Source organism: Myotis daubentonii, chromosome 2, assembly GCF_963259705.1.
Source record: "Myotis daubentonii chromosome 2, mMyoDau2.1, whole genome shotgun sequence".
In the NCBI taxonomy this organism is placed as follows: Eukaryota; Metazoa; Chordata; class Mammalia; order Chiroptera; family Vespertilionidae; genus Myotis; species Myotis daubentonii.
Genome location: NC_081841.1, coordinates 121299007 through 121371095, shown reverse-complemented (window position 1 = coordinate 121371095; position 72089 = coordinate 121299007). Strand labels below are relative to the sequence as shown.

General features: G+C 42.1%; 1 protein-coding gene across 1 annotated transcript; it reads right to left on the bottom strand.

Moving 5' to 3' along the window:
• Positions 1–37511: 37511 nt before the first annotated feature.
• Positions 37512–42994, bottom strand: LOC132228277 (uncharacterized). Its single transcript, XM_059684429.1, is given in 4 exon segments — positions 37512–37779; positions 38088–39277; positions 39280–39591; positions 39594–42994. Coding segments are annotated over 4 exon segments (4569 nt in total). The 5' UTR covers positions 42646–42994; the 3' UTR covers positions 37512–37764.
• Positions 42995–72089: the final 29095 nt, after the last annotated feature.

Below are 72089 nucleotides of genomic sequence, written 5' to 3'. Positions count from 1 at the left end.
AAAACGATTGATCCGCTGAGATATGCTAATATCAATTGCTGGAAATTGGGAACGGAAAGGTGCCGGTTGATCTGACCTCAGAACGAATTTCATTGCCTCATAACTTCTGCAATTTAGTGACGTCAAAAGAAGAATTGGTTGAAAAAGTATTTCCCAATATTCAAACCAATTATAAGATTCACGATTAGCTGAATGAATGAACTATTCTTGAAGCCAAGAACAAAGACGTCTACGAACTTAACAATATTATTCAGTCTAACATTCAAAGCGAGGCAATCACATACAAGTCTGTCGACACTGTTGTGGAAGCAGATGAAGAGGTTAATTATCCAACAGAATTTTTGAATTCGTTCCATCTGCCAGGGATGCCACCGCAAGTACTGCAATTGAAAATCGGCGTGCCAATTATCATGTTGCCAAATATCAACCAGCCAAAGCTTTGCAACAGCACACGGCTTGCAGTAAAAAAATTAATGAGGAACGTCGTAGAGCAACAATCTTGACAGGACCTTTCAAAGGTGAAGATGTCCTCATTCCTTGCATTCCTATGATTCCAACGGATATGCCATTTCAATTTAAGAGATTGCAATTCCCAGTTCGATTGGCATTTGCAATCACCATCAACAAAGCTCAGGGCCAATCTTTAGAATTGTGCGGTTTAGATCTAGACACGGATTGCTTCTCACATGGACAATTATATGTTGCATGTTCTAGAGTCTGCAAACCAGACAATCTCTATATCTGCACAGACAATGGAACAACCAAAAATATTGTATACCCACAAGCATTGTGAAATTAGACATATTAGAAACGTGCGCTTTCTCTTTTCTTTCTTTTCCATTTAACCAGACTGAGCTGCAGCAAAGCTTGGCGGGAAAAACTATCCTATCTAATAAAAGAGAAACATGGTAATTGGCGTACGGCCGCTACCCTTCCCATTGGCTAATCAGGGCAATATGAAAATTAACTGTCAGCCAAGATGGTGGCTGGCAGCCAGGCAGCTTGAAACTAACATGAAGCTTGCTTGCTTCAGTAACGGAGGACTCCAATGTTCTCTGCCTGCCCCTGCAGGCCTCTGAGCTGCAAGCAACTATGTAACAAACATAGAAGCTAAACAAAACCCCAGAAACCTGCCAGGCTTGGGCCAACAGGATAGCAACATTGTAAGCAAAGGCCAGGAACCTACTTTTAGCAGTGGAGGCCTAAGAGCTGGAGCCAAGCCTCAAAGCTAAAGCTGGCCCAGAATAAAAAATAAAAATAAAATAAATAAATAAAACAGAAAAAATGGAGCGGTTGGGAGCTTCAGTCACCCCCAGTCTGAAAACAGCCCTCAGCTCCTCACCCAGACTGGCCAGGCACCCCAGTGGGGACCCCCACCCTGAAGGGTGTGTGACCAGCTACAAACAGCCATCATCCCCTCACCCAGGCTGGTCAGGCACCCCAATGGGGACCCCCACCCTGATCCAAGACACACTTCAGGGAAAACCAGTTGGCACCCACCCATGCATGCACCAGGCCTCTACCCTATATAGTAAAAGGGTAATATGCCTCCCGGCACCAGAATCAGTTGACAGGGGGCAGCGCCCAAACCCCCTGATCGCCCTGCGGCTCTGTGTGTGATAGGGTGCGGCGCCCCAACCCCTTGATCGGCCCTGCTCTGTGTGTGACAGGGTGTGGTGCCCCAACCCCCCCCCCCCACGGGCCCTGCTCTGTGTGTGACAGAGTATGCCATAACCTCCCCATCGGCCCTGCCCTGAGTGTGAGAGTGGCGGCACCTCAATCCCCTGATTGGCCCTTCTCTGTGGGTGATAGAGGGCGGTGCCCAAACCCCCTGATGGGCCCTGCTCTGTGCATGACAGGGGATGGCACCGCAACCTCCCCATCGACCCTGCCTTGAGTGTGACAGGGGATGGTGCCCCAACCCCCCAATCGGCCCTACCCTGAGCATGACTGAGGGTGGCATCGCAACCTCCCAATCGCCCTGCTCTGTGCATGACAGGGGGCGGCGCCCCAACTCCCCAATCGGCCCTGCTCTGAGCCCGACCAGGGACTGCACCTAGGGATTGGGCCTGCCCTCTGCCACCCGGGAGCAGGCCTAAGCCATCAGGTCGTTATCTCCCGAGGGGTCCCAGACTGTGAGAGGGCACAGGCCGGGCTGAGTGACCCCCGTCCCCCCCGAGTGCACAAATTTTTGTGCACCGGGCCTCTAGTTATGGAATAAAAAAAGACTCCAAATACTCACAGCAATCCTGAAAAAGAAGAACAAAGTTGGAGGGATCAAGTAGTTCTTAATGATTTGTGAAAAATCAAATAAAAATTATTTTTAAAAAAATCAAGATACAAAACAGGATTAATTAGGGTTAGCTTTTGAAATATTTTTGGAAATGACTGTCTGGCATGCCACATTGAAGGGTAATCTGAAAGAGTATCTGGGTTCAGCAGGAAAGAATACTAGGATCACTAATATCTTCCATGAGCAGGAAAGGGAGTAGGAACAGCACACATGCAAAAAATCTGCCATCCCTAATAGTCTATGCAGTATGGATCCAATCATTTATTAGCATACTAGAGGCCCGATGTATGAAAATTTGTGCACGGGGCGGGGGGGCATGGTCCCTCAGCCCGTCTGTGCCCTCTCACAGTCCAGGAGCCCTCAGGCGATGTCCAACTGTCGGCTGAGGCCCATGGGGAGCGGGCCTCAGATGGCAGTCAGACATCCTTAATGCTGCCACAGAGGCAGGAGCAACTCCTGCCACCGCTGCTGTGCTCACCAGCAGTAAGCCCAGCTTCTGGCTGAGCAGCACTCCTCCTGCATTGAGCCCCCTGGTGGTCAGTGCATGTCATAGTGACCAGGCAGTCCATCGTTTGGTCAATTTGCATATTAACCTTTTATTATATAAGAGAGGTTTTCTGTGCGTGCAAAATCTCTACATTGTAAAACTGATTATCTTCAGAGTATAATATTAGGTTGATTAGGGATTTTTTAAAAATATTGAACACACATTGGTTTTGTATTAATTTTTTATTTTTAGATCTTTAAATTGTTCAAGTGATTTTTTCACTAGAATATTACACTTGTTATGGGGAAGATGACAGGGGTAGGGGGTAAAAATACAGGCAAATAAATTTTAGAGAGATGTTGTAGATGCTTTCATTTTCTTCTCCAGGAGGTAACTATATTATTACAGTTAGGAATATATTTTGCAGGACCTGTCAGCTCTAAATCACTTCAAAACTGGCTATGAATTAGAATGTGACCTTTATATCCTATGGAAATCCATGCACTTGAAAGATTTCTGTGAATAAGCTTTAAAAAAGAACCAACTTTTGTCATTATAAATAGCCAAAGGGAACTAATAAACCTATATTTGCAAATGCCAGTCTTTGGGTGAGTTTTGAAAAAGTTTAAATAACTAGAGACCCTTTTTATTTTTCCCAAGTTTGTATTCTGCTGAGTTATCTCTATTTTAAAAGCTAATTTTGATATTTTCAAAGCATAGGTTTATTTATAGAGAGTAATTACCTGGTGAGTAAACAAGCGAGTGTGGTTTTATGGCTGAATTTCTTCCACCTCTTGAGATGGAGTCTCAGAATTGAAAACCACAGGCTTCTGGGAGTCAGAAACAAAGGTCCAGATGCAGCTCTTCCTTTAATTAGCTCTGTGACATGAGACAAGTCATTTGCTCTGTTCTCTTTCTGAATTTCTACATTGTAATGTGGAAATACAGTGATAGTATTGTCCTCCAGGGCATGATATGTGAGGTTAAATTCAGTAAAAGATGCAAGATGTCTAAACCAACTGATGGCCATACTTTCTACCACATCTGTCTCCCAGATGACTGTGTACAAATCCCTCCTAAGATGTTAACTATTAATTAGGATGTTAACTAGCAGTCAAGGAGTCCATGATTTTGAATTCTGAAAACTAAATTAAGTGGGATTGGGCCAAATTTCAGAAGTAAACAGTGTCAGCAAGCTCTACAGCTGACCTCAGAGAGCCTGGGAAGGATGTCTGGTTATAATTTCACACAGCCTCCCTGAGTTCTCTCAAAATTAAAGTCTGGAAGTATTCCTTCCTAATGGATTTTTTGGAATAGTTTAAGAAGGATAGGTTTTAGTTCTTCTTTGAATGTATGGCAAAACTCCCCTGTGAAGCAGTTAGATCAGGGCTTTTGTTTGCTGGGAATTTTTTTTCTTAATTACCACTTCAATTAGATCAGTTGTTATTGGCCTATTAAGGTTTTCTGATTCTTCCAGATTGAATTTTGAAAAATTGTATTTTTGTTCAAAATTGTCCATTTTGTCCACATTGTCCAGCTTGATGGCATATAGTTGTTCAGAGTATAACTTCATGCCATTGTGATCTGAGAAGATGCTTGATATGATTTCAAACTTGTAAAAATTTGCTTTGTGTCCTAACATGTGGTCTCTTTGAAAATGTCCTATGTACACTTGAGAAGAATGTATATTCTGCAACTTTGGTGTGAAATGTTCTGTAAATATCAATTAAATTCATCTTATCTAGTATGCAATTTAGAGTCACTGTTCCCTTTTTTATTTTTTGTCTGGAAGATATATCCAGTGAAGTTATATCCAGTAGGATGTTAAAGTCCACTACTATGACTGTATTGCTGTCAATCTTTCCATTCAAGTCCTCCAGAAGGTTTTTTATATATTTAGGTGCTTCTATATTGGGGCATATGTGTTTTTCAGGGTTATATCCTCTTGTTGAATCAATGATTGCCTTCATTTTGAAGTCTATTTTGTCAGATATGAGTATTGCTGCTACAGATATTTTTTGTTTCCTTGTGTGGAAAATTTGTTCCCACACCTTTACTCTCATCCTGTGTGAGTCTTTTGTTCTGAGGTGAGACTGTTGTAATCAGCATATATATGGGTCAAGTTTTCTTATCTATTCAGCTACCCTATGTCTTTAATTGGAGAATTTAATTCATTTATAGTTAAGGTTATTATTGATAGGTACTTATTTATTACAATGTTTATTCTTTATGCCTATGATTCTCCCTCGATTTCTTTTTCTTATTACAGTAGTACCTTTAATAGTTCTTGCAATGCTAGCTTGGTGGTGATAAACTTCATTAGCCTTTTTTTGTTTCGTTTTGTTTAATACATTTTTATTGATTTCAGAGAGAGAAAGAAACATAAATGATGAGAGGGAATCATTGCTCGGCTGCCTCCTGCATGCCCCCTACTGGGGATCAAGCCCACAACCAGGCATGTGCTCTTGACTGGAATTGAACCTGGGACCCTTCAGTCCACAGGCTGATGCTCTATCCACTGAGCCAAACTGGCTAGGGCTCCATTAGCCTTTTTTTTTTTTTTTTTTTTTGCCTGGGGTGCTCTTTATTTCACCATCTATTTTGAATGATGGCCTTGCTGGATACAGTAGTGTTTGTTTCAGATCCTTGCTTTCCATGACTTTGAATATTTTAGGCCATTACCTCTGTCCTGTAGATGTCTGATGAGAAATCAGCTGACAGCCTTATGGGAGCTCTTTTGTAGGTAAAAAATTGCTTTTCTCTTGTTACCCTTAAGATTCTCTCTTTAAAATTTTTCACGAGGCCAGCATTATCCTAATTCTAAAACCAGATAAGGGCCGAAACCATTTTGGCTCAGTGGATAGAGCGTCGGCCTGCGGACTGAAAGGTCCCGGGTTCAATTCAGGTCAAGGGCATGTACCTGGGTTGCAGGCACATCCCCAGTAGGAGATGTGCAGGAGGCAGCTGATCGATGTTTCTCTCGCATCAATGTTTCTAACTCTCTATCTCTCTCCCTTCCTCTCTGTAAAAAATCAATAAAATATAATTAAAAATAAAATAAAAAAATAATAAAACCAGATAAGGACACTACAAAGAAAGCAAATTACAAGGCCATAGCAATGATGAACTTAGATGCTAAAATCCTCAACAAAATATTAGCAGAAATATATTTTAAAAATCATATATCATGACCAAGTGGGATTTATTCCAGGGATGCAAGGCTGACACAATATTTGCAAATTAATAAATGTGATACATCACATCAACATATTGAAAGACAAAAATTACATGATCATATAAATAGACATAGAAAAAGCATTCAACAAAATCCAACACCCATTTTTGGTAAAACCTCTCAGCAAAGTGGGAATAGAGAGATCATATCTCAACATGATAAAGGTCATATATGACAAACCTACAGCCAACATCATACTCAATGGGCAAAAACTAAAACCATTTTCCCTAAGAACAGGAACAAGACAGGAGTGTTCACTTTTACCACTTTTATTCAACATAGTACTATAAGTCCTAGCCACAGTGATCAGACAAGAAAAAAATATGGCATAAAAATTGAAAGGGAGGAAGTAAAACTGTCATTATTCGCAGACAATATGATATTGTCCATAGAAAATTCTACTGACTCCACACACAAAAAATAGATTTAATAAATGAATTTGACAATGTAGCAGGATACAAAATTAACACCCAGAAATTGACACCAACAATAAATTATCAGAAAAAGAAACTGGAAAAAAATTACATTTACCATTGCAACAAAAAAATAAGATCTTTAAGAATAAACTTAACCAAAGAAATAAAAGACCTGTACTTGGAAAACTACAGGACATTGAAAAAAGAGATAGAGGAAGATATAAACAAACTAGAGGTCCAGTGCACAAAATTCCTCCATGGGTGGGGTCCCAAGGCCTGGCCAGCAATCAGGGCCTATAGGGGCCATCTCACCCAGTCCCAACTGAGGCTGGGCCAGCTGGGGCCTCCTGCCAGCTGCCGGATGGGGCATCCTGATGGATGGGGTGGGAGGAACAGGAAGAGGGACCGGGGCGGGGGGGGGGGGCGTTGGCTGGCCATGGGAGGTTGGCTGTGGAAGCGCACTGACCACCAAGGGGCAGCTCCTGCATTGAACGTCTGCTCCCTGGTGGTCAGTGCACATCATAGTGACTGGTCGACCAGTCATTCCTGTCATTTGGTCGTAATGGTCACTTAGGCTTTTATATATATACTAGAGGCCTGGTGCACAAAAATTTGTGCACTCGGGGGGCAGAGGGGGGGGTCTCTCAGCCTGCCCTGTGCCCTCTTGCAGTCTGGGACCCCTCAGGAGATAACGACCTGCTGGCTTAGGCCTGCTCCCGGGTGGCAGAGGGCAGGCCCAATCCCTAGGTGCAGCCCCTGTTCGGGCTCAGAGCAGGGCCGACTGGGGAGTTGGGGCGCCTTCCCCTGTCATGCACAGAGCAGGACAGATTGGGAGGTTGCAATGTCACCCTCAGTCACGCTCAGGATAGTGCCGAATGGGGGGTTGGGGCACCGCCCCCATCACACTCAAGGCAGGGTTGATGGGGAGGTTGTGGCGCCACCCCCTGTCGCACACAGAGCAGGGCTAATCAGGGGGTTGGGGCGCTGCCCCCTGTCACTCACAGAGCAGAGCCCATCAGGAGGGTTGGGGCACCACCTCCTGTCATGCACAGAGCAGGACGGATCAGGGGGTTAGGGAGCTCCCCTGTCACACTCAGGGCAGGGCCGATGGGGAGGTTATGGCTCTACCCTGTCACACACAGAGCAGGGCCTGTGGGGCGGGGGTATGGGGGGCCGCACCCTGTCACACACAGAGCCACAGGGTGATCAGGGGGTTGGGTAGCTCCGCCTTATCAGGTACAGAGCAGGGCTGATCAGGGGGTTTTGGCGCCTTACCCTGTCACGAACATAGCAGGACGGATAGGGAGGTTGTGGCCCCGCCCCCTGTCACACACAGAGCCACAGGGTGATCAGGGGGTTTGGGCGCTTCCCCCTGTCACACTGATCCCGGTGCTGGGAGGCCTCGCAGCTCCACTGATCCCGGTGCTGGGAGGAATATTACCCTTTTACTATATAGGATAGAGGCCTGGTGCATGGGTGGGGGCCAGCTGGTTTGCCCTGTAGGGTGTCCTGGATCAGGGTGGGCGTCCTACTGGGGTGCCTGGCCAGCCTGGATGAGGGGATGATGGCTGTTTGCAGCTGGTCACACACCCTTCAGGGTGGGGGTCCCCACTGGGGTGCCTGGCCAGTCTGGGTGAGGGGCTGAGGGCTGTTTTCAGGCTGGCAGGTGACTGAAGCTCCAAACCGCTCCTTGTTTTCTTTTTTTTTTTTTTATTTATTCTGGCCAGCTTTAGCTCCAAGGCTTGGCTCCAGCTCTGAGGCCTCTGCTGCTGAAAGCAGGTGTCTTGTTTGTTTGGGTTCTATAATCGAAACACTGTTTCAACTCCAGCTCTGAGATCCCTGCTGGCTGAAAGCAGGTTTCTTGGGTTTTGTTTAGCTTCTATATTTGTAACAATGTTTCAAACTGCAAGCTCAGAGGCCAGCAGCGGTAGGCAGGGAACGTTGGAGTCCTCCGTCACTGAAGCAAGCAAGCCTCCTGTTCGCTTCAAGCTGCCTGGCTGCCAGCCTCCATCTTGGCTGGCAGTTAATTTGCATATTGCCCTGATTAGCCAATGGGAAGGGTAGCAGAGGTACGGCTAATTACCATGTTTCTCTTTTATTAGATAGTACTAGAGGCCCGGTGCACAAAATTCATGCACTGGGGCTGGGCCCTCAGCCCAGCCTGCCCCCTCTCACATACTGGGAGTCCTCATGGCATGTCCTACTGATGGCTTTGGCCCGCTCCCTGCTCCCCTTGGGGAGTGAGCCTAAGCCAAAGTCTGGCCTCCTTTTCAGGCAACTGGACTGATCAGGGGAAGGCACCAGCCCCATCACCCCGCTGCTGCAGCCACTGCCAGTCACCGCAGCCACCACGGTGTTTTCATCAACACGGACTCCAGTCCCTTCACCATGAAAAAATGACAACTTTCTTTAGGCATTTTCAAGATGTGTCTTTCATAGGATATGACATTTCTTCCTCTCTCTCTTTTTTTAATCCTAACCTAAGGATATGTTTCCATTGATTTTTAGAGAATGTGGAAGAGAAAGGGAAAGACAGAGAGAAACATCAAAGTGAGAGGAACACTTTGATTGGTTGCCTCCTGCATGAGCCCTGACCTGGGCCCCGGCCAGAGAGGATCCTGCAACCTAGGTATATGCCCTTGGTCAGAATTGAACCCAACCCTGCAGTGGGCAGACCGAGGCATTATCCACTGAGCCAAACCAGCTAGGGCAGGATATGACATTTCTTAGCCCTCCAGCAGCAGACCTTTGTTTTTTTCTCCAGGAGTGTGGTGGAAAAATCCTAGATCACCTTTTTGGATTCTTATTACCCAAGTTACTAAGAATATTACCAGTGGCATACAGGGAGCTTAGCCAATGAGTGGTCAGAAAAAGTGTTTCCTCTGTAGTTCACTCCGATCACTGGCTTGGCCCCTCCAATCGCCGGCTCCAACCCTGCCCAGGCCTACAGCCTCTGGCCCAGGCTTTAGGTCTGGGCAGGGGACCCCCAGACCTCTCTGATCGCTGGGTCCGCCCCTGACTTAGGCCCTTCTTAGGCTGCTTAGGGCCCACATGGTGCCTACCTCAGAGTGACCTGGTGCTGATGATGTTCCCGGGACCCAGACCGTTGGGCGCCTATGTATGTAAATTAATCTCCATCTTTGTTGGGTTAATTTGCACACTCATCTGATTAGCTGGTGGGTGTAGCAGAGGGATGGTCAATTTACATGTTTTATTAGGTAAGACTAGAGGCCCAGTGCACGAATTTGTGCAAGAATGGGGTCCCTCAGCTGGGATGGTGATCGGGACCAATGGGGGCCATCTCACCCAGTCCCTATTGGAGCGATTGGAACTGGCTGGCTGTGGGGAGGGACTGCAGGCGATTGTTCAGCTGGCCAAGGGGAAGGGGACAATCTGGGCTGGAAGTCAGGGGGGAGGGACCATAGGAGGTTGACCAGCCGGTCCTGATCAAGGCTGATCGGGGCCTACCAGTGGGAAGGAGGGACCATGGGAGGTTGACCCGCCATGGGAGGTTGGCTGTGGGAATGCACTATCCACTAAGGGACAGGTCCTTGTTGAGTGTCTGCACCCTGGTGGTCAGTGCGCATCACGGTGACCGGTCATTCGGTCAACCAATAGTAACGGTCGCTTAGGCTTGTAGATAGATAGATAGATAGATAGATAGATAGATAGATAGATAGATGGTAGAATATACCATGGATTGTTAGAATTAACATCATTAAAATGTCCATACTACCCAGAACCATCTATAGATTCAATGCAATTCCTATTAAAAAACAAATAGCATATTTCACAGATCTACAACAAATACTTCATAAACTTATATGAAACCCCCTCACACACACACACACACACACACACACACACACACACACACACACACAGATCTTGAATAGCCTCAGCAATCTTGAGAAAGAAGAACAAAGTAGGGGGAATCACAATAAAAAACCATTGTGCTCAAAACAGTCTGTTACTTGCACAAGAATAGGCATATAGATCAATGCAACAGAACAGAGATCCCAGAAATTGACTCTAGCCATTACAATCAATTAAAGGAGGCAAGAGCATACAATGGAATAAAGACAGTCTCTTCAATAAATGGTGTTGGGAAAATTGGATAAATATGTGCAGGAAATGAAACTAGACCACCAACTTACACCACACACAAGAATAAACTTAAAATGGAAAAAACATTTAAATATAAGTAATGAAATCATAAAAATCCTAGAATAAACCATCAGCAGCAAAATCTCAGACATTTCTCTCAGCAATATGTTTGCTGATACATCTCCTAGGGCAAAGGAAACAAAGGAGAAAATAAACAAATGGGACTATGTCAAAATTAAAAGCTTTTACACAGCAAAAGAAACCATCCATAAAATAACAAGAGAGCCTACTGCATGGGAGAACATATTTGCTAATGATCCATCTGATAAGGGGTTAATTTCCAAAATATATAAGGAACTCATACCACTTAACAGAAGGAAGACAAACAATCTAATTAAAATATGGGTAAAGGACCTAATTCGACACATCTCCAAAATGTACATATGACAAAATGCTCAAAGTCACTAATCATCAGAGCAATACAAATTAAAACTACAATAAGGTATCACCTCTCACCTATCAGAATAGCCATCATCAACAAATGAACAAATGACAAGTTCTGGCAAGTATGTGGAGAAAAAGGAGCCCTAGTACACTGCTGGTGAAAATGCAGAATGGTGCACCAACTTTGGAAAACAGTATGGAGTTTCCTCTAAGAATTAAAAATGGAACTACCATTTGACCCAGTGATCCCACTTCTAGGAGTATATCCTAAGATTCCCAAAATACCAATCCAAAGAAATATATGAGATCTTAAAACAGCCAAAGTGAACATCAGTAGATGAGTGGATAAAAAAGCTGTGGTACATTTACACCATGGAATACTATACAGCTGTAAAAAGAAGGATCTCTTACCCTTTGAGTCAGCATGGAGTGACCTGGAGAGTATTGTGCTAAGCAAAATAAGCCGTCAAAAAAAGAAAAGTATCACATGATCTCACTCACTTGTGGAATCTAATGAACAAAATAAACTAAAGAACAAAGTAGATCCAGATACACTGATGCATGGAACAAACTGTCAAATCTCAGAGCGAAGGTGGGGGTGGGTGGGTGAGTAGACATCAACCAAAGAACTTGCATGCATATATATGCATAGCCACTGGATACAGACAATACTGTGTTGAAGGCCTGGCAGTGTTGGGGGGAAGAGGTTGGAGTTAGTCAATGGGGGAAAAATGGGACATCTGTAATACTTTCAACAACAAAGATAATGGTAAAAAAAAAAACCACCTAAAGTCTATTAAAACAATCAGCCATTACCTTTTATTAATTCACTAGAGGCCCTGTGCACGAAATTCATGCAGGGGGTGTGGGGAGATGGCCCTCAGCCCAGCCTGCACCCTCTCCAATCTGGGATCCCTCTCACAATCCAGGACTGCTGGCTCCCAACCACTTGCCTGCCTGCCTGCCTGATTTCCCCTAACCGCTTCTGCCTGCAAGCCTGATCACCCCCTAACCCAGGGGTGGGCAAACTTTTTGACTCGAGGGCCACAATGGGTTCTTAAACTGGACCGGAGGGCCAGAACAAAAGCATGGATGGAGTGTTTGTGTGAACTAATATAAATTCAAAGTAAACATCATTACATAAAAGGGTACAGTCTTTTTTTTTTTTAGTTTTATTCATTTCAAATGGGCCGGATCCGGCCCGCGGGCCGTAGTTTGCCCACGGCTGCCCTAACCACTCACCTGCAAGCCTGATCGATGCCTAACTGCTCCCCTGCCAGCCTGGTCGCCCCCAACTGCCCTCCCCTGCTGACCCGATTGCCCCTAACTGCCCTCCCCTGCCAGCCTGGTCACCCCCAACTGCTCTCCCCTGCAGGTCTGATTGCCCCCAACTGCCCTCCCCTGCTTGCCTGGTCACCCCTAACTGCCTTCCCCTGCCAGCCTGGTCGCCCCCAACTGCCCTTCCCTGCAGGCCTGGTTGCCCCTAACTGTCCTCCCCTGCAGGCCATCTTGTGTCCACATGGGGGCAGCCATCTTTGACCACATGGGGGCGGCCATCTTGTGTGTTGGAGTGATGGTCAATTTGCATATTAACTCTTTATTATATAGGATATTCAATTAGGGCTGAATGAATTTGTAACCTTGACCATAGCTAATGTTTGCATTTCTCTGCTCCTTCAATATGTATTCTTTGTTCCTATAAACACTGAGATACATGGTAAAGTAAAAATTAACCACCTGTACCAAGAGTGGGATCAGTTTTTGAGAACTAGTTATTGAATAGGTGCTATATAACTAGTGTCTTCTCAGAGAAACCCTAAATATGCCAAGGATACACCTGTAGGCCCCAAGAAGAAAGATCCCTTTTATATAAACCCCCAGAATGAATTTATCTGCTGAGGTGAACTCTCCACAGTCAATCATGGGCCCAAAGTCAATGAATACTAAAAGCCTAGGGTCTCACAGAGGCTCCTCTTGTACTCTATATATGTGAAAGAACCCTTGACTGAACTTGCTCTGCTTCTGTACTATGCCCTGCTTGTTTACACCACCTGAGTCAACCCATGCAAAGAAGCCCCGGTTTCTCTGTCTACCCATAAATTCAGACTTGCCCTATGAAGTCAGAACTGAACAATTTGGATTTCTCACTTACATAAAACGTACCTAATTGAGAACCTGAGTGAGAATTTTTACTATAGATGGTGATATCCCCTTTGTCTCAGTGGAACACCTGAATCTGTGTTTCCCTGGCTATAGCTCATTTTATTCAAATAAATGCTTATTATGCTGCATTGCAATCTAAAATTAATTTTTGCTTACACCCCCCCCCTCTAAATCAGCACTTCCATTATATCATTGCATACCCCCCTTTATCTTTCCTTTCTTTCTCATATCTATATTCCTTGCAGGTTTATCAAATGCTTATCCTGTGCAGGCACTGTATGGAGGGACAAAGGAGCAACGAACAAGAGTTATTATTGCATGACTTTCACAAGTATTTATATTTCCAAATTGTGGATTGATTTTTAACTTACCTAAGTTCAAATAACCCAAAGCATGAAGAGCCTTGCTTTGCATTTATTTAAATTTATGGTGAAATATATAAGCCTGATAATTTCCCATTACATATAAAATGTTGTAATCTCATTAAAATCACATTCCTTTTCTTATTATTAGGTAGGTAACTACTTTGGGGGAAATTTTAAATTTTAATATGAATACCCATCAAAATATATAGATACTAGAGGCCCGGTGCATGGAATTCATGCACTCGGGCGGTCCCTTGGCACGGCCTGTGCCCTCTCACAGACAGGGAGCCCTTAGGGGATCTCCGATGGGGAGCAGGCCTAAGCCATCAGTCAGACATCCTTAGCACTGTTGCAGAGGTGGGAGAGGATCCTGCTACCGCCACTGCACTCGTCAGCCGTGAGCCTGGTTTCTGGCAGAGCAGCACTCCCCCTGTGGGAGTGCACTGACCACCAGGGGTCAGCTCCTGCATTGAGCATCTGCCACCTGGTGGTCAGTGTGCATCATAGCAACTGGTCGTTTGGCCGTTTGGTCAATTTACATATTAACCTTTTATTATATAGGACTAGAGGCCCGGTGTACAAAAATTTGTGCACTCAGGGGGAAGGCGGGGGTCCCTCAGCCTGGCCTGTGCCCTCTCGCAGTCTGGGACACCTCGGGAGATAACGACCTGATGGCTTAGGCCTGCTCCTGGGTGGCAGAGGGCAGGCCCAATCCCTAGGTGCAGCCCCTGTTCGGGCTCAGAGGAGGGCCGAGTGGGGAGTTGGGGCGCCGCCCCCTGTCATGCACAGAGCAGGGTAGATCGGGTGGTTGCGATGCCACCCTCAGTCACGCTCAGGGTAGGGCTGATTGGGGGGTTGGGGCACTGCCCCCTGTCACACTCAAGGCAGGGTCGATGGGGAGGTTGTGGCGCCAACCCTTGTCATGCACAGAGCAGGGCCAATCCAGGGGTTGGGGCACTGCCCACTGTCACTCACAGAGCAGGGCCCATCAGGGGGGTTGGGGCTCTGTACCCTGTCACACACAGATCAGGGCCAATCAGGGGGTTGGGGCGCTGCCCCCTATCACGCACAGAGCAGGGCCGATCAGGGGGTTGGGGCACCGCACCCTGTCACACTCAGAGCCGCAGGGCCAATCAGGGGGTTGGGGCGCCACACCCTGTCACACACAGAGCCGCAGGGCTGATCAGGAGGTGGGGGCGCCTTCCCCTGTCATGAACAGAGCAGGGCGGATAGGGAGGTTGTGGCCCCGCCCCCTGTCACACACAGAATCACAGGGCAATCAGGGGGTTTGGGTGCTGCCCCCTGTCACGCTGATCCCGGTGCCGGGAGGCCTCTTGGCTCCACTGATCCCGGTGCTGGGATGCCTCACGGCTTCACTGATCCTGGTGCTGGGAGGCATATTACCCTATTACTATATAGGATAGAGGCCTGGTACACAGGTGGGGGCCGGCTGGTTTGCCCTGAAGGGTGTCTTGGATCAGGGTGGGGGTCCCCACTGGGGTGCCTGGCCCGTCTGGGTGAGGGTCTGAGGGCTGAAGCTCCCAACCCCTCCTTTTTTTCTTTTTTTTTTATTCTGGGCCAGCTTTAGCTCTGAGGCTCCAGCACTGAGGCCTCTGCTGCTGAAAGCAGGTATATGGTTTGTTTGGGTTCTATAATTGAAACAATGTATAACTCCAGCTCTGAGATCCTGGCTCGCTGAAAGCAGGTTTCTGGGGTTTTGTTTAGCTTCTATATTTGTTACAGTGTCTCAAACTGCAGGCTCAGAGGCCGGCAAGGCAGGCGGGGAACATTGGTTTCCTCCGTCACTGAAGCAAGCAAGCCTCATGTTAGTTTCAAGCTGCCTGGCTGCCGGTCGCCATCTTGGCTGGCAGTTAATTTGCATATCACCCTGGTTAGCCAATGGGAAGAGTAGCGGCTGTACACTAATTACCATGTTTCTCTTTTATTAGATAGGATAAGAAAGCACGGCATATGACGTTATGTAAAATTAAAGATTTTTTAAAATTAAATCTTTATTATTGAAAGTATTACGTATGTCCCCCTTTTTTTAGCCATTGACCTCTTCCAGCCTGCCCCCGGACCCCACCCCAGGCTTTTACCATGCTATAGTCTGTGTCTGTGGGTTATGCATATATGCAAACAAGTTCTTTGGTTGATCTCTTCTCACCCACCCACACACTGCCACCTTCCCTCTGAGATTCAACAGTCTATTGATGCTTCTATGTCTCTGGATATATTTTATCACTTTATCTTGTTCATTAGATGCCTCATATGGGTGAAATCATGTGATACTTTTCTTTCTCTGACTGGCTTATTTTGCTTAGCATGATACTCTTCAGGTCTCTCCATGCTGTCTCAGAGGATGAGAGATCCTTCTTTTTTTACTGCTGCATAGTATTCCATGGTGTAAATGTACTACAACTTTCTTATGCACTCATCTGCTGAAGGGCTCTTTGGCTGCTTCCAATTCTTAGCTATTATAAATTGCACTGCTATGAACTTAGGGGTACACACATTCTTACTGATTGGTATTTTGAGTCTCTTAGGATATATTCCTAGAAGTGAGATCACTGGGTCAAATGGTAGTTACATTTTCTTTTTAATTTTATTTTATTGTTTAAAGTATTACAAATAGTAGTACATATGTCTCCTTATTTTCCCCAATTGACCTTCCCCCAGCCTCCCCTACCCCCTGGCACATGCCCTCACCAACCCCCCCCCCCCCAGTGTCTTATGTCCATTGGTTATGCTTAAATGCATGCATACAAGTCCTTCAGTTGATCTTTTATCCCCCGCCCCCAAAAACAGTCCCCAGCCTTCCCCCTGTAATTTGACAGTCTGTTCGATGCTTCTCTGCCTCTGTATCTATCTTTTTATGCATCAGGTTATAATGTTCTTTATTATCCATAAATGAGTGGGATCATGTGGTATTTTTCTTTCACTTCCTGGCTTATTTCACTTAGCATAATGCTCTCCGGTTCCATCCATGCTGCAGCATAGTATTCCATTGTGTAGATGTACCATAGTTTTCTAATCCACTCATCGGCTGATGGGCATTTAGGCTGTTTCCAAATCTTAGCTATTGTAAATTGTGTTTCTATGAACGTAGGGATGCATATATCCTTTCTGATTGGTGTTTCTGTTTTCTTGGGATATATTCCTAGAAGTGGTATTATTGGGTCAAATGGCATTTCCATTTTTAATTTTTTGAGGAAACGCTATACTGTTTTCCACAATGGCTGCACCAGACTGCATCCCCACCAGCAGTGAAGGAGAGTTCCTTTCTCTCCACATCCTCTCCAGTACTTGTCATTTGTTGTTGATGATAGTCATTCTGACAGGTGTGAGGTGGTACCTCATTGTAGTTTTGATTTGCATCTCTCAGATAATTAGTGACTTTGAGCATGTTTTCATGTGTCTCTTGGCTTTCTGAATAACCTCTTTCAAAAAGTGTCTATTTAGGTCCTTTGCCCATTTTTGATTGGAATGTTTATCTTCCTTTTGTTAAGTTGTATGAGTTCCCTGTAAATGTTGGAGATTAAACCCTTATCTGAAATAGCATTGGCAAATATGTTCTCCCATGCAGTGGGCTTTCTTGTTGTTTAGTTGATGGTTTCTTTTGCTGTGTAGAAGCTTTTTATTTTGATGTAGTCCCACTTGTTTATTTTCTCCTTAGTCTCTCTTGCCCTAGGATCTGTGTCTGTAAAGATATTGCTCTGACATATGTCTGCAATTTTGCTGCCTATGGAGTCTTTTAGGATTTTTGTGGTTTCCCATCTTACATTCAAGTCCTTTAGCCATTTTGAGTTTGTTTTTGTGTACGGTGTAAGTTGCTGATCTAGTTTCATTTTTTTTTTTTTTGCATGTATCTGACCAAATTTCCCAGCACCATTTATTAAAAAGGCTGTTTTAGCTCCATTGTATGCTCTTGCCTCCTTTGTCAAATATTAATTGAGTATAATGGCTTGGGTCAATTTCTGGGTCCTCTATTCTGTTCCATTGGTCTATATGTTTGTACTTGTGCCAGTACCAGGCAGTTTTGAGAACCGTGGCTTGGTAATATAGTTTGATGTCTGGTATTGTGATCTCTCCAATTTTGTTCTTCTGATAGTTCCATTTTTAATTTTTTGAGGAAACGTCATACTCTTTTTCACAGTGGCTGCACCAGTCTGCATTCGCACCAATAGTGTACTAGGGTTTTCTTTTCTCAACATCCTTGCCAGCACTTGTCATTAGTTTCTTTGTTGATGGAAGCCATTTTGACAGGTGTCAGTTGATAACTCATTATCATTTTAATTTGCATCCCTCTGATGATCAATGACTTTGAGCAGTTTTTCATGTCTCTTGGTCAACTGTATGTCTGCTTTGGAGAAGTGTCTATTTAGGTCATGTCCCATTTTTTAATTGGATTCTTTGTCTTCCTTTTGTCAGCTGTATGAGTTCCCTATATATTTTAGATATTAAACCTTTATCAAATGTATCATTGCCAAATATATTCTCCCAGACAGTGGGCTGTCATGTCATTTTGTTAATTTTTTTTTCTGTGCAGAAGTTGTTTATTTTCCCCTATTTTGTTTTATCCTAGGAGATATAACAGCAAACATATTCCTATGTGAGACATGTGAGGTTTTGCTGCTGATGGTTTCTTCTAAGATTTTTATGGTTTCATGACTTACATTTAAGTTTAATTTATTCTAATGTATGGTGTAAGTTGGTGGTCTAGCTTCATTTTTTGCATGTATCTGTACAATTTCCCCCAAACCACTTATTGGAGAGACTGTGCATACACCATTGTATGTTCTTGACTCCTTTGTAAAATATTGATTGAGCGTAATGGCTTGGGATGATTTCAGGGTCTCTGTTCTGTTTCATTGATCTATATATCTGTTCTTGTGCCAGTAGTAGGCTGTTTTGAGAACAGTGGCTTTGTAGTATAACATGATATCTAGCATTATGATTCCTCTAACCTTGTTCTTTCTCAGCTATTTGGGTCTTTTTAGGCTCAATATAAAATTTTGGAGTGTTTATTCTAGAACTGTGAAATATGCCATTTGTATTTCAATAGGGATTGCATTAAATCTATAGATTGCTTTGGGTAATTACAGACATTTTAATGATGTTGATTCTACCAATCCATGAATATGGTATATTCTTCTACTTGTTTACATCTTCCTTTATCTTTTTTTTCAATGTCCTGTAGTTTTCCAAGTACAGGTCTTTTGCTTCCCAGGTTAAGTTTATTCCTAAGTATCTTAATTTTTTGGTGTTACAATGGGTAAACGGGATTTTTTTTTTTTTTTTTAGTTTCTCTTCTGAGAATTCATCATTGGTGCATAAAAATGTCATAGATTTCTGGCTGTTGCTTTTATATTCTGCTATGTTGCCAGATTCATTTATTGAATCTAGTAATTTTTTTATGAAGTCTTTAGGATTTTCTGTGTAAAATATCATGTCATCTGCAAATAATGACAGTTTTACTTCTTCCTTTAAAATTTGAATGCCTTTTTTTTCTTGTTTGATTGGTATGCCTAGGAATTCTAGTACTATGTAGAATAGGGGTGGTGAAAGTGGGAATCACTGTCTTGCTCCTGTTCTTAGGGAAAATGGTTTTAGTTTTTGTTAATTTTGTTGAATGTGATGTTGGCTGTAGGTTTGTCATATATGAGGCATGATCCCTCTATTCCCATTTTTCTGAAAGTTTTTACCAAAAGAGGGTGCTGGATTTTATCAAATGCTTTTTCTGCATCAATTGATATAATCATGTGATTTTTGTCTTGCAATCTGTTTATGTGATTTACCACATTGATTTGCAAATATTGTACCTGCCTTGCATCCCTGACATAAATCCCACTTGGTCCTTGTGTATATTCTTTTTAATGTATTGCTAGGTCTGATTTGCTAATATTTTGAGGATTTTAGAATTTATGTTCATCAGGGATATTGGTCTATAATTCTCTTTATTTGTAGTATCTTTATCTGGTTTTGGAATTAGGATAATACTGGCCTAATAGAAAGAGCTTGGAAGTGTTTTGTCCTCTTAGATTTTTTGAATATTTTGAGGAGGATACGTATTTTTGAATGTTTGGTAAAAGTCACTGTGAAGCTTCCCAGAAGAGGGTTTTTATTTGCTGGGAGTTTTTAAATTACTTCTTCTATTTCATCAGTTGTTATTAGCCTATTCATGTTTTCTGATTCCTCCTGTTTGAGTTTTGGAAGATTATATTTTTATAGGAATTTGTCCATTTCATCCACATTGTCCAGTTTGTTGGCATGTAGTTCTTCATAATGTTTTCTTACAATCCTTTGTATTTCCATGGTATCAGTTGTTACTTCACTGCTTTTGCTTCTGATTTTATTTGGGTCCTCTTTCCTGTTTCTTGATTAGTTTGGCTTAAGATTCATCAATCTTGCTTAATTTTCCAAAAATTCAGCTCTTGGGTTCATTGATTTTTGTTTGTTTGTTTTGTGTTGTTGTGTTTTTTTTAGTTAGGCCTATAATGCTATGAACTTCCCTTTCAGGGGATATTGGGTTGTTGTGTGTTTTTACTTCTTTTTTGATCTCATTGGTAACCCATTCATTGTTTAATAACATGCTACTTAGCCTCCATGTGTTTGAATGTTTTTGAGTATTTTATTGTAGTTGATTTTTAATTATCTTTCATTGTGATCTGAGAAGATGCTTGATATGATTTTAATGTTCTTGAAATCATAGACTTGTTTTATGTCCTAACATATCATCTATCTTTGATAATAACTCATGTGCACTTGAGAAGAATGTATATTCTGCAATTTTGGGGTGAAATGTTCTAAAAATATTAATCAAATTCATCTATTCCAGTGTGCCATTTAGAGTCTCTGTTTCCTTGTTAAATTTGTATCTGGGAGATCTATCCAATGAAGTCAGTGGAGTGTTAAAGTTCCCTACATTGACTGTATTTCTGTCGATCTCTCCCTTGAAGTCCTCCAGAAGAATTGGTATATATTTAGGTGCTTCTGTATTGGGTGTATATATGTTTACCTGGCTTGTATCATCTTTTTGGATTGATCTCTTTAGTATTATGTAGTCACCTCTATTGTCTCTTGTGATGGCCTTCATTTTGAAATCTGTTTTCTCAAATATGATTATTGCTACCCCAGCTTTTTTTTTTTCATTCCAATTTGCATGGTAATTTTTTCCCATCCCTTCAGTCTCATCCTGTGTGAATCTTTTGTTCTGAAGTAGGTCTTTTGTAGGCAGCATATAATTGGATCATGTTTTTTTATTCATCCAGCTATACTATGTCTTTTGATTAGAGAACTTAAGCCATTTATACTTAACTAGAGGCCCGGTGCACAAATATTTGTGCACTCGGGGGGAAGTGGGGGTCCCTCAGCCCAGCCTGTGCCCTCTCAGAGTCTGGAACCCCTTGGGAGATAACGACATGATGGCTTAGGCCTGCTCCCGGGTAGCAGATGGGAGGCCCAATCCCTAGGTGTAGCCCCTGTTCGGACTCAGAACAGGGCTGATTGGGGAGTTGGGGTGCCGCCCCTGTCATGCACAGAGCAGGGCGGATCGGGGGGTTGCGATGCCACCCTCAGTCACGCTCAGAGTAGGGCTGATTGGGGGTTTGGGGCATCGCCCCCATCACACTCATGGCAAGGTCGATGGGGAGGTTGCAGCGACACCCCCTGTCATGCACAGAGCAGGGCCCATCAGGGGGTTGGGGAGCTCCCCCCGTCACTCACAGAGTAGGGCCGATAGGGGAGTTGGGGCACCACCCCCTGTCACACACAGAGCAGGGCGGATCAGGGGGTTGGGATGCCGCACCCTGTCACACTCAGGGCAGGGTCGATGGGGAGGTTATTGGCTCTACCCCGTCACACACAGAGCAGTGCCCGTGGGGGGAGGGGGGTTGGGGCACCACACCCTGTCACACACAGAGCCGCAGGGCGATCAGGGGGTTGGGCAGCTCCCCCCTATCAGGCACAGAGGAGGGCTTATCAGGGGGTTGGGGTGCCTTCCCCTGTCACGAACAGAGCAGGGTCGATAGGGAGGTTGTGTTCCCACCCCCTGTCACACACAGAGCCGCAGGGCGATCAGGGGGTTTGGGCACTGCCCCCTGTCACGCTGATCCTGGTGCCGGGAGGCCTCTCGGCTCCGCTGATCCTGGTGCTGGGAGGCATATTACCCTTTTACTATATAGGATAGAGCCCTGGTGCATGGGTGCGGGCCAGCTGGTTTGCCCTAAAGGGTGTCCTGGATCAGGGTGGGGGTCCCCACTGGGGTGCCTGGCCAGCCTGGGTGAGGGGATGATGGCTGTTTGCAGCTGGTCACACACCCTTCAGGGTGGGGGTCCCCACTGGGGTGCCTGGCCAGTCTGAGTGAGGGGCTGAGGGCTGTTTTCAGGCTGGCGGGTGACTGAAGCTCCAAACCCCTCCTTTTTTTCTTTTTTTTTTTTTTTTTTTTTTTATTCTGGGCCAGCTTTTGCTCTGAGGCTCCAGCACTGAGGCCTCCGCTGCTGAAAGCAGGTATCTGGTTTGTTTCGGTTCTATAATCGAAACAATGTATAACTCCAGCTCTGAGATCCCGGCCGGCTGAAAGCAGGTATCTGGGTTTTGTTTAGCTTCTATGTTTATTACAATGTTTCAAACTGCAGGCTCAGAGGCCGGCAAGGCAGGTGGGGAACATTGGTTTCCTCTGTCACTGAAGCAAGCAAGCCTCATGTTAGTTTCAAGCTGCCTGGCTGCCGGCCACCATCTTGGCTGGCAGTTAATTTGCATATCGCCCTGATTAGCCAATGGGAGTGGTAGCGGTCGTACGCTAACTACCATGTTTCTCTTTTATTAGATAGGATGTTATTATTGATAGATATTTATTTACTGCTATTGTAATTCTTTATCCCTATGTTTCTCTCTCTCTCTCTCTCTCTCTCTCTCTCTCTCTCTCTCTTTCTTTTATTACAGAAGTTCCTTTAGCATCTCTTGCAGTACTGGTTTGGTGGCGATAAAGCCCTCTAGCCTTTTTTATTCTTGTAAGCTCTTTATTTTACCATCTATTTTGATTGATAGCTTTGGTGGATATAGTAATTTGGGCTTCAGATTCTTGCTTCTAATTACCTTGAATACTTCATGCCATTCCCTTCTTGCCTGTAGAGTTTCTGATGAGAAATCAGGTGACAGCCTTATGGGAGTAGTTTTGTAGGTAACAAATTGCTATTCTCTTGCTGCCTTTAAGAGTCTCTCTTTGTTTTTAATATTTAGCATTTTAATTATGATATTTCTGGGCATGGGCCTGTTTGGGTTCTTCTTTGGGACTCTCTTTCCCTCCTGAACTTGTGTGACTTTTTCCTTACTAGTTAGGGAGATTTTCTGCCATTATTTCTTCAAATATGTCTTCCATTTATTGTTCACTCTCTTCCCCTTCTGGGACTCCAATGATGGGAACACGTTACATTTCATTTTGTCCCACAGCTCCCTTAAGGAAAGCCTCCTATCTTAATTGTGGTTTGTTTGTTCCTTTTTCTTTCCAGTTTTTTGATTCAGTGGTTTTTTTCTACCCTATCTTATAATTCACTGATCTGATCCTTGGCTTCCCCTAATCTGCTGTGTATTCCTTGTACTGTGTTCTTTATTAGTGCTATGCCATTCTTCATAGTTACTATATCTCTTCTCATGCTGTTGAGCATCTTTCTTATCATTATTCTGTACTCTATGTCTAATAAATTTCTTATCCATTTCATTTAGCTCTTCTTTTGGAGAGTACTCTTGTTCTTTCATTTGGGGCTTATTTTTCTGTTTCCACATTTTGGCTGCCTGTTTGGATTTGTGTCTGTGTATTAAGTAGATCTGCTACAACTTCCTATCTCTAGTAAAGGACAATGTAAGACGCTGGGTGTGCCTGGCCCTGAGTACCCTGTTTGGAGCTATCAGCAATCCACAGCTTGTGTCTCCCTCTGCTGGGGATGGGTGCCTTTGAAAAGGACCAAGATGTGCAACAGGCTCTGCTACACCTAGTCTTGGGCCTGGGATTAGAACAAGCAAAGACTCAAAGCCTCCAGAAACCTGCCTCTGTCTGCAGTCCCATTGACACTCAGACTTGATTAGCCTCAGACTATTTCCTCTGCAGCATGAAGGAAACCAGGGTGGCTGCCTTCTGAGCTCCAACTCCAGAGCCCCCAATCTAGACTTCTGCTCACATAGCTCCATTCCACTCTGCCTTCCCTCCACCAGAGCCCAAGGTGAGTGGCTCCACACAAAATTTTGTGCATTGGCCCTTAAGATGGTGCCTTCATTTTCAGCAATCTCTGGCTGGCAGACAGCAAACCTGATGCTTTTCACAGCCAGATGTAATGTGGGCACCTTTCTCAGTTCTGTTGCTCTGGGCTGTGGAGCCCAGCTTTGGGATTAGAACCCAGAGTTCTCAGTGGGAATCCCACAGTTGAGATATCCCTCTGGAATTTCAGCTGCTATCTGTGAGAGCCCGGCCACCCTTTTTGCGACTTTGCACTTCCTCCCAGTGTCTATGCTGTCTCCACTTTATGTCCTTGGTTATTAGGGTTTTCTCCAGCTGTCTTCAATTGATTTTTCAGGGTGGTTTTTCAGTATTTTAGTTGTATTTCCAGTTTGGTCCTGGGAGAGTGTCAGTATAGCTTCCACTTAATCTACCATTATTTTGGAATCCCAATCCTAACATTAAAAATATTGCTAAAACTTGATTCTCTCTCAAAGTTAACCATTTATTTGTGACTAAAGTTTAACAATGTTATTGTGGAACATTGAAAAGAAAAGCAGCTTATCCAAAGTAAAAAACCTTTTATAAATGTATAAATGCTGTCTGTGTCCTAATATAGAAAATATTTATTTCCATTAAAATTGGTTTACATTTTGTTTTGCAGTAGTGATTTTTTTCAGTTGTGTAGCCTTCTAGCCAGTGGACACTATTCTTCATTCAAGAAATAGAAAATTCACCTCTTCTTGTATTTTTTCACTTAGCTCTTAAGTATTAAAATAATTTCCTAGGGGTGGTGAAGCCAAATCATAAATCATATTAAGACCAATTGACATGTGATTCAGAATTATTTTATTTACATTGGACTCACGATATTAAATCTTTGATATGATTTCATACTTGCAATAAGGTAGGTGATTCTGTGTATGGTCAACCAAGCAAGGGGTTAAACCTGAGCTCAGGTGTCCCTGATACTTTCACCAAGGAGGCACCAGTTAAGTTCAATGACAGTAGGGAGATGAGATAACTGGCAGGAGGCTTCTAAGTACCCAGAAGGGCAGAGATACAAACTAGCATCAGGGTCAGAAATGGGATAAACAGCAGGTGGGCAAGAAGGTGCAAATGTAAATGAATGTGGAGATGTAAATTCATGGCTTCCAAACATGAATTCTTTATGTGAATGCTTGATCTGGTAGAAACTTTCATTCCACATTAGACTAGCAGCTTCTCACTTGAAGTGGGACAGTGTGCAATACCCTGGATACTTCAGAAAGCCACGAAGATAGGCTTTATTTTTCTACATGATCAAATGACTAACTTTTATAAAAGGCAATCTTTTTAGAGTAGACCTGGGATACCAGAAAGACATATTGAGGGAATTATCTTCTCCTCCCCTCTCTGTTCCATTCCTACTCTGATCAAGCCCAACCTTTTTTGGTGAATATAATGGCAGACATATGCATTATTTTAGGAGTAGCTATCAAACAAAATTTTAGTTTGACAAATTTGGAAATCATAGATATTGGAACATGGTGGCCAACAGGACGTCAGTGAGGGAGAGAGTGTGAGTGAGTAAAGGAGTGAAAGGGGAGTATGTGGATGTGTGTGATGTGTGATGTGTGATGTGTGATGTGATGTGTGTGTGTGTGTGTGTGTGTGTGTGTGTGTGTGTGTGTGACAGGTCTCGCAGGAGTCCAGGGGACTGGAAAATTAGGCTCTACTGAATGACAGGAAGCCCCTGCTACTGCTGCAGGCACTCCCAGGCCAGGCATGGCTTTGGCACTGAGCCCACGCCATCTTGAAGAGTGGAGCAGTGTAGTCCAGGAGCGCAGCCACACCAACATCCAGACTCCCCTAAGACACCACCCTGAACCCAAGTAGTGAGCCTCTCACCAGCCACCACTGGGCCCTTAGAGTGAATGGAGCCCTACCATGCCACCAGTTCCCAGATGCCCACAGTGACTGTAGGCAAGAGAGACCTCTTGTGCTGTGACTCCCTACTTGTGCTCCCAAACACAGTGTTACTAGACCCTGTGCTCCTGGACCACCAGTGGTGAGTGAAAGGTAGGGGACCCCACACCCCTATCCACCCAGCCCTTGGGACTGCATCAACTACATGCTTGCTGCAAACCCAGGAATCCCAGCCCAGCGCCTGCCCAGCCGCAAGGACTATCCGACCAGGTTCCTGCCCAGCCCCAAGGATAGCACCGGCTGTACTGGCCAGGGACCCCAGCATGATACCCCACCCAGCCTTCCAGAACAGGCTGATGGGGCAAGCCACAGGGTCCTACGGCACCACCCTGTCCCAGATGCTAGGGCTGCTCAGTGAATAGCATGCCAAAGGGCTCTGGAACCTCACAGGGAGTCACACAATGGAGAATCTGTGCAACTGACCCTGCCAACACCAGCACCAGGAGCAGAAAACTAAGGGAACAGATCTGTGGAGGAAGAGAATGCAACTCAGAGCAGAGAAATTAAAGGTGTAAGCCTCAATGCAGACCCAGCCTCTGAGCTAAGGAGTCCTGGATCATTGGGGCACTAGGGGCTTCAACTTCTCAGATCAAAAGCAGGCCGCCCAAGGCTATAAATTGTCAGCAACTCACATCAGATAGAAACAAATACCAAGGGACAGCAAAAATGGGGAGGGAAAGAAATAATCCACAATGGAAAGAAAAGGAAGAATCTCCAGAAAGAGAAATAAATGAAATGAAAGGAAACAATTTGTCAGAGAAAGAATTCAGAGTAATGATTATAAGGATGTTCAAATGTCTGAATGAGAAATTCCCCAAAATGTGTAAAAATTAAGAGGAAATGAAGAATGACATTGCTGCAATAAAGAACACAATGCAAGATTTCATCAGTAAACAAAAAAATCTGAGGACCAAATCAACGAGTTAGAAGACAGGGTAGAAAAACACCCAATCTAAACAGCAATTGGAAACAAAAATTAAAAAGCTGAAGAGTTTAAGGGAGCTTAGGGACAAGATGAAATGAAGCAACATCTACATAATAGGGGTGCCAGGAGGAGTTGAAACTGAGCAAGGAATAGAAAACCTATTTGAAGAAATAAGACAAAAAACTTCCCTGATTTGAGGGGCGAGTCACACAAGCACAGAGTCCCAAAAAAGATGAAACCAAAAAATCCACACTAAGAAAACGACATAATTACAATGGCAAACATTAACAACAAAGAAAGAATCTTAAGAGCTATGAGAGAGACAGAAAGTTAACTAAAAGGGCCCTCCCATTAGACTATCAAATGATTTCTCAACAGAAACACATCTGGCCAGAAAGGAGTGTGATGAAATATGCAAAGTAATTAAAAGCAAGGGACTGAACCCAAGAATACTCTATCCAACAAGGCTGTCATTCAAAATTGAAGGTGAAATTAGGAATTTCATAGACAAAAACAGGTAAGGGACTTGATCACCACCAAACCAGCATTGCAAGAAATCCTAAATGAACTGATATAAGAAATAGGAATAGAGAGAGAAGGAGAAACACAGACATAAAGAATTAAAATGGCAACAGACAAGTACCTAGCAATTATAACCTTAAATGTAAATGGATTAAATGCTCCAATCAAAAGACATAGGGTGGCTAATGGATAAGAAAACATGACCCATATATATGCTGTCTACGAGAGACCCACCTGAGAACAAAGGACTCACACAGACTGAAAGTGAAAGGATGGGGGGAAAATTTTCTGGCAAATGGAAATGAAAAAAAAGTCAGGGTAGCAATACTATATCTGACAAAATAGACCTCAAAATGTAGGCCATAGACAAGAGATAAGGAAGGCCACTTCATAATACTAAAGGGATCAATGCAACAAGAGTATATAACCCTGGTAAACATATATGAACATAACACAGGAGCATTCACATACATAAAAACACTTGTGGAAGATATCAATGGAGAGATTGGCAGCAATATAATAACCATAATAAGAGACTTTTAATACCCAATTTACATCACTGGATAAATCTTCTAGACAAAAAATCAACAAAGAAACATCAATCCTAAATGACTCACTAGATCAGATGGAACTAATTGACATCTTCAGAACATTTTGTCACAAAGTCATGGAATATACATTCTTCTCAAGAGCACTTGGGAAATTTTCAAAGATAGACCACATATTAGGACACAGGCTAAGTCTCTACAAATTCAAGAAGATTGAAATCATATCAACCATCTTCTCAGATCACAATGTCATAAAATTAGAAATCAACAAATAAAAACTATCAAACGGAACCAAGATGGCGGCATAAGGTATAAACTTGTACATGCTGCCCCCCACAACAACATTAAAACTACAACTATAAGAAAAAACAGCTATCATCCAGAACCACGGGAAAGCTGGATGAATGGAAGTTCTACAACTAGAAGGAAAGAAAAAAAAAGCATTGAGACTAGGTAGGAGGTGCAGAGGCACCAAGAACAGAGGTACGGAGGTGTGTGAACCAGGCTGCGCCTGGGTGCACGGTTTTTTTCAATCGGAAGGGGATACAAGCTCTTGAATGCACTGAACTCATTTATGGCGAGACTCTGGGTTCCCAGACTCCTATGGGGAGAAACTGGACTGTCTTGCAGCACGTCGGAAAGCAAGGGTGACTTTCTCGCAGAGCTGCTCTCAGGGATCATTGTTGCTGTGGGGGTGCAGGACTCGGGGACTCGAGGACGCAGAGACAGGGAGTTGCGGAGATGGCTGATGACAGCCATTGCTGTTTGCTCCGCCCTGGTGATTCTCTGAGACCCTGCCCCACTCAGTTTACATCTCCACCCAAGCTGTGCACAGCAGCACAAAGTAATCACCTGTGCTTTTGCAGCCTAACCTAACAAACTACAGCTGGGTCAGAGAGCTCCAAAACTTCCAAACCCCAAACAAAGAGGAGAAATCTGCTGATATCGTTGTAGCTCCTGCTGGGTAGACTCACACAGTGGTTGACTTGAGATTCAGGAGCCAGGGTACCCCTAGTCAGATACCAGATTTCAACTGCTCACATCCATAAGAAACACACTCAAGAAGCAGACTCAGTGAGCACCAAAGCCCCACTGAAGCGAGTCCTACCCCATAAGGGTGTCTCCAGCACAGCAGTTCTTCCACTGTAGACACAGCGGGACCTCAAAGTCAGCCAAAAATGCGGAGACAAAGAAACATGTCACAAATGAAAGAAATGGAGGAAAGCAAACTAATGGAGCACATAGAGTTCAAAACCACAGTTATAAGGTTACACAAGAATCTTCTACGAACCTCCGAGGAACTTTGTGAGACCTTCGAGGATCTTAATGAGAATGCAAAAAAAAAAAAAAAAGGAAAAGGACCAGTCAGAAATTAAACATACACTGACTGAAATTAAAAATAATATACAGAGATCCAACAGCAGACTAGAGGATCCCAAGAATCAAGTCAAAGATTTGAAATACGAAGAAACAAAAAACACCCATCTGGAAAAGAAAAACGAAAAAAGAATCCAAAAGTATGAAGATAGTGTAAGGAGCCTCTGGGATAATTTCAAGTGTACCAACATCCGAATTATCGGGGTGCCAGAAGAAGAGAGAGAGCAAGATATTGAAAGCCTATTAGAAGAAATAATGACAGAAAACTTCCCCTACCTGATGAAAGAAATAGACTTACAAGTCCAGGAAGCGAAGAAAACCACAGATAAGAGGAATCCAAAGAGGACCACACCAAGACACATCATAATTAAAATGCCAAGGGCTAAAGACAAAGAGAGAATCTTAAAAGCAGCAAGAGAAAAACAGTTAGTTACCTACAAGGGAGTACCCATATGACTGTCAGCTGATTTCTCAACAGAAACCATGCAGGCCAGAGGGGAGTGGCAAGAAATATTCAAAGTGATGAATGGCAAGAACCTACAACCAAGATTACTCTACCCAGCAAAGCTATCATGTAGAACTGAAGGTCAGATAAAGAGCTTCACAGAAAAGAAAAAGCTAAAGGAGTTCATCACCACCAAACCAGAATTATATGAAATGCTGAAGGATATTCTTTAAGAAGAGGAAGAAGAAGAAAAAGGTAATGATAAAAATTATGAACAACAAAGTGACAACAAATAAATATCTATCAACAAGTGAACCTAAAAATTAAGTTAGAATAAACTGGTGAATATAATAGAAGCAGGGGCATATAAAGGGAGTAGAATGACAATTCTTGCGGGGAAGGAGGTGTGGGGGGTGAGGGAAGAGACTGGACAAATATCTTACACCTATGGATGAGGACAGTGGCAGGGGGTAAGGGCATGGGGTGGGGTGGGAACCAAGTGGAGGGGAGCTATGGGGGGGGAAAGAGGAGCATCTGTAATAATCTGAGCAATAAAGATTTATTAATTTAAAAAAAACAATCAAACATTTGGAGACTATATAGCATGCTATTAAACAATGGCTAGGTTACAAAAGATATCAAGGAAGAAATAAAAAATATTCTGAAACAAATGACAATAAAAACCCAACAATCCATAATATATGGGACACAGTGAAAGTAATCCTGAGAGGAGAGTGCATAGCACAACCGGCCAACCTCAAAAAAACAACAAGAAAAACTAGTAATAAGTTATCTAACCCTACAACATAAAGAATTAGATGAAAAAGAGTAACAAGAAAAGCCAAGAGTAGGTAGAATAAAGAAAATAATAAAGATCAGACTGGAAATAAATGAAAACAATACAAAAGATCAATAGAACCAAGAGCTGGATCTTTGAAAAGATAAACAAGATTGATGAATCTCTAGCCTGCCTCACCATAAAGCAAAGAAAGAGGACTCAAATAAACAAAATCAGAAATGAAAGAGATGAAATAACAAACATCCCCAGAGAAATACAAAGGATTGTAAAAAATAAAACATGAGAAACAACTCTATTCCAATAAACTAAACAACCTAGATGAAATAGACATATTCCTAGAAAAATACAATCTTCCAGAACTCAATATAGAATCAGAAAACCTGAATAGACCAATAATTACTGATGAAATTGATGCAGTAACCAAAAAATTTCCAGCCAACAAAGGCCCTAGTCCAGATGGCTTCACGGGGGAGTTTTTCCAAAAATACCAAGAAAAATTAATACCTACCCTCCTCAGACTACTTAAAAAAATTTAAGAGGAAGGAACACTTTCAAGCTCTTTCTATGAATCCAGCATTAACCTAATCCCAAAACCAGATAGAGACACTACAACAAAAGAGAATTACAGGCCAATATCTCTAATGAACATAGATGCTAAAATCCTCAACAACATTTAGCATATCTCATCCACCAATGCATTAAAAAGTTAATACACCATGTGGGATTTATTCCAGGGATGCAATAACGTGATACACCACATTAACAGATTGCAAGACAAGAATCACATGATCATATCAATTGATGCAGAAAATGTATTTGACAAAATCTAACACCCTTTTTGGATAAAAACTCTCAGCAAAGTAGGAATAGAGGGATCATACCTCAAAATAATAAAAGCCTTATATGACAAGCCTACAGCCAACATCATACTCAATGGGCAAATACTAAAAGAATGTTCCGTAACAGCAGGAACAAGACATGGATGTCCACTTTTACCATTCCTGTTTGACACAGTACTGGAAGTGCTAGGCATAGCGATCAGACAAGAAGAAGAAATAAAAAGCATCCAAATTAGAAAAGAGGAAGTAAAACTGTCCTTATTCACAGATGACATAATATTGTACATAGAAAACTCTAAAGACTCCATCAAAAAACTACTAGATTTAATAAATGAATTCAGCAATGTAGCAGGAGACAAAATTAACACCCAGAAATCTATGGCATTTTTATGCAGCAATAATGAACTCACAGAGAAATTTAAAAAACGATCCAATTTACCATTGCAGCAACAAAATTAAGATACCTAGAAATAAACTAAATTAAGGTAAAAGACCTGTACTTGGAAAACTACAAAACATTGAAAAAAGAAATTGAGGAAGGTATAAATACGTTGAAAAATATACCATGTTCATGGATTGGTAGAATCAACATCATTAAAATGTACATACTATCCAAAGCAATCTATATATTTAATGCAATCTCCATTAAAATACCAACAGCATATTTAACAAACTCTCCAAAAATTTATGTGGAATAAAAAACTATCCCTAATAGCCACAGCAATCCTGAGAAAGAAGAACAAAGTTGGAGAGATCACAATACCAGATATCAAGCTATACTACAAAGCCACTATGTTAAAAACAGCCTGGTACTGGTACAAAAACAGATATATTGACCAATGGAACAGAACAGAAAACCTAGAAATTGACCCAAGCCATTATGCTCAATTAATCTTTGACAAAGGAGACAAGATCATACTATGGAGTCAAGACAGTCTCTTCAATAAATGGTTTTGGAAAAATTGGACAGATACATGTGAAAAATTAAACTAGACCACCAACTACACAAAAATAAATTTAAAAAAAAATTTTAAATCTATTTTTATTTTTTTAAATTTCTTTATTGATTAAGTTATTACATATGTGTCATTATTCCCACATTACTCCCCCCATCCTCCCCACTCATGCCCTCACACCCCTGTTGTCAGTGTCCATTTGTTAGGCCTATATGCTTGCATATAAGTCCTTTGGTTGATCTTTCCCCCTTACCCGCACCCTCCCCTACCTTCCCTCTGAGGTTTGACGATCTGATCGATGTTTCTCTGCCTCTGGATCTGTTTTTGTTTTATCAGTTTATGTTGTTCATTATATTCCATATATGTGAGATCATGTGATATTTATCTTTCTCTGACTGGCTTATTTCACTTATCATAATGCTCTCCAGTTCCATCTATGCTGTTGCAAATGTTAAGAACTCCTTCTTTTTTACCTCAGCGTAGTATTCCATTATGTAGATGTACTACAGTTTTTTAATCCACTCATCTACTGATGGGCACTTAGGCTGTTTCCAAATCTTAGCTATGTGAATTGTGCTGCTATGAACATAGGGGTGCATATGTCCTTTCTAATTGGTGTTTCTAGTTTCTTGGGATATATTCCTAGAAGTGGGACCACTGGGTCAAATGGGAGTTCCACCTTTAATTTTTTGAGGAAACTCCATACTGTTTTCGACAGTGGCTGCACCAGTCTGCATTCCCACCAACATTGCACGAGGTAAGTTAAAAATTAATAAAATATTTAAATGTATGAATGGAAACCATAAAAATCTTAGAAGAAGCCATATGCAGCAAAATTTCAAACATATCTTGTAGCAATACCTTTACTAATACATCTCCTAAGACAATGGAAACTAAGGAGAAAATAAGCAAATGGGACTACATCAAAATAAAAAGCTTCTGCACAGAATAAGAAAGCATCAACAGAATGAAAATGGAGCCCACTGTATGGGAGAACATATTTGTCAATGTTACATCTGATAAGGGTTTAATCTCCAAAATTTACAGGGGACTCATACAACTTAACAAAAAGAAGATAAACAATCCAATCATAAAATGGGCAAAGTACCTAAATAGACACTTCTGGAAACCTGACATACAGAAGGCCAAGAGGCATATGAAAAAATGCTCAAAGTCACTAATCATTTGAGAGATGGAAATCAAAATGACAGTAAGGTACCATCTGACACCTTTCTGAATGGCTATCATCAAAAAAATCAACAAATGAAAAATACTGGCAAGGATGTGGAGAAAAGGGAACCCTGGTACACTGCTGGTGAGAATGCAGACTGGTGCAGCCTCTGTGGAAAACAGTATGAAGTTTCCTCAAAAAATTAAAGGTGGAACTCCCATTTGACCCAGTGATCCCACTTCTAGGAATATATCCTAACAGACTCAAAACACCAATCAGTGAGAATGTTTGCACCCCGAAGTTCACAGCAATGTAATTTACAAAAGCTAAGATTTGGAAACAGCCTAAGTGCCTATCAGTAAATGAGTGGATTAAAAACCTGTGTTACATCTACACAATGGAATACTATGCTGCTATAAAAATGAAAGAACTTTTACTATTTGCAACAGCATGGGTGTACCTGGAAAACATTATGCTAAGCAAAATATGCCAGTCAGAGAAAATAAGTATTACATGATCTCACTCATTTATGGAATATAATGAACAACAAAAACTGATGAACAAAAATAGATCCAGAGACATTGAAATATGCAACAGACTGACATATTTCTGAAGTTGGGGGGTGAAAAGAGATTAAACAAAGAACTCATGTTCATAAATACATAGCCCATAGACAAACAATAGTGCAGGGAAGGCCTGGGGAAGGGGCAGGAGGGGGATGAAAGGGTCAATGAGGGTTTGACAAGAAGTGTACATTTGCAATATTCTCAACAATAAAGTTTAAAAATATAAAAAGGTATTTATTTTTATATATATCTTTCAAAACAAAAATTTATTGAGCATTCCCTATGTACTAGGTTCTATCTAAAGCTTAAAGGACATTTGATTTAGTAGAAGAAATGTTAAAAATGTGTTTCCACAGTGTGTGATGAAGTACAACATTAGAGGTAATAAGATATAAGCAAACACATGAAGAAAGGAGTGATCAGATCTAACCAGGAGGTTTAGAAAGGCTCCTCGGTTGATTATTGAGCTGAGTTTTTAAGTTGAGTATAGTATGCTTTGAAGATGAGGGTAGAAGGGAACTCTAGGCAGAGAAAAACGCATGTTCATAGGTGCAGATGAATGAAGTCAGGAATCCCAAGTAGTTCAACCTGGAAGACAGAAAGAATTGTGGGTGGAAGAGGTAGTGAAAGATTTTTGTCAGCCAATGTAAGCTTTTGAACTTCTTTCTGCAAGTATATTAAACAGAGCTCCAATCTGCAGATTAAATGAGTATTTTGGAGGCAAAACAATTAATGGATTAAATGGTTTGTAGACTGAGAAGCTAGTAAGCAGGCAATTGTTAAAGCTCCTATGAGGCATGTTGGTGGCCTGAGATTGCGTTAAACTGTATTTTAAAAAGGTTATTTTAAAAGGAAAACCATTAGATCTTTAAATTCTGAAATGTGTTGTACTAAGACTGAATGCTATATGGGGTTCATAAAAAGAGAGTAATGAACTAGAGCACCTTCATGAGGAGAGAAGAGAGAAGAGGATATATATGCAAAAGCATTTATTGCATTGCATTTAATTGGAAAGGATGTCTTTTACCTGAAACTAAAACTTATTACCATAGCTTGAACTATAAATAAGTGTTGCAATAAATTCTGATGTTGAAGAAAGATAAACAGAAAGAAAATATAGAAAACTCATTTTAAGTAGATAATCTTCTATCTCTGGGACTCAGGTCCTACTGTTGGGACTAAATCTCTCTGTTCCCAAACCACCTTAGCTGAAAGGGATCACACTTGGTTAGTCTCAGAGGAAAGGGGGAGTCAAAACAACTGTTCAGGTTTCCTACAATCCCTTCAAGGGCCAAAATGAGCATCAGATCTTTTTAGAAACATTCTCACAGGGCACCAGAACCTTGCCCTTATGAATCCCCAGTCATTGTGTTCTGATTTTCCCCATCTTGACTCCAGTCATACATGCCCAGATGGAGGGAAGTGCTGTGTTAACTCTTCCCATTTGGACCTAAGAGAACCAAGTAGGTCCCCACCTGTTTTCTGGTTCCTTCTATATCTGTAGTTTAGGAAACTCATTCTGGATGCAAAATGGACAATGAATTTGAGAGAAACAAGAGCAATAAGGTGGCAATGGTTGCCTGGAGTAGATGGTAGCTACAATTATAATGATAAAAAAATAGATTTGAAAGCTATATTTCTCAGAATTTTAGGAACTGATTGAAAGTGGCTGATGAGGGAAATGAAACAGTAAAAAAAAAAAAATACCTTATAGGTTTGTTTTTTTTTTTTTTATCTAAGCAACTGGGTAGGTAGTGGTGCCATTTATTGAGCTAGAGGACATAGGACATATAAAGTTTCATTGTAAACCTTGTGAAGTTGAGATGTGAGACCCCCGAAGAAGGACCCTCACTCTGTCCCACAGATCAACGGCGACCCCAGTCAACCGCAGGAGACGTCACTTGATGCAAACAGCAAGAGGCTTTATTCCAGCGCGCTGGGGCTCAACTCGTAACTCACGCAGGAGCAGAGGAGTTGGGCCCCGAGCAAAGGGTTCTCCAGATATTTATAGGCAAAAAATCACACATCAGGGAGGGGTTACATGCAGGAGGGTAAGAGGGGAACAAAGAAATTCCAAAAGGGTCTGGTTTGTGTCTTGACAGGGCTTAAGATTTAGTCATCATCCCTGCCTGGTGTTTTCACATCCTGTTTATCTCAATGGTAGATCGGAGCCTGGTTTACTCAGCCTGCTCTTTGTGTCTGGGCTATTTTCTGGAACAGCCTTAAGGGCGTTGTTCCCTTTGTTCCTATCTCTAGCGGGGGAAGCCTGGGGAGTTGAGATAAAACAGGCAGCTAGGCCTGTGCAGTCTGTAACATTCTTTTATTCTTTCATTCCCCCATTTGCTTTTTGGTAAGTTCTAATCATGGAACTTCTGTCTCTAGATATTCCTTTTCGAAACTATCTCTCTGGCGGAGAGACTGGTATTGCTGCCTGAGCACTAGTACCTGCACAGAGCTTATTCTTTCTCTGATAAAGGTGACCAGTCGGTTTAAGATACAGGGTCCAAGAGTAAGAATTAAAAGCAATATAATAAGGGGACCCATAAGGGTGGATATGAGGGTGGTGAGCCATGGAGATCGGCGGTACCAGCTTTCAAACCACCCCTGATCGGCTTCCCGGTCCTGTTGCCGTGCCTCTAACCTTTCTCTGAGTTTAGCCATAGAATGTTTGATCACTCCTGAATGATCTACGTAAAAACAACATTCTTCTTTTAATGAAGCACACAATCCACCATCTTTTAAGAATAGGAGGTCTAAGCCTCGTCTATTCTGCAATACTACCTCAGATAAGGAGGTTAGTGACTCCTCTAATTTTGTGATAGACTGTTCTATAGCTTTTAAGTCTTCATCTACCGCTACCCGTAATTCCTCAATGTATTGGGGGGTTTGAATGATCGCGGTCGTTCCAGTTCCTACCCCAGCTGCTACTCCTAGTCCCAGAAGCACTGCTAGCGTGAGTGAGATTGGCTCTCTCTTCTGCCTACAGGGTTGTAGATCAAACTCAGCCTCAAAAGAACCCGCATCGTGGTAGATAACTCTAGGCACCAACTGCACGAGGACACAGTAGTCTGTGGTGGTGTTGAACACCGATGAGGACACACATGGAGTCAGCCCCGTACTGCAGGCCCACCATCCACCTGGGGGGGGGGGGGGGACCAGATAGTAGTTGGTAGTTGTATGGGGGCTTTCTATGGTCTGATTGCACAGATGTTTACGGTTTGCAGGAACTGTGCCTAAGCAGGTGCCATGCCCAGAGACTTCTGTAAGGGTAAGTTTACTGGTCGACCCCCAGCCACAGGAGTCATGGGAGGTGGTATTGTTAAAGGTCCCTGAGAAGGCAATCCCCTCATAATAGGGAGGGCCTGATACTAGACATAACCAGCAAGACTCAGTCAGGTTAGGGTTGGAGGCATTGAGAACACTGAAAGCTCCCTGTATCAGATTAAGGAGTCTCTGCCCTGTGCTCGGTATCTCGGGCATATTTACTAGGCCGGGGACTGAGGGGGTTGTAACTGGGTGGTCTGATTAAGTACAGTCCCCGAACTGGTGTCTATGATTTGCCAAGTAAGGCTAAGGGGGGAGTGGGGGTTAGGGCTACTTATCAGTGGGAAGTGTGCCAGCAGGAGCAGGAACACGGTGGATGCGGAGCTTGAGGGGATTGTCCATCTTTTCCACTTTCCACGCGGGGTCCGGTTGTGGCGCGGGCTTGATATGTGAGGCGTGGATCCAGGCGGCGACGCCATCGACCTTTACTGCCGTTGGAGTCGTGAGCAGCACTATGTATGGTCCTTTCCACCTTGGTTCCAAGCTGGCCGTACGATGGCGCCGAATATACACCAAGTCTCCGACCTGGAACTGATGAGGCACTTGTAGGTCTCCTGGCTTGTAGGCCACGGCCAGCCGATTTCACACTTCTCTCTGCACAGTCTCAAGGGCTTTTAATCTGGTGTACAGAGATTGAGAGGGGTGAGACTCTGGGGAGGGAAGGAGCTGCATGGCAATGAGTGGGGGGTGTGTTCCGTAAAGAATTTCAAAAGGTGTTAGTTTGAGGGGACCAAGAGTATTTCGGACCCGGAACAAGGCAAAGGGAAGGAGGACTGTCCAGTCTGTTATGCCAGTCTCTACGGATAATTTAGTCATAGCCTCTTTTAAAGTTCTATTCATCCTTTCTACTTGCCCTGAGCTTTGGGGCCTGTAGGCACAGTGTAATTTCCAATCGAGCCCCAGGATTTTGGCCAGTCCCTGACTTACCTGGGCAACAAATGCGGGGCCGTTGTCCGACCCAATTACCTTAGGCACCCCGAATCTCGGAAAGATGTCTTCTAGTATTTTCTTGGCCACCATCTGAGCAGTCTCCTTCTTGGTGGGGAATGCTTCGACCCAGCCTGAAAATGTATCTATGAATACCAATAAGTATCTGTATCCATACCTGGCTGGTTTCACCTCAGTAAAGTCCACCTCCCAGTAACTCCCAGGGCGGTCTCCTCGGAGCCGTTTGCCTTGAGATAGCTTGCTGGGCTGGGCGTTCACCATCTGGCAGGGCCTGCATTCCTTTACAGTCGTATCGGCGAGCTCTCCTAGTTTCATGATATAATACGGTGAAGATTGGGCAATAGTTCTTAAATGCTTTGGGCCCAGATGAGTTAACTTATGAAGGTATCTGAGGAAAATAACAGCCTGTTTTTCCGGGAGGATTCTTTTTCCTTCTGAGGTTTCTCGGATCCCCTCCGGGGACTCCAGGTGGAATCCTAATCTATCCATCCTCTCAAGGTCCGGTTCTGAATATTCAAAGTTTCTAATAGAGGGGTATATCCCGTCCTCAGGGTGAGGCCTTGGTTTTTCCCTGGTCAAGGATAGGATGTTAAGTCCCTGAGCCACCTGCTTGGCTTCTCTATCAGCCCTTTGGTTCCCTCCAGCAACTCTGGACCCTCCTTTTTGATGTCCAGGACAATGAATAATTGCCACTTTCTTAGGGAGGTGAATGGCCTCTAGCAGGCTTAGAATTTCCTCTTTATTTTTGATTTCTTTCCCGGCCGAGGTTAGTAGCCCCCGCTGCTGGTAGATAGCACCATGGACATGGGCGGTGGCAAAGGCATACCTGCTATCAGTATAGATATTAATCTTCTTCCCTTCGGCCAACCATAGGGCCTGAGTCAGAGCTACTAACTCGGCCTTCTGAGCCGAGGTCCCCTCAGGCAGGCTGCTTGCCCAGATAGTTTGCTCATCGTCCACCACCGCCGCCCCGGCCACCCTTTTACCTTCTATTATGTAGCTGCTTCCATCAGTGAACCAGGTCAGCTGAGCGTCTGGCAGGGGTTGGTCTCGGAGGTCCTCTCGGGTCCCCGTTTCTTCTGCCAGTATCTCTTGGCAAGTGTGCAGTACACTCTCCTGGGTGGACGCGTCGGGTAGTAGGGTAGCCGGGTTGAGGACCGCAGGCGGCCGAACAAGATCCTGTCTCCATTTAGGAGGAGACTCTGGTAGTGTGTCATACGAGCGTTGGACAGCCACCGATCAGGGGGCTACCTGATGATGCTCTCCAAGGAGTGGGGGGCAATGACCGTTAGTTTCTGCCCCATTGTTAATTTATCAGCATCCTTTACCAACACCGCTACTGCCGCCACGGACCTCAGACAGGCAGGCCAGCCACTAGCAACAGGATCCAGCTTCTTAGAGAGGTAGGCTACCGGCCTCTTCCATGGTCCTAGAGGCTGGGTTAGCACCCCTCGGGCTATTCCCTTTCTCTCGTCCACATATAGAAGGGCTTGGCTACGTCCGGTAACGCCAGGGCCGGGGCTGATAGTAATGCCTTCTTGATGTCATCAAAGGCCTGCTGTTGGTCATTACCCCACTCAAACGGGGCACCCTCTCTAGTTAGAGGATAGAGGGGAGCGGCCAGGGTAGCGAATCCGGGGATCCACAAGCGGCAGAACCCCGCAGTCCCTAAAAATTCTCGCACCTGGCGAGGTGAGCGAGGAGCGGGTATCTGGGTCACAGTTTGTTTCCTGGCCTCCGTTAGCCATCTCTGCCCCCCTTTTAGGGCGTACCCCAAGTACATTACCTCTCTTCGGCAAATCTGGGCCTTCTTGGCGGAGGCTCAATCTCCTAGGCGGGTGAGTTCTTCTAGCAACAGTCCCGTGCCCCGTCGGCACTCCTCCTCCGTGGCCCCAGCCAGCAGCAAGTGGTCTACGTACTGCAGGAGCGTTACCTGGGGATGGCTGGCGCGGAAGTAGGCTAAGTCCTGATGGAGCGCCTCATCGAAGAGGGTCAGGGAATTCTTGAAGCCCTGGGGTAGTAGAGTCCAAGTCAGTTGTCCTGTAGTCCCAGAGCCAGGGTCCCTCCACTCGAATGCAAAAATGTTCTGGCTGGAGGGGTGTAGTCACAGGCAGAAGAAAGCGTCCTTTAAATCCAAGACAGTATACCACACGTGGTCCGGGGGGAGAGAACTCAGCAAGCTGTAAGGGTTAGGTACTGTGGGGTGGATATCCTGTACCTGCTTGTTTACTTCCCTTAAGTCCTGTACCGGGCGGTAGTCTCCTGTGCCGGGCTTCTTAACAGGTAACAGGGGAGTGTTCCACGGAGACTGACATTTCACTAGGATGCCTTGCTGAAGGAGGCGCTGGATATGGGGCCTAATTCCTTCCCGGGCCTCCTTCGTCATGGGATATTGGCGTACGGCCACAGGAGTAGAAGTGGCCTTAAGTTCTATGACTACAGGCGGCCTTCCTGTAGCTAGTCCTGTTCCGGCCGTCTCGGCCCATGCTCCCGGATACTTGTTCAACCAGTCATTTATGTGACTTATCTCTGCTCCCTGTTCCTCAAAAAGTCTATGTTCATCATCTAGGTGTATGGTCAGAGCGGTAGCCATTCTCTTGCCCTGAGTCACCTCCGGGCCATCAGGGGTGAAGGTAATTTGGGCTCCCATTTTGGTTAGGAGATCTCTCCCAAGTAGGGGTGCAGGACACTCGGGGATGACTAGAAACGAGTGGGTTACCCGGCCCGTTCCTAAGTCTACCGTTCTTCGGGTAGTCCATGAGTATTGCTGGTGCCCCGTGGCTCCTATGACCCACGATTTCTTGTGGGAGACAGGTCCAGCCGGTTCGAGTAGGACCGAGTGTTGGGCCCCTGTGTCCACCAGGAACTCAACTGGCCTCCCCTCCACTTCTAGTGTTACCCTAGGCTCGGGGAGGGGTTCCGAGCCCCGTCCCCGCTAATCGTCGTCCTCCAGAGCTAGCACTTTCTTGGAGGATCCGTTCTTCTTCTTTAGCTTAGGGCACTCCCTAGCCCAGTGACCTTTTTCCTTGCAGTATGCACACTGATCTTTATCTAATGGGGTGCGGTTGCCCAGGTTACCTGATCTCTTAGCCCTACTCTGGGTTTGTTCCTGTCCTTTCTCATTTACTACAGCGGCCAAAATCCGTGTCAGGTTTTTCTCCTGCTTACGATCTCTCTCGTTTTCTCTCTCTTCTCTCTCCTTCTCTTTCCTTTGCTCCTTCTCTTCCTCAGTTTCCCTCTTATGATACACTTTCTCCGCCTCCTTGACTAAATCCTGTAGGGTATAATCCTGTAACCCTTCTATTCTCTGCAATTTCCTCTTGATATCTAATGCTGACTGCCCTATAAAAGCCATGGCCACGGAAGCCCTTTGCCCCTCCGAGGTAGGGTCAAACGGGGTATAACATCTGAAAGCTTCCATTAAGCGCTCGAGAAATACCGACGGGGGTTCCGTGGCCCCCTGGATAACCTCTCTTACCTTAGCCAAATTGGTGGGGCGTCTCGCTGCCCCTCTGAGGCCAGCCACTAGAGTCTGGCGATAGACGGTCAGTTGCTCCCTACCTTCTGCCGTGTTGAAATCCCAATCAGGCCGAGAGAGAGGAAAGGCAGCCTCGATGATGTTGGGGAGCTGAGTGGGCCGTCCATCTGCTCCCGGCACGTTCTTCCTTGCTTCTAACAGGATCCTCTCCCTCTCTTCGGTAGTGAAAAGAGTCTGCAGTAGCTGCTGGCAATCATCCCATGTGGGCTGATGAGAGGACATTAAAGACTCCACCAACCCAGTTAAGCGCTGAGGGTCCTCTGAAAAGGGAGGATGATTAGTCTTCCAGTTATACAAGTCAGCGGAGGAAAAAGGCCAATACTGGAGGGGCTGAAGAGGAGCCGGTCCTCCTTCCGTCGCCACAGGCGGGGGCCCATAAGCTCTTAAGGGAAGGGCGACGGTGGTGTCGGGGGACTGCCAGCGGTCGCGGCTCCTGGCGCCGTGCGCCGGTCCTAACAGAGGCTCAGTTGAGGGAGCGGAAGGGGCAACCACAGGGGCCGGCGACACTTCAGGCTCCTCTCGACCCTCGACTGGAACTAAGGCAGGAGGATATGGGGGTGGTGAGTCAAGGAGAAGGAGGTCAGCCTGGGTTTCGGGATAAATCTTCTTGGGGGGGCCCGGGGGGCTGGTATTTCCCCCAGGACTGGGAGATCGGATAGCTAGAACTCGAGCGTCCGGCCGGGGCTTGGGTTTTGCAACCCAAGGTCGAGTCCAGGGGGGTGGATTCTGCACCAGGTCCTGCCAGACCACGATGTAGGGCTGCTGATCCGGATGGGCTCCAGGTCCTTTCTGAAAAACAATTTCCTTAACAGCAAAAATAACAGATAGGTCAAAGGTTCCTTCTTTTGGCCACCCTACATTAAAAGTGGGCCACTCTGAGGAGCAGAAGGTCCGCCACGGTCCCTTCCTGATCTCAACTGATAGGTCGCGACCTCTTCCCTTTACTTCAGTCCAATGGTATAAGGTCAAACTAAGAGGAGTTGTCACAGTCTGTCCCATCGTCAGTTCGTACGTCGCCAACAACACAAATAACAAAAATGTTACAGACACGATGACCCACCTAACCCACCTTTTCCGCCACAAACTCGTAACGGAATCAGATGGGCGCGGTCTGGATAATTTCTGATCCAACAGCTGAACTTGGTCAGCTTCCTTACAATAGGAGACTACCAGGTGTCCCTGGCTCTCCTCCACCCTTGGGGCGTCCCCCAGGGCTGCAACCTGTGGTCCTCTAGGCACGTCTACCGACCACTGTTCGGCCACTCTCACGAGTTGCCGAAGGGCTGCCAAACCAAAAGCGTGCACTCAAATCCAGACCGCTTGACAACCACAAGACAAAGATGAACAACTCCGGGTACCCCTTCTTACCTCCAAGGGCGGCTCCGTGGATGAGGGGTGGTCGTCTAATCCCCGACGAGCCCCCAAATGTGAGACCCCCGAAGAAGGACCCTCACTCTGTCCCACAGATCGACGGCGACCCCAGTCAACCGCAGGAGACGTCACTTGATGCAAACAGCAAGAGGCTTTATTCCAGCGCGCTGGGGCTCAACTCGTAACTCACGCAGGAGCAGAGGAGTTGGGCCCCGAGCAAAGGGTTCTGCAGATATTTATAGGCAAAAAAATCACACATCAGGGAGGGGTTACATGCAGGAGGGTAAGAGGGGAACAAAGAAATTCCAAAAGGGTCTGGTTTGTGTCTTGACAGGGCTTAAGATTTAGTCATCATCCCTGCCTGGTGTTTTCACATCCTGTTTATCTCAATGGTAGATCGGAGCCTGGTTTACTCAGCCTGCTCTTTGTGTCTGGGCTATTTTCTGGAACAGCCTTAAGGGCGTTGTTCCCTTTGTTCCTATCTCTAGCGGGGGAAGCCTGGGGAGTTGAGATAAAACAGGCAGCTAGGCCTGTGCAGTCTGTAACATTCTTTTATTCTTTCAGAGACACCTGTGAGGCTTCCCGGGTTTTGGCACCAAATGTTAGATTAGGTGGCTCAGGAAGCAGCATAAGAAATAAAGAGTCGAGTGAATCAGAAAAGAAAAGGAAAGGTTTATTGCGTCCTGGGGAGACCCACGTACCCCAAAGACAGGGCACATGGATTCAAGCCAACAAGGAGGGGTGTGATTTTTTTATACTTCGGTTTGGTGAGGGGCGGGGACATGAGCTGAGGTATTCAGCTGAGGAAGTTTCAGCTGCAGGGGGTCAGCAAAGTATTCAGGAAGGAGTCAGTATCTGTGTGGGGGTCGTGTTGATTCAGGGAGAAGCCAGTATCTGTGTCTGGCACGCTGATCTGTTAGAAATGCCAGGGGGAGTCCATTATCTCATCACACGTCTGCATGCATCTGATCCTGGGCTCTCTCTGACCTTACAGTAGGTATGTCCAGTAGTTTGAACATTCATGTTTGGTTGTCAGGAGAAGAATCTGGACTGGATAAAATTATTCTGATATCATAACATATAGATAGCAATGTTAGGATCTCCCCAGGAGAATGAGTTGAGCAAAAATAACCAGAACCCAGAAAAAGACATGTATTTTTAAAAAAAAAAAAATTACAGAAGAAGCCGCCTTTGGAGAAGACTAGGAAATTCTACTGCAGAGAGAAGAGAAAAATCAGGAGAGTAAAATTCATAGAAATGTACAATAATCATAATCTGTAATATACTACTGAGAAGTGACTAATCACTGAAAGGTATTCATTAGTTTTAGGAATATAGATGCTACTGTGGACCTTCAAGAGAGCTATTTCAATGAAGCAGTAAGAGCAGAAAACAAATTACAGTGCCTGTGGAAACAAGTTGAAAAGGAGAGGCCAATTACAGAAATTTATTCAGGAGGCTTGTCTGAGAGGAGGGAGGAAGAGTAGGTGGAGAGGGACATGTAATGAAAATAGAATATAATGAGACTGTGATACATAACAACATAAAAACAAGAACAATTTTAAAACAGCCATGCAAACAAATGTGAACAACTGTGGACCAAACCAATAACATTGGGGTATACAAGGAATCTGAGTAAAGAGCAACTGTTGTAGGCTCAGGTGACTGTATAAGAAGCTCCAACATATTGTGGAAGTCAAGAGAGTTGAGTTTAAATTCTTGTTCTGGCACTGACTAAAACTTCCTAATCTGTAAAATGGAGATAATCCTTACTTTTCAGAGATAATCTTCAAGTGTCATCTAGTAAAAAAGTTATCACATGTTAGTTTCTTTTTCCTTTTTCTTTTGTAGGTTGAAAGAATGGAGCAAAAAGACATTAAAATAGAATATATATATATATATATATATATATATATATATAGTCACATAAGAAAGAATGTTTGTATTTTCATATTTAAAGTGCACTAAATTAATGCTCTATGATAATGTCAGTATCTTCTTTTGACTTGTTAAATTTGATCTGTTGTTTTATTTTAGTCTCACAACAACTCTAGGAGGGAAGTAGGACAAATATTCTTTTCTCTTGTTAAATATACAGAAACTGGGGCACTCCACGGTCAGGAAACAGCCCATCCTCAGTTGTTAGTGGGGCAGGCTGGACTAGAACTGGTCTCTGTGTTGTAATGTACCCCGCGAATCACAGAAGGACGCCTCAAGAAGTCGAATTAAAGGGTCACATTTATTGCAATCTGGGACTATGAGGGGGCATTCCCAAATCTCATAGCAATAAGATGGTGGCAAAACCAGACTTATATAGGCAAAAATCACAGAAGTATTGATTACATCCCAGGGTTTGGAATGAGGCACCTGGCTTGCAAAAAAAGCAGATTACAGAAGCAGAATTAAGCATGTTAATTACAGTTTCGGGTCTCGGGGTCACTGAATTGACAGATATACATTATCTAGAACCCTTGGGTAACCTGGGTTAAACTTAAGCATGTTATCTAAATTACAGTTTTGAGTCTCCGGATCACTGAGTTGATAGAAATACATTATCTAGAGCCCTTGGGTCTCCCGACCACTGAGTTGTCAGGACAATTTAGAGTAATTGTGCTGTCCTGGTCTCGGGACCACTAAGTCAGCTGGAATGCACCACCTGTGGCCACTAAAACAATTTAGGGTAATTGTGCTGTCCTGTTTTCCAGGTACAGAAGAATGTGCTTCGATAGCCAGTAAGATCACAATCAATGGGACAGTCATTCAATCAATAAGGCATTCAATCAAATAGGATGATTTATACAATTCAGAAAATCAAAATAACCTGTTCACTGTTAAACAAAGCAAATAGGTACCATACTTCATCTGGAGTTCAGTGCTTTGTTTAGTAACCCATAATATGCAGATAAATGCTAATTGCAGTCTCGGTAGCACATCTAGAGTACTGTTAAATGGGAAATTATTAGGTACTTACTCTTGAACTTTCAGAAATGATTAGTTTAAGTTTCATTCAGCATGTTTTTATATAATTCCTAGAACTAATTCACTGGAATTGAATCATTCTTGCCTCTGAGACCAACCAAATGTTTTCCTTTAAAACTAAGGATACCCAGGAGCAGATAAGCTTAATCCTAGTACCCCAGAAACAGGACCTGAGCTTCCAATGAGTTGACAAAGAGAACAACAAACTCATCCAAAAGTGACGCAGCAACCAGGGAAAGGATGCTGGGTTAAAACATCCAGAAAAAAGGCTCTTTAGCAAAAGGGAACTACAAAAGAAGATACATATCAACCCAAACCAAGGTATTCCTGGCATTACTACTAATACTACCAACAACAATAGTAATAGCAGTTCAGGGAAGAAGTCCATTACACCACATACCAATATGTATATGTATATATTTGGAAATGAAAATATATGATTTTAAAACTAAAAAAAAAAAAAATCAAGTGAGAGAAATTTAAAAGGCCTAGAAATTATGAGAGAAAACATGAGACTTGGTAGACACGTCCAAGGTATGTAACATGAGAATGAGAGAAATTTCAGGAAAAAATGACAGATTGAAAAGAGGGTCTAATTATGTACATAGAAGAAAAATACTGTCCCTGAATTGAAGGAATATAATAGATTTGAAGGACTCACTGAGTTTCAAGCATATCACATATATAGCATAACTGATTTTAATTCCTGAACTTAAAAAAAGAAAGAACAAGTTTAAAACAAAGCATCAGGCCCTGGCCAGTGTGGCTCAGTCGGTTGAGTGTCCCACATGCACCAAGAGGTCATTGGTTCGATTCCTGCTCAGAGCACATGACCAGGTTGCAGTTTTGATTCCCTGTAGGGGGCGTGCAGGTGGTAGTCAACCAATGTTTTTCTCTCATTGATGTTTCTATCTCTCTTTCCCTCTCCCTTTCTCTCTCTCTAAACATATATTAAAAAAACAAAAACCATCAGCTATGTTCATAGCAGCACAATTTACCATAGCTAAGATTTGGAAAAAGCCTAAGTGCCCATCAGCAGATGAGTGGATTAAAAAACTGTGGTACATCTACACAACGGAATACTACGCTGCGGTAAAAAAGAAGGAATTCTTACAATTTACAACAGCATGGATGGAACTGGAGAGCATTATGCTAAGCAAAATAAACCAGTCAGAGAAAGATAAATATCACATGATCTCACTCATTTATGGAATATAATGAACAACATAAACTAATGAACAAAAACAGATCCAGAGACAGAGAAGCATTGATCAGACCGTCAAACCTCAGAGGGAAGGTAGGGGAGGGGAGGGGTAAGGGGGAGAGATCAACCAAAGGATTTGTATGCATGCATATAAGCCTAACCAATGGACACCGACACCAGTGCCGGGGTGGGGGGAGGGAGCGGTGAGGGCATGAGTGGGGGGATGGGGGGGCAATGGAGGAATAAGGACACATATGTAATACCTTAATCAATAAAAAAAATTAGAAAGACTTGGCTTCTTATTTATATACAACAAAGGAACACAGAAAATGATAGAATACTATCAACTGATGTAAAAAGAAAAGGACAGCAGCCCAAGAATCCTAAAATTCTCCAAGATACCACTTACCAGCCAGGTTAAAGGAGAGATATTTGCCAAAAGCAGAAATTCAGATAACTTCCATTAAAAAGAGTAGTGAATATATACTTGCAAATACATGGCAAATTAATAAGAAAATGAAACAGCAGTGACAAATTAACTCTGCAATATGCATATTTAAATTTAAATGGATAATAACTAGGAATGTGTAAGATATATCCTACCTGATAATTATTGTAATAAAACAGTTATACTACAAGTGAAAGCTTAATAGTTTTGATAGTAAAAATTATCTCAACAAAACTGAGGAAGTGGGATGTTAGTGAAGAAAGGGTTAACTTCCTGTTTCCATAGGGGAGACTGGAATGAGGAAAGTAAAAACATTCTAAAATGCCTCATAATGGGTTGGAGTTATTGGGAGAAACCTTTCTTATTGTCACTCAGTAATATATATACATACATATATATATATATATTAGAGAGAGAGGCATTTATGAATGTTAGAAGAGGATAACTACCAGCTTGATGGAACACAATGGGAGGATTTCTAAATTAAGGAGGGGGTGAGGTTGAGAAGAATTCATAGTAATATCACATCACAACAAAAATAAAAGAAAAGGAAAAAAGAAACCTCAGAATAACATTAGTAGTTACTGCAGTAAGATAAAGGAATAAAATATGATAATGATATATGATTTTTTAAATCTGCACAAAAATATCAAATTGAACTAAGACGCACATATTCTTATTAAATTATTAACACGTAGATTTCTGCTGGGGTTCATGTCCCAGCATCAAGAAGGGTTCAGAAATCTGTAAAAGGCTGCGCGTAGATGACATAGGAATCCAGAGAATAATAAAGAGTCCGGAGACAAGATATAATTTTGAAAGGCATTGGGAGTCAGAGGACCTTCAGCTAAAGGAACTGAAGAGTGTCCCTCCTTATCTAGGATCCTTGCTTTTATTAACACAATTTGTCCTAAGGCAAGGTGGAGATAATACACTTCAAAGGGTACAGAAGCATTGTCAGTTTGCTGGGGAATAGCCTACGGCTGTTCAGGTGTTTGGCCAGTAGGAGGCAATAACATGTAGATTAAGATGCCCTTTAACTGTCTGGCAGCCACAATCAGTTTCCTATTCAGGTTTGGGGAAATCCCTTTAGCCATTCCCAACAGGTGACTACATGTGTGAGTCAACCATGTTGAGTCCCCAAGTTTCATCAACCTTTTAATGAAACTCTTGAAATTATTAAATGCTGGAATTAGTCTATGGCAGATTTCAATATTGTGTCAAAAGAAAATACTAGCAATTCTATATGATTAAGTCATACTTTCTCTGTGATTTAAAGAATTTTTCAAAATCAGGACATTTTTTAGTAAAGTTCTTTACATTAACAAAGGAGAAAAACAAATGACCTCATCAGTAGATGATGAAAAGCCTTTGATAAATTCAGCAGCTATTCTTAATAAAAAAACTCTAAGTAAAATAGCAATAAAGGAAAACTATTTGAATATGATTAAAAAATACTTACCAAGAGAGAAACCAAGATGGCGGCATATGTAAACACTTGAAATTGCTGCCTCCCACAACAAATTCAAAAATACAACTGAAAAACAAAACAGACATCATCCAGAACCACAGGAAGGCTGTCTAAGTGGAAATTCTACAATTAGAAGGAAAGAGAAAAGCACACTGAGACTCAGAGGAGGTGCGGAAGTGCAGAGGTACTGAGGTACATGCGGCAAGGACTGGCAACTGAGGACGAGGCTGTCTTTCTGAATCGGGAGGGAGTCACAAGCCCCCGTCTGCTCTGAACTCCAGTTCCAGGTGTCTCTGGGGACCCAGACTCATACAGGGAAAACTGGACTGTCTGGCAGTTGGCAGAACTCGGAACTCAAGAGCGGCTTTCTCTCAGAGGTGCCTGCAGCGATTACCGGGACACTGAGACGTGGGGCCCCTTAGGGCAGGGCTGATGATCAACCATAGCTGCTTGCTCTGACCTGTTGATTCCCTGAGACCCTGCCCCACCCAAGCTGCTGCAGAGGCTTTTGCATATGAATGCCCTGGCCCTTTGCAATCTGAAAAATACCTAACAAACTGCTGCTGGGTCAGACAGACCCAGAACTTCCAAGAGAAGGCCCAAGGCCCCACAGCAGCTTGCATTGCTTCACAGCTGGGCCTCATTTGGGCACCTCCAAACCCCAAACAAGGAAGGGGAAACTGCAGATCTTCTCATAGCTCCTGCTAGGTAGCCTCAGGAAGAGGCTAAATTAGCACCTCCTTAGATACAAGATCCAGTGTACCCAGTGGTCAGAGTGGGACCATCCAATTACAACTCCTCAGATCCATAAGGGACACACTCTGGGGGCAGACTCAGAGAGCACCAAAGCCCCAATGAAGCAAGTCTTGCCTCATAAGGGTGTCTTCAGCATAGAAGTTCTCCCACCGTAGACACAGCTGATTCTCACAGCCAATTGGCCTGGAGTTCAATTCCTCCCAGTGATACCTACAACAATCAAGGTTTAACTACAACAAGACTGTGAACAAAGACCTTAAAGGGGTGCACCAAGAGTGTCCACCTCAGGTAATTGGGGAGGCTGAGTCACTGGGCCCTATAGGACACCTAGCACAAAAAGCCACTCTGCCAACACAGGAAAGCATAAAAAAATGGGAGAAAAAGAAACAGGTCACAAATGACAGAAATGGAGGAAAGAAAATGACTGGATATAGAGTTCAAAACCACACTTATAAGGTTTTTCAAGAACTTTCTAGAAACCACTGATAAATTTAGAAAGACCCTCAAAAAGTCTGGTGAGACTGCCAATAAATGTAGTGAGACCCTCAAGAAATCTAGTGAGACCCTCGAGGTTATGAAAAAGGACCAACTAGAAATTAAGCACACACTGACTGAAATAAAGGATATTATGCAGAGTTCCAACAGCAGACTAGAGGATCGCAAGAATCAAGTCAAAGATTTGAAATATGAAGAAGCAAAAAACACCCAACCAGAAAAGCAAAATGAAAAAAGAATCCGAAAATACGAAGATAGTGTAAGGAGCCTCTGGGACAGCTTCAAGAGTACCAACATCCAAATTATAGGGGTGCCAGAAGAAGAGAGAGAGCAAGATATTGAAAACCTAGTTGAAGAAATAATGACAGAAAACTTCCCCTACCTGATGAAAGAAATAGACTTACAAGTCCAGGAAGCGAAGAAAACCCCAAACAAAAGGAATCCAAAGAGGACCACACCAAGACACATCATAATTAAAATGCCAAGAGCAAAAGACAAAGAGAGAATCTTAAAAGCAGCAAGAGAAAGATAGTCAGTTACCTACAAGGGAGTACCCATATGACTGTCAGCTGATTTCTCAACAGAAACTATGCAGGCCAGAAGGGAGTGGCAACAAATATTCAAAGTGATGAATGCCAAGAACCTACAACCAAGATTACTTTATCTAGCAACGCTATCATTCAGAACTGAAGGTCAGATAAAGAGCTTCACAGATAAGGAAAAGCTAAAGGAGTTCATCACCACCAAACCAGTATTATATGAAATGCTGAAAGGTATCCTTTAAGAAGAGGAAGAAGAAGAAAAAGGTAAAGATACAAATTATGAACAACAAATACTTATCTATCAACAAGTGAATCTAAAAATCAAGTGAATAAATAATCTGATGAACAGAATAAACTGGTGATTATAATAGAATCAAGGGCATAGAAAGGGAGTGGACTGACTATTCTTTCGGGGGGGGGGGAAGAGGTGTGGAGGATGCGGGAAGAGACTGGACAAAAATCGTGCACCTATGGATGAGGACAGTGGGAGGGGGGGTTAGGGCGGAAGGGGGGTGGGAACTGGGTGGAGGGGAGCTATGGGGGGAAAAAAGAGGAACAACTGTAATAATCTGAGCAATAAAGTTTTAATTAAAAAAAAGAAAGAAAGAACGCAGGAGTCAGAGAACAAGATGTGACCACAGAAGCAGATGCAATTGTTTTGAAGGTGGAGGAAGGGGCAGAGAGGGGGGCTCTAGAGAAACTGGAAAAGACAAGTAAGTGGATTCTCCCCCAGAGCCTTCATAAAGGAATGCATTGATTTTAGCCTGATGAAACCTGCTTTAGACTTCTAGCTCTCCAAACTGTAAGATAATAAATTTGTGTAGCTGTAAGCCACCAAAAAAAAAAAATACTTACCAAAACTAATTACAAAATATTATTTTTAAATTATAAAATGAGACTTTTTATGAAATTCAGATATAAATGTTTGTACCACTAGTATGATTCAACACTGTTTTAATGTTCTAGAAAATGAAATAAGGCAAGAAAAATATATTATCAATGTAAATTGGAAAAGACTAAAAGTTCACATTTGCTGATTACATTATTATATATCTAAGGAATCCAAGAAACTATCGGAAAACACTACTTGAACTTGGTAATAAATTTAATAAGGTGATTTAATACTAATAAATGTACCAACAGTATTTGCTTTCTTCCTCCATTCTCAATGACTAGAAGTATTCTATTCATAATGATGTTGAAAACAAATAAAACAGAATTAAATGTAACAGGAACATAGAGCCTGCATAAAGAAAACTGCAAGATGTTATTAAATGACATAGACAGAAGTCATTTTATATCCTTGAACACTTAATATATTTTTTTGTTTTTGTTTTAAGTTTATCTTTATTGTTGGAAGTATTACAAATGTCTCCTTTTTTTCTCCATTGACTCCCTCCCCGAAGGCCTTCAAGGCACTACCATGGACAAGCATGTGTGTTTGTCCATAGATTACTAGCACATATGCATATACGTGCTAATCCATGGACAAACTCAGTTTGCATATACGTTCTTTGGTATTGTTTTTGATCCAAAGTTGAGAACACATAATATTAAAATGTCAAATCTCTTCAAATTAATATATTCAGAAGATTATTTCAAATTATAATCCCAATTTTAAAGGAATGAAGAGTTTAAATAATATAATATTAGAGTTGATGTAGATGAATTAATATCCAAGAATAATGAAAAGAAAATTATTTATAAGGCTAATGAGAGGAGATTTTGCCTAACTGGATATTAAAATGTATTATAAAGCCAATGTAATTAAATAGTATAATATTGACACAGAAATGGACAAATAGATCAATGAAACCAAAGAAAAAACCTTGAAATATATATAGGAGTATTTAGTTTAGTATAAAGAGAGTGTTTCAATTCTGTGGAATAAGTATAGTTTACATACTTAATAATGTTAGAACATTGTATTTCACACATTCCTAAAACAAAATTCTAAGTAGATAAGGGACTTAAGTGTAGAAAATAATATAACAACTGTTTTAAAAAATGAAATTTAGTTTATAAATTTATAAGTGTGATAGTTAATTTTATGTCAACTTGATTGGGCTAAGGGATGTCCAGATAGCTAACAAAACATTATTTCTGGGTATTTCTATGAAGATGTTTCTGGAAGAGATGCATTTGAATCAGCACACTAAATACAGAAGATCACCTTCCCCAGTGTGAGAGGGTGTCACTCAATTCTTGATGGTCAGAGTAGAACAAAAAGTCAGAGGAAAAGCAAATTCTCTCTCTCTTCTTAAGCTGGGACATCTATCTTCAACTGCCCTCAGACATTGGCTCCTGGCCTTCAGACAATGACTAAATTATATCACCAGCTTTTTTACAGACAGTATGTCATGGGACTTCTCAACCTCCATAACAGCATGGGCCAATTCCTATAACAAATCTCCCTTGTATATATGCCTATATGTAGCCTATTGTTTCTTTTTCTCTGGAGAACCCTAACTAATACAGTAAGTAAAATTTTAAGTTTTTACCCTGACTTGTGTGCTCAGTGTTTAGAACATAGGCCCCAGGACCAAAGGCTCACAGGTTCCATTCCCTGTCAAAGGTAAAAACAGCCCAGGTCAGGGTATGTGTGGGAGGCAATTAATTAATGTGCCTCTTTTACATTGATGTTTCTCTCTCTAGCTCTCTTCTACTCTCTCTGTATCCCCCTCCCTCTCTCTTTCTCTCTATCCCCTTCCCTTCAACTCTTTCTAAAAAAAAAAAAATCAATGGAAAAAATATTCTCCGGTGAGGATTAACAAATAAATAAATAAAATTTTAACCTTTTGTATGGCAAAAGACATGCAGACCAAGTCAATAAACTAATAAACTGAGCTTTAAAATTTATACATATAATGACATTCATATCTTTATTAAACAACTAGTGGCCCAGTGCACAAATTTGTGCACAATGAAAGGAAATTAATTAGAAGAAATATTTTAATATCGCTATTCGCCCTTTCTTTATAATAGAAGCGTCAACCAAATTCACCATCAACAATGACAGATGGAAACACATGCGTGCAATTGGCACCAGCAAGAGCTTTATATATATAGATATACTTGCTTAATTAATTTCTGATTTAGCTAAACATTTTCCCAACCCAGTGAAGCACCCCAACTTTTCTTTTGTCAGCCACACAACAGTAAATATCAACATGAAGCAAATTATTATTGTAGATCATGCAGGGAGAACAAAGGGTGAAATATTTAACTGTAACAGTGTTTGACTATATTCTGCACAGTGAGAAAACCTGAAGTCATTTTCAAGGTCCACCATTTCTTAATTCTTTTCAGTTGGGTCAAGTTTCTAAACTTTCTAAATCTCCATTTTCCGGCTAATGAAAATAAAACAGGATTCTAACGAATCTCCTATCTACCTAGTCCAGGACTTCTGTGAGGTTCAAATGAGGCACAGGAAAACACATGACAAACTTTTGATTAAAGTGTAAAATGTTTGCACCTGGCTATAAAGCAAGTCATATGCCTAGGCTGAAGAAACTGCAAGGAGGCTATTCTCTAGGGAGAGGAAGCTGGGTGTTGTTACATGACATCATCACCTGGTGCCCACAGCCACCATTTCGGGCTAGGCTGGGCTGGGCTGGGCTGTGGGCCATATTTTGTGCCATGGGGTCTTGGCAGTGTCAGCTGCGATTTGGTGGGGTTTTACTCTGGGGTGTTGGCGGGGCCTGTGTCTCACTTGGGGGAAGCTGAGTGTTGCTTTGTGGGCACCAGGTCCACAGTGCCATTTCTCTGTGTGTTATGGCAGCTCCTGCGTTGACTGTCTGCCCCCTGGTGGTCAGTGCACATCATAGTGACCAGTCGGATGGTTGGACACTTAGCATATTAGCCTTTTATATATTTAGATGATCTCATAGAAATTAATGAAAACAATAGGAAAGGAATGTGAATGGACAATTCAGAGAAAGGCAAATTCAAATGACTATAGTGCATATTAACCTCCAAATAAGTCAGGAATATGCAAATAAGGTAACAATCAATTAATAATAATTTAAAATTTTGATAATATCTGCTGCTATTAGAGATACTGTAAAAAGGTTACCTTCAAACAAATTAGAAAAGATATAAATTGTTAAAGCATTTTGGGAATATAACTGAAATGTCTATTGAAATTTAAAATACACATCTTAAGTCCAGCAAAAACACCCCTAAGGAAACAAAACTTTCCAATATATATAAGAATATAATGGGGGGGGAAAGGAAAAAAAAGAATATAATGTTTATGCAACATTGTTATAGTGGCAAAAGATGGAAGCCAAAGAAAGCATCTAGAATACGTAGTTGAATAATTTGAATAATTCGCAGTACATTTATAATATAGGATAATATGTAGTCATTAAATTAGATTGTTATTAATTGATTTGGTGTAATTTCCATGATGTGTAGTTAAATAAGAAGTGCACAATGAAACTATATTTAATAGTTTCCTTAAAATGAAAGTGACTCTTCTAAAACCCTAGTTACTATATACGTGTTGTGTGTGTGTGTGTGTGTGTGTGTTCTTTCAGTTTCACTAGGCCTTTGTATATGATATTCCTGCTTGGAATATTCTTCCTTACCATTATTTCCTTTTCTCAAGTCCTAATCCTGCTTCCCATGATCACCTTTTAGCCACTTCACTTCTCAGGAAGGTTTTCGTAGTCCTGTAAATGAAGTTAGGTTCCCTTCTTATTTGCTTCCTTACATATTCCCCCTCTGTCACAGCTCTTATGATATAACTAGAGGCCCGATGCATGAAATTTGTGCAAGAGTAGGCCTTCCTTCCCCCGGCTGCCTTCACCAGCTTCCCTCTGGCACCCAGGACCTGGGCTTCCCTCACAGCCCTGGCTTCATCCGGAAGGTCGTCCAGAAGGGCATCCAGAAGGACATCCACTCTAATTAGCATATTATGCTTTTATTATTATAGATGATTATCTTAGTGTTTTTTCTTTCCCACTAACTTATGTTTCATGTAAACAGGAACTATGTTGTTCACCGCAGCTTCTTGCAGAGCTCCTAACATATTCTAGGGTTTCAAAACTCAATTACATAGGTTGAATGAATGAATGATTCCCTCAGAAGGTTCTCAAGTGCATGGTCAGCATCATTTACTTAAATGTATCTTCCTCCACTCCTAGAGAGTGTAGTCTGGAGTCTAGAGATAGTTTCATCAGGAACTATTTATTGAGTAAATACATGAATGGTGGCAGAAAGTATCATAGTTATGACATGTGAAAGATCAAACCACTTCCTACAGTAGACTTAGATAAAATTCAAGATGCTAGGCCAGTTATGGTGTTTAAGGGAATCAGAGCTGGTAAATAGGACATTTAGGGACTGGAACATGTCTTATTCACTTAGGTCCGATTGGAGACAAATTGATTGTATCACTTTTCCTCCATAGATCACTTGAGTGTTCAGAGATGAATATACTTATAACTAGGGCTGAAGACATGGATTTACACAGTTCTATATAGCTTGTGACCACACATTCCCACACACGTCTGCAGTTGCTTAAGTAAGGCATGGACACCTGACCCAAATGTATCTAATTTTATCCTCTTCATTAAATATGAAATTGGGAAACTGAGAGACTCTGGAGCCAAAAAATAACATACAAAATCAGGACCAAACTATTACATAACAGAACAAAGCCAATGACAAGCTTATCTCCAGTGAACGGAGGGAACCACGCATAGCAGAGAAATGCAGATAAGAGAGAGGCATACAGGATGATGGAATATCTAGTACCATAGGATGATGGAATATCTAGTAACATGAGAAATGAGAAGAGCAACCTCATTTAATTATTTATCTATTCAAATATTTACTGAACCTCCTAGAATCCCTACATTGCCACAGGTGCTGGGGATTCAACAGCAAATGGGACAATACAAGTCCATGCCTTCAATACAAGTCCTATAAAAGGACTAATAGGAACAGATTATAATGAAGTGTCACCAGTGTTATAACAAGGAAAGTTAAGGACACTCTGGAAATATAAAACTAGGGAACCCAACCTGGTGTATCTTTACTACAGACCTTCCAGTTCCAACACTTTTGTGGTTCAGTTGTATTTCATTTCCTACCCTTTCATTAATCTTATTACCTCAAGAATAAGCTCTTTGTTCTAGTATGAACCAGCATACTAGATAGCATATGTATTTTGTCTACCCAGCACCTTTTTGGATGTTATCATTATAGAAACTGTCCCTTCTCTTCCTGTTGCGGGGTTAGGGGGTTGCACACAAACTACCCTGGGTGCCTTGGAATCCTTTTGTGGAGACTGATAGAGAGTCTCTGTCCTTCTTTGTCCTATCTAGCACAAAATGTCTTTTGAGATTGTAGTTGTTGGGGCTGTTCTTGCCACCACTCAGAGAGGATTTACCCAAGCATAAAGTACAAAGGATGGCAGAGCCAAGAGAGTCTGAAAAAGATGAAGATTCTTAATGACATATTTTTAAGTATCTCTAAGGCTTTCTAGTTACAGTATTCAATGAGTTCATTTTTTCCTAATTTATATGAGTTTCTTTCAGTCACAACTAAAAGTATCCTTACTGCTGTGACTGGTTTGGCTCAGTGGATAGAGCGTTGGCCTGCGGACTGAAAGGTCCCGGGTTCGATTCCAGTCAAGGACATGTACCTTGTTTGCGGGCACATCCCCAGTAGGAGGGTGTGCAGGAAGCAGCTGATCGATGTTTCTGTCTCATCCATGTTTCTAACTCTCTATTACTCTCCCTTCCTCTCTGTAAAAAATCAATAAAATATATTTTTAAAAAAATTTTAAAAAGTATCCTTACTAATATAACTATTATGAATAAATTTCTATTTCATGCATAAATAACCCCTGACCAAGATGATTTAGTGGGGTGGGAATGTGGAGAACAAAATTAACTTGCCCTATCTTTTCCATACTCTTTCCCAGTATTAACTCATTTGAATAATACTTTATGCAATAGTTATTCTCATAAGTTCCTACAGCCCTCCTTCCATTTCTGTGAAGTAGGTATTAGAACACCATTTTTCAGTGGTGTTCTAAGGTTGATTTGGTACTTGGAATGTCATTCTGAAACCAATACACAGCTCTGATTCCTGTTCCCCCAAACCCAGTCCCCCAGTCTCAGTGCCACCATAACCAACCAGCTCTAGTCCCTTGGGGTGCTAACTGGAAAATGCTCACTGGAAAATTATCCATAAATTTAATTATCTTTCTTGAGGAATTAAAATCATGACATACATTTTATTACCCAGCAAGAGTTTAATTTTCATATGCAAATTTTTATTAAGTTAATAGTATAATCAGATTTTTTCAAGAAGCATGCCAAGTTATTTAATGCATCAGATAAATACATATTTTCTTGAAAATTGGCAAAATATCTGGAAATAGTTATAGCAATAATCACACATAGGTATAATCACACATAGACAATAGACAAAAAGATCTTTTTTATCTAGAGTTCTCTTAAATATACGAGAGTCAGCAAAAAATAAAACCCAGAAAACTGTAACTGTTTGTTAATAAAAAAATTCCTATATTGCTACGAGATATAATCCTTAAATCTGTAGGATTGGGGAGACAGAAATAATATTTTCTTCCATTACTCTAAAACATTCCAAAGAAATATTAAATTTGGATTGGAACATTTAAAATATCATTTATTTCATTCATAATGAAATTTATGTTAAAATGGGGCTCTGCACTTTATTTTCTTAACAGCCTAATAAAACTAAACTTTCTCTTTCAAACTCCACTATATTTTTAGTGTTTAGAATCTCATTTGGATACTATATTGTTATTTTTGTGTCTGTTTTTGAAGAATGACACCAACAATTATGCACTTGAAAGCCCTCTGCTAAATTACCTGCTAAAATAAGCCAGGGGCTATCACCACTCAACACACTTCTACTTTGATGTGCTAGTAATTAAAGCTTTATTTTAAAATATAAATATTGCCACTTGTTATTAACATAGGCAGGGGTCATTTAATAAATCTCATATTTGTGTTTGTAAGCCACAATTTTATTCTATTTATATATTAAGCAAAAGAAAAAAATCTAAAAATTCTTTTTCAAGCTCATTCTGAAACCCTTCTTTGATTATTATAATTCTATTTAAGAATTTTTCTGAACTTATTTCCATCTCACTTACACAAAAATGAAGCATTAAATAATAATCAGACATGAAGATTCGATTCTGTGTGCAGGTGAGTAACTGCCTATGCAAATGATTTTGAAGACTCCACATCTCTCAAAACTGAAATCACTTAATACAGTCTGAGTGCAGGGACCTTTTTATCTCCTTGCAGTATCATTGTCAACTGCTAACATCTGGCCATAGATGAACAAATCAAATTTTCTATTATAGCAAAACATTAAAGGAATGAAACAGAGAATCGATGTGTTTAGTCAGAAGAGTAGAGGGGACAAGAGAAAGTCCCAGATGACTGCATGGAGCTGTGAGCAACCAGGGAGCATCAGAAAAGCCCATGAGTCCCGGAAGTAGGGAAGAGCAGAAATAAAAGATAAGATATGTTAAAGGGCCTAAAGAGAAACTCACAAGAAATTTCACCTACTTCACATTTTAGACAGCACTAATTCTATTTAGTAACATTTTCAAAATATAAGTATCATGACATTAAAAACAGACCCTAGAACTAAGGGTATTGGTGGTAGAAATAATTCTCTTAAGTTCACCAAGATAGTTGGCTAACTTTGGCAATGAGATTTAATTTATTCTTTTCCCCATTCTCTCATATGCATACTCTGCTGCATCTTACTGAACAAGCTGAAAATTCAATAGATAAATTCATTCATTAATGATTTAGTATAACCCAAAAGGAAAGGAAAGATGCCAGAGTCACTCCCAGGGTCTCCACTTTGCCTAAATGATTACAGTGGTGCAGAACTGATCTTTCGAACCTGGCTGTGGGGGGCCTGGAATGCTGTTTGAGAGATCCTGTAGCTGTCTCTCTAGCCTTAGGATTTGCACACCCACAGTGAGAAAAGAGAAATTTAAATGCATTCATGTTAAGGGTTCTTTTCCTTCTCCCCCTTCATTATGCACCAAGAGATGTTCTAATAAAATTCAAGACATCAGCTTAGAATATGTTAATGTTCATAAATTAAATTGCTCACAGAAGGTGATCAATTTTTAATGTTTACACTCAAGATGTTCTTTTTAATTAACACTTAGCTACATTTGTACTCTCTGTTCACTCAGAAAATGTATGAACTTGCAAAGAACTGCAATAAGTTGTAAGACATCAAACTACAGTAATTTTCAAAGCTGTGCCCTTCAACTGAACAAAAAGGCATTAGCTGGAGAGGGTGAACATCACAGAGACCTAACTTACTCTTAGAAAGTGGTGGGAAGCTACTCTGTGTGCATAAATATTTTTGGAAAGTTACCTATATTTCTCATATGGAGGTAGAAATTACCCATCCTTAAATTTCTATGATGTTTTCTAAGACATGTATGTGAAAATTAAAAGGGAATTTCTAAATTTAATGAGCAGAAACTCATTAATGAAAAATCCACTGCTTTATAATTACATTAATTGATCACTTATTAGCTATATAGGACTATAAGCAGATTGTTTACTATCTGTGTAACCTTGAAAAATTCACTTACTCATCAGTCAAAATGAGAATATACAATGGTTTCTTATGACCATTAAGTAACATAGCACTTGTCAGTACCCTGCATCCATTAGATACTAAATAAACATTAGTTTCTTTCCAGTGTATACTACTATACTTATTTGCATTGTGCTTCTTAGTACTTTTTCTCTAAAAATGGGAGTATGATATGTATAAGTGGAGAATGTTGCTTCTGGTATAGTCCAGGGGCCTGCTCCATGATAGGAACAACTCAGGAAACAGACCCAAGACTGTAAAGTATTCTCCAAAGGAAGAAGTATTGCTTATAATTTAAAGAAAAACTAGTCTCAGTAGAAAAACAAATACTCATGTATCATAAAGAGCAGAATGACTTTTATGGTGGAATTGTCAATTATATGGGAAATAAAAGCAGAACAGTGTAATGAGAGTATAAAAGAGTAATTTTTTAAAATGTTATGCATTCTTTCTCATCCTTAAGTTCTCTCTGTGCTGTTTTTTTAAGTATCTGTAAGAATATCTCAAGCAGATTTCAAAGTTGTTTTAGTTTGCTGGGAAAATAAATTTCAAGCTTAAAGAAGATAGCAATAAAGGAAAAGTATTGGCACCAAAAAGGGTGGGTGGGGCCAAGACTAATTTTGCAGACTGATGTAGTGTGATTTTGACAAAGTGTATTTTTTGGCATAATTCCACATACCTATGCTCAAACTAGCTGTTGAGCTGCTGAAATATCTATAATAAAAACGTAATATGCTAATTAGACCAGACAGCTGAATGACCTTTCAGACGTCATTCCGGACATCCTTCCAGACGAAGCCGTAGTGGCAGGGGCCAAAGCAGAGGCAGGGGTGATCAGGCAGGCAGACGAGCAATTAGGGGTAATCAGGTAGGCAGGCAAGTGGTTAGGGGTGATCAGGCAGGCAGGCAGAGGGGTTAAGGTGATCAGGCAGGCAGGCAACCGAGCAGTTAGGGGCGATCAGGCAGGCAGGTAGAGGGGCTTGGGGGCAATCAGGCAGGCAGGCAATCAAGCAGTTAGGCAGGCAAGCAGTCCTGGATTGCGAGAGGGATGTCCAACTGCCGGTTTAGACCCAATCATCGGGCCTAAACTGGCAGTCAGACATCCCCCGAGGGGTCCCAGATTGCAAAAGGGTGCAGGCTGGGCTGAGGGACTGCCCCCCCCACACACACACACACACACACACACCGTGCACAAATTTCATGCACCTGGCCTCTAGTTAAATTATAAATGCATAATTTTTACTGTTGGTGTGTTAACCTGACCAGGAAGCTCTCCAGATATATTTTTGGGATAAATGTCCAGAAGTCTGAGTTTCTTCATCTATAAATAATTTCTGCTTATATGTAATTCCAATAATTCATATGTCTTACTTCCAGATTTCTATAGAAAATTTTGGTGTGTGACTTATTCAAATTATTATTTAAGCCCATAAAAGTCAATGGTGCACTAGACAGGTCAATGAGAGTGTATATTCTTGGTATACTTACAACCAGAGCTGTGAGAGAGCTTCCTGATCCACTATTTCTGGGATATTCATTATAATTTGCTACATGTTAAAGTAGGAAAAATGATTTGCCTTTAGCTTACCAAAACTTAATCTTCTTGTATTTTAACTGATTTCCCAAATACTTTCTAAGCATTGCAATGTAAACAAATTTTCTAACAGCAGGACAGAATATAACTATATATGGAGCTTTATTTTCTAAAGTTGATGATTCAAGAGTGTTAAGGCACAAAAAATAGACTTAAGTGACTTTTTTGTTAGCCTGACAATTAGTTTTAAATCTGGAAGCTTGTGGGGGAAGCAATGCTACTTTACCTAAAAGAAACTTGGACCAGCAAAAATTCCATTGGCTTGGGACTTTAAGAGGACCCGCCCAATCTGAATTAAACACCCACCAGTTCCTCTTAATTTTTTTTTATTTTGTTAAGCTATTTCAGGTTTACTTTATATCCTATTTGAGTCACTGTAAGTCAAACTGGAGAATTATACAATATAACCCTTAGAGCAAATAGTTGAAGTGTAAAATAATAACCCTGATCAGTGCTTTGTAACTTTGATGCACATCAGATTCAACTGAGTAGCTTCAGAAAACATGCAATACCCATCTCCCACACAGTTCATGTCCAAGCAATTGTAACACTACCCAATTGATTTTTTATGTGCAGACAAGATTAAAAAGCACTGCTCCCAATAAAGCCTTTTATTAGATAGGAAAGAAACAAAAAACTATGTCCACCATAATTCCCTGAATATGGTCAGCAGTCGATAAATACTAGAGCCTTAAGTATTTCAATCCATTAGGGTTGGCAATTTTTTCTATAAGAGGTCAGATCATAAATATCTCAAGTTTTGTAGGCCATAAGGTCTCTGTCACAACTTCTCAATCCTGTCATTATAGCACAAAGCAGCCATAAACACTATGAAACATATGGACCTAGCTCTGTTCCAACAAAACTTTACTTACAAAAACAGGTTGCAAGTTGCATGTGGCTCACCAGCACCTGGCAGTCATTTGCCAACCCCTGCAGTGCATCACCTCTTAATTCTATTGTATAGCTAAAAATTGCCATGGATTAAATAACTAAGTAGCTAACATAGATTATTATTAAAGAAATTGTATAAATGAGAATGATCAAAATAATAATCTCTGTGCTTTTTATGAGATTACCATCTCTAATGATGTTGATTATGAGTGAATTTCATTAAACTTTAAAGAGCCTAACTAATATAACTTTATAAACTACTAGAGGCCTGTTGCATGAAGAGATTCGTGCAAAGCTTTCCCTTCCCCTGGCTGCCGGCACCTGTTTTCCTCCGGCATCCGGGACCCAGGCCTTCGCTCCAGCTGGAGCTGCCTTCCGTCTTCGCTGCTGCTCCAGGCCGGAGCTGCCTTCAGTCTTTGCTCAGCTGCTTCATGCCTATGTATGCAAATTAACCGCCATCTTTGTTGGCGGTTAATTTGAATATCGTGCTGATTAGCCAGTGGGGGGTGTAGCAAAGGTAAGGTAAATTACCCTGTTTGTCTATTATTAGATAGGACTAGAGGCCCGGTGCACAAAAATTTGTGCACTCAGGGGAAGGGAGGTCTCTCAGCCCAGCCTGTGCCCTCTCACAGTCTGGGACCCCTCGGGAGATAATGACTTGCTAGCTTAGGCCTGCTCCCGGGTGGCAGAGGGCAGGCCCAATCCCTAGGTGCAGCCCCTGGTCAGGCTCAGAGCAGAGCTGATTGGGGAGTTGGGGTGCCGTCCCCTGTCATGCACAGAGCAGGGCGGATTGGGAGGTTGCGATGCCACCCTCAGTCACACTCAAGGCAGGGTCGATGGGGAGGTTGGGGCGCCACCCCCTGCCACGCACAGAGCAGGGCCCATCAGGGGGGTTGGGGCTCCGTACCCTGTCATGCACAGAGCAGGGCCCATCAGGGGGGTTGGGGCTCCGTACCCTGTCATGCACAGAGGAGGGCCCATCAGGGGGTTGGGGAGCTCCCCCCTGTCACTCACAGAGTAGGGCCGATAAGGGAGTTGGGGCACCACCCCCTGTCACACACAGAGCAGGGAGGATCAGGGGGTTGGGGCACCACATCCTGTCACACTCAGGGCAGGGCTGATGGGGAGGTTATGGCTCTACCCCGTCACACACAGAGCAGGGCCCGTAGGGGGCAGTTGGGGCGCCGCCCTCTATCACCCACAGAGCAGGGCCCATGGAGGGGGGGGTTGGGGCGCTGCACCCTGTCACACACAGAGCAGGACCAGTCAGGGGGTTGGGGTGCCACACCCTGTCACACACAGAGCCACAGGGCGATCAGGGGGTTGGGGAGCTCCCCTCTATCAGGCACAAAGCAGGGCTGATCTGAGGGTTGGGGCGCCTTTCCCTGTCACGAACAGAGCAGGGCAGATAGGGAGGTTGTGGCCCCGCCCCCTGTCACACACAGAGCCACAGGGCGATCAGGGGGTTTGGACGCTGCACCCTGTCAAGCTGATCCCGGTGCCGGGAGGCCTCTCGGCTCCGCTGATCCTGGTGCTGGGAGGCATATTACCCTTTTACTATATAGGATAGAGCCCTGGTGCACAGGTGGGGGCCGGCTGGTTTGCCCTGAAGGGTGTCCTGGATCAGGGTGGGGGTCCCCACTGGGTGCCTGGCCAGCCTGGGTGAGGGGATGATGGCTGTTTGTAGCTGGTCACACACCCTTCAGGGTGGGGGTCCCCACTGAGGTGTCTGGCCAGTCTGGGTGAGCGGCTGAGGGCTGTTTTCAGGCTGGGGGTGACTGAAGCTCCCAACCGCTCCTTTTTTCCTTTTTTTTTTTTTATTCTGGGCCAGCTTTAGCTTGAGGCTTGGCTCCAGCTCTTAGGCCTCCGCTGCTGAAAGCAGGTATCTGGTTTGCTTGGGTTCTATAATTGAAACACTGTTTCAACTCCAGCTCTGAGATCCCGGCTGGCTGAAAGCAGGTTTCTGGGGTTTTGTTTAGTTTCAAACTGCAAGCTCAGAGGCCGGCAGCGGCAGGCGGGGAACGTTGGAGTCTTCTGTCACTGAAGCAAGCAAGCCTCATGTTCGCTTCAAGCTGCCTGGTTGCCAGCTGCCATCTTGGCTGGCAGTTAATTTGCCTATCACCCTGATTAGCCAATGGGAAGGGTAGCGGAGGTATGGCTAATTACCATGTTTCTCTTTTATTAGATAGGATGCCTCTTGGATATGAAGTGACTAAATAGGAAAGGAGCTATTTAATTATTTTCATAGAACGTACCATGGTCAATGGTAAGAAATACTTGGTATATAAAGAGCCACTTTCCTCTCTAGGAAATATATTGCCAATCAATTATAACTAAGCCTGCATGTGGCCTCATAATATTTCTTAATATTGCTGCAGCACTCACCATAAATTAGAGTTAGCAGACTGAATGAAATCTATGAGATGTTCTTAGCACAAAAGGAAATGTTTTTACAGCTCAGACAACAAGCAGGAAATTGTTCTCCTCTCCAAGGGTATAAATACCCATCCCATCACCTCACTGAAAAGTTGGCATTTCACGCAGCATATTTAGAAGACAGCAATAATTCCTAATGAAATCAACTGATAAAAATTCTGTAATTAAAGACTATAATTTGAGCGCCTGCAAAAAGGAACATTTAAAACTTTCTATTTATAGAAAATTTATTTAGTTTACAATTTATATAAAATAAAGCCTGAAGCAGAGATTTTTTGGATAGCTGACAGGAGACTAGAGAAATGCGTGGCACACCAAAGGTGATCCAGATTGTTCCAAAGCTTTTTTCATACTCTCATGACTGGTATTTTGTGCTCTGCTGTCACCTGGGCATCATGGTTCTGCTCCCCTTAGCCTCTCATCTTCCAGTTTCCTATACCAGTTTCCTCACATTGTGGTCTCAGGGAGCATTCAGTTATAGCAAAGACCAAAGCTGAAAGGCCTTTGAGGCCTAAGGTCCAGAACTTGCAGAACATCACTTCAACTGCATTCTATAGGTCAAAGCAAGATTCAAGGGTAGGAAAAAAACTTGGTGGGAGGCTCTACAAAATATTTGGACATGCTTTTGAATCTGCCACTCATGCTGGAGTCATAATCTTACTTAACACGTTCTTCTGTTTCTTCATAAAATCCCAAAGTAAGCCCTTCCAATTATCAGGTATGAATAGCAGGACCAGATGGCCTCTCTGACACAATTTAAGGTTAAGATTGCCAGAGTGGCCAAAATGTATAAGAAGTTGATCTAATAAAATTCTGTCACAACGAAGCTTATTTCTGTTTACGAGATATATCTTACATGTTCACTCTCCTCTCATATTTAATTTTTTAGGATCTCAATATTAAAAAGACGAAAGACCTTAAATACCATTATACTTCATGGCAAGCCAGGTTGCCAATTCATGAAAAAAAAATTTGTTTTATTAAAAAATAGTTTGCGGTCCATGGGGAAAATTATGCCTCTTTTTTTTTGAATAGTGCAATGCAGTACTTTTTAGTGACTAAATGTTTACTATCTGACTATATTTAAGCAAAAGCAAAGCTAGAAAGGCAATGTAACCAATTCCCTGGTTTCCTAAATGAGAAACAGAGAGGGAAGCTAAGGGTCTTGCTCAAGATAACAGAGCTAGTTAATGGCAAAATCTGTGTCATAAGACAGAACTTCCCACTCCCCAAGGTGTTTTACCCATTGCTCCATCAGGACAGTTATGTGAATTCAGGAAATGTATACTCGTCTTTATATGTAGAGCACGCTGCTCTGCCAAGATCAGAGACCAGTAAACTTGTTGTAAAGGGACATATCATAATTATTTTGGACTTTTCAAGCCAGATAGCCTCTTGTCACAGCTACTCAACTCTGCCATTGTAGCAGGAAAGCAGACATAGACAATACATTAAAAAATGAACATGTCTGTGTCCCAATAAAAATTTATTTATAAAAATGGACAGCAGGCCAGGTTTGACCCAGGGGCCATTATTTGCCAATTTCTGCATCTGATTTAAAATTAAAGCTATTAAGGACTCCCATTCCTTCCTCTTTCCTGCATCCATACCCCTGCTATATCTTCATTCTGTGTACAGTTTATTACACCTTTACATTGGACTTGAAGTTGGGTTGAATTGTATCCCCTCCCAAACAAAATATTTGTACCTTAAAGTTCTAACCAACAGTATCTGAGAAGGTGACTTTACTTGTTGATAGGTTCTTTGCACATTAAAATAAAGTCATTAGGGTGAGCCCTAATCCAATCTGAGTGTTATCCTTATAAAAAGGGAAAATTTGGAAATAGAAGGAAATCACTATGTGAGTATGAAGATGGCCATCTATAAGCCAATGAGAGAGGCCTGGAATAGATCCTTCCTTCACAGACTCTAGAAGCAATCAATCCTGCCAATATTTTGATTTTGGACTTCCAATAGGTTCTCTGGTGCAATCAATGTCAGTGCCTTGCCGCACACCTGCTGCCCCAGTGGGGCTGAGAGGACTGAGGGCTGCCATCTTGTGGCTGTGGGCACTGCCATCTTTGAGGGCATGGCAGTCAACTAGCATATTCCCTCCTTATTGGCTATGGGCGCCGCCATCTTTGCGATGGCATGAGGGTCAATTAGCATATTCCCTCTTTATTAGATAGGATTATTATTTTGTGTATAACCTGTTCTTTATTTCATTTCTTTTCTTCCCCTTTTTTCTCTCAGATCCCTTATTTCTCTCTTTCCTTTTCTTCATTTCTTTCTTTGCTTTTATATTTATTTATTTATTTCTATTTTCCTTTTCCTATTCCATACATTATTTTATTAACTATTATTATCTCTTAAAAATTATTATTATTATGTCATACTAGAGTCCCAGTGCAAGAAAATTCATGCACTCAGGGGTCTCTCAGCCCGGCCTGTGCCCTCTCACAGTCCGGGAGCCCTCGGGGGATGTCCGACTGACAGATTAGGCCCAGTCACAGCAGACATCCCTGTGGGAGCACACTGACCACCAGTCACCACTCACTGATGCCCCCCTGGATTGCTGTCCCCTCCTGCTGCCTGCTGGCACCCACCTTGACTGGCCTGGTGCCACCTGCTTGCCACCCCTGCCCCCGACTCACCAGTCATTCCTCAGTTCCATCGATTTGAATATTAGCCTTTTATTATATAGGATTTTCTTCTTCTGTTTTTGTGCCAGAACTAGGCAGTTTTGAGAACCGTGACTTTGTAGTATAGCTTGATATCTGGTATTATGATCCATCCAACATTGTTTTTCTTTCTCAAGATTGCTGTGACTATTCAGGGTCTTTTATTATTCCAGATGAATTTTTGGAGAGTTTGTCCTAGGTCTGTGAAATATGCCATTGGTATTTTAATGGGGATTTCATTGAATCTATAAATTGCTTTGGGCAGTATGGACATTTTAATGATGTTGATTCTACCAATCCATGAACACGGTATGTTCTTTCATTTGTTTATGTCTTCCTCTATCTCTTTTTTTCAATGTCTTGTAGTCTTCCGAGTACAGGTTTTTTACTTCCTTAGTTAAGTTTATTCATAGGTATCTTAATTTTGGGGGGTGAGGAGGGTAATGGTAAACGAGATTTTTTTTTTCTTTCTGTGAGTTAATTATTGGTGTATAAAAAAGCCATATATTCCTGGGTGTTAATTTTGTATCCTTGGGTTATGTCGGACTCAATGTACATTGTTTCGTGGTTACGTCGCCATCTCCCATTTACAGTATTTATTAAAAAAAAAAAAACAGTTCCATCATTTCAATGTATGTACATATGTGTTTTGTGTTTTTTATTATTTATTTACCACAAGTAAAGGTCAGGAATTGTTATCTTTCTTTTAAATTTTGTTTTACTGTTTCACTTCATTACTGCTGTGTATGTGCTCCATGTGAGTAACGTACGTGCTTATGTAGATGGGTTCCGACTTATGGCGTAAGTAGAGTTACATTGAGCCATAGGAACGGATCTCCAATGTAAACCGAGGACTGCCTGTATATTGCAGAATTCATTTATTAATTCTAGTAGTTTTTGATGGAGTCTTTGGGTTTTTCTATGTAAAGTATCATGTCATCTGCTAATGATGAGAGTTTCACTTCCTCTTTTCCAATTTGGATGCCTTCTATTTCTTCTTCTTTTTCTGATCACTATGACTAGCACTTCTAATACTATATCAAACAGGAGTGGTAAAAGTGGGTGTCTCTGTCTTGTTCTTGTTCTTAGGGGAAATGGGTTTAGTTTATGCCCATTAAGTATGATGTTGGTTGTAGGTTTATCATATAAGGCTTTTATTATATTGAGGTATGATCCCTCTATTCCCACTTTGCTGAGCATTTTTATCAAGAAAGTGTGTTGGATTTTGTCAAATGCTGTTTCTGCATTTATTGATATGATTATGTGGTATTTGTCTCTCAATTTGTTTATGTGATGTATCACATTTATTAATTTGCGGATATTGTACCATCCTTGCATCCCCGGAATAAATCGCACTTGGTCATCGTGGAAGATCTTTCTAATGTAATGCTGGATCTGATTTGCTAGATTTTTGTTGAGGATTTTAGCATCCATGTTCATCAAGGATATTGGCTGTACTTTTCTATCTTTGTGGTGTCTTTATCTGGTTTTGAATAGAAAGAGATTGGAAGTGTGCCCTTCTCTTGAATTTTTTGGAATAGTCTGAGAAGGATAGGTTCTAGATCTTCTTTGAATGCTTGGTAGAACTCCCCTGTAAAGCCATCCAGACCAGGGCTTTGTTTGCAGGAAGATTTTTAATTGCTGCTTCAATTTTTTCAGTAGTTACTAACCTCTTCAGGTTTTTTTTTTATTCTTCTTGATTGAGTTTTGGAAGCTTGTATTTTTCTAAGAATACGCCTATTTTGTCTAGGTAGTCCTGTTTCTTGGACTAGAGTTGTTCATAGTATTTTTTCATCATTTTTTGTATTTCTGTGAGGTCGGTTGTTACTTCACCTCTTTCATTTCTGATTTTCTTTATTTGGGTTCTCTCTCTTTGTTTCTTGGTGAGCCTGGCTAGAGGTTTATCAATCTTGTTTTTATTAATCTTCTGTATTGTTATTTTTTGGGGTTTTTTTTGGTCTCTATGTTGTTTATTTCTGCTCAGATCTTTATTATTTCCTTCCTTCTGCTTACTCTGGGCTTTTCTTGTTGCTCTCTTTCTTTGACTTGTAGGGTTAGATAATTTAGAACCATTTTTTCTTGTTTTTTTTAGGTAGGCCTGTAGAGCTATGAACTTCCCTGTCAAGACTGCTTTCACTGTGTCCCATAGATTTTGGATTGTTGTGTTTTCATTGTCATTTGTTTCCAGGATGCTTTTTATTTCACCTTTGATCTCTTTGGTAACCCAATCATTGTTTAATTGCATGCTATTTAACCTCCAAGTGTTTGATGTTTTTTCATTGTTTTTATTGTAGTCGACTTCTTATTTTACACCATTGTGATCTGAGAAGATGCTTGATATGATTTCTATCTTCTTGAATTTGAAGAGACTTTTCCTTTCTCCCAATATATAGTCTATCTTTGAAAATTTTCCAGGTGCACTTGAGAAGAATGTATATTCTGTAGCTTTGGGGTGAAGTGTTCTGAAGATGTCAATTAAGCCTTTCTGATCTAGGGAGTCATATAGGATTGGTGTTTCTTTGTTGATTTTTTGTTTAGAGGATTTGTCCAATGATATCAGTGGGGTATTAAATCCCCTATAATGATTGTATTCCTGTCTATCTCTGCCATGATATCTTACAAAATTGTTTATGTATTTGGGTGCTCCTGTATTGGGTGCATATACACTGAGTGGCCAAATTATTATGACCACCTGATGTTTGTAGGCAAATTCGCTCTAATTTCGCGTTGAAGTTGCTAGAGGGCCAGACCATTATAAATAGGGAAGCAGGTTGTTTACCATGACAGTAGAAGCGATTTTTTTCTGAAAATATGGGTAATCAACGTGATTTTACAGCCTTTGAACATGGGTTATATATATACATATATATATATATATATATATATATATATATATATATATATATATATATATATACTGAGTGGCCAGATTATTATGACCACCCCATCAGCACTTCGTTGGGCCACATTTTGCCTTCAATACTGTGGCGATTCTTCTTGGCATTGACTCCACGAGACGTTGAAAACTGATGCGAGGAATCTGACACCATGCCTGATGAATAGCACTGTCGGTTCTGTGAGATTTGATGGTTGTGGAACCAGCTGCCTGATGGCTCTTTCAACTTCGTCCCACAAATGCTCAAGTGGATTGAGATCTGGTGATTGTGGGGACCACCTAAGCAAGGTAAAGTCTCCCTCATGTTCTTGAAAGCACTCCTGCACAATATGAGCACCATGGCATGGCTCATTGTCTTATTGGAAGAAGCCATCTCCATTGGGATACGCCATCAACATGATAGGATGAACCTGATCAGCAGCGATACTTAGGTATATTGTGCTATTCAGAGGTTGTTCCACATGAATTGAAGGGCCCAAATCATGCCAGGAAAACATGCCCCAAACCATAACACTGCCCCCACCAGCTTGAAAGGTTGTACTCATGCAAGTGGGGTGCATGCTTTCATGCTGTTTCCACCAAATTCTCACTCTGCTATCTGTATGATGCAACTGGAAAGGTGATTCATCGGACCACATGACTTTTTTCCAATGCTGAACTGTCCAATCCTTGTGTTCCTGTGTGAATTGGAGAAGTTTTATCTTGGGAACTGCAGACAGCAAAGTGTTCGAACAGGCCTTCGGCTATTTTGCTGATAATAAAACTCGCTCCATGGCTCCAAGTGCCAATAATCACCCCACGTTCAAAGGCTGTTAAATCACATTGTTTACCCATATCTTCAGAAAAAAATCATTTTTACTGTCATGGTAAACAACCTGCTTCCCTATTTATAATGGTCTGGCCCTCTAGCAACTTCAGTGCAAAATGATAGCTAATTTGCCTACAAACGTCAGGTGGTCATAATAATCTGGACACTCAGTGTATATAAAAGCCTAAGCGATGGTTACCATGGAGTGACTGAAACGACT